Below are 72,089 nucleotides of genomic sequence, written 5' to 3'. Positions count from 1 at the left end.
CAGCACAGGGCTTTGTAGTGTTTAAGAGTGCTGTGTACAAATTATATGTCACTTTGATATTTAAATCAATGAATTCAAACTACTGCATAATGATTGCTTTCAATTTGCCTTCACTTGACAAAAAGAAGATATAATTAAAAGTGTTCATTTGATCGGGCCTTGAAAAATGAACCCACATATTTGCATTACCTTTCTACGAGGTAAATTAATTCTCTTGAAATTTTTATTTATTTGTTGGAGCAATACTTTCCAACATAAGGGCTTACATATCCTAGGCAAGTGATCTACCACTGTCCTACAACCTGAGCATTTTGAGACCTTTAGAACCATTGAAAGAAGCTACCAATTCTGGGACTAAGAAAAGAATTTTTTTCTCCTATTCCTACATCGTCCTTTCTTTAAACTTTCTTCCATTTTTATATTTCTTTTGCTATCCTCATCCTTACCTCTACTCCCCACACCAGTGTCAAGAACACTGCTAAATGTTGGAATAAAACATTATCTCAGGAGCTGATCTAGACTTACATTTCCAGACAGAGCCAATTTAGCTTATCATCTCCTACAGTGAAGGAGAGCTTGGGGCTATTGACAAGAAGGCAAGGATGTTTTATGAAAGGCCAGTTTGCTCTCAGTATTTCACCACTCATCCCAAAAAGAACAGCTGCATAAGAATTATTGATAATTAATATAGACTATTTCATCCATGCTAATCCATCATTAAGGTTTCAATTTAGATCCTTATATATCACTTTAATACAGCTATACTTTACCTAGCTTCCATGAATAATTGGCATGCATTTATGAGATATACTTATATTGCATCTAAATTTTCATTTCTATAACACTGTGATTTGTTTCTTTTAACTAGTTTTTCAGCATTTACATTTTTTGTTTTCATTTAAGGTGTGATAATTTTTATGGCACGCCAGATATTAGCTCTTTTTTATAGCTAGAATTTTATAATTTTTTAACCTTTACTGGTAAGCTTTCCGCTGGAATGTGATGTGTTTAACCTACTTGAAAATAGTTAGAACTTTTGAGTAATTGAGTTTAGGCTTTTGTAGATGGAAGTAGAGACTGAAGATGAGAGTTGACCACCCAAGGCTATTAACCTGAAGGAAACTTCTATATTAAGTATACAACGCACATCTCCTAAGAAGTTGAAGAGTCCAAATGAAAGAAAAGATTCTATGAAAGGGGTCAAAAATACTTGATGACTCAAGGGTGTTCCAGAATTCTCATCTCAGGATCTAGGAAGACAAAGGTTACCAGGGCGTTTGTTGTGATGCGACTTGGAGAGAGCAGGCAGATGTGCCCTTCCAGGACAGTGACAGGACCAGTGTGAGCAAGGAAGGAGGCTTACCTTTTTCTTTCAGTTTCTAGAGCTCATCCCAAGAAACATATCTATCAGAACAAGATGCGGCCATGGACGTCAGATCAGAAATTCCCAATTGCTCATGTAACCCAGCCTCTCCCACTGTATACACTCAGCTATCCAGTATCATTTTTCATCCTATCTGTACCAAACTGCTTGCGAGTCTGATGTGGAGACAATGAGGAATACAACTGTGAGACAAACAACATGCCTTAGGTAATTTTGCCTCTTCATAATTCATTTCAGTTTTATTAGGTCATAGTAGCTGAAAAGTGTACTTTTCTTTTGTCTTTGCTATATGTTGTTCTCAAGATTAATCCATCCTGTCATTACATTGCAACTTGGCACTCACCAACTTCCTTCTGTCAGGCACACATCTTTTCTCTTCTGTAGAAATAAGATTTCTGAGCTACCAGTAACTGCAGCTTCAGTTGGTGCTAATGATTTGAGCTTCAAGCAATGGCTGTTTCACAGGTTCTCATGAACACATATCACAGGCTGAGTAATCACAATATATTTGTGGGACAACATAGACCTGACTACAGGTTCCCCTATGAACTCCTGTGTCATTGAAAAGTAAGAAGAAATGAGAATTATTGCATTGGTCAGAAATAGAGATGACTTCACCACAGGGCTGATTTGTTGGGGGAATATAATTGGAGTTTTGGGAAATTAGTCCAGTCTGAGGGGTCATTTCTACTAATGGGAAAATCAGTTAATGTCTTTGGGCCACAGAATTATGTTAATAATGGAAATGAAAACCTGTTTTATGTATCTTGTAGACTACTGAGGAGCTAGTATTTGCTGTTAAGTAATCTGCCCCATCATAACTAGGTACAGCAGTGTGTGTGTGGGATTAATTTTGTGAACATTTTGCTATTTAAGAGAAGCAAGAAAAAACCCACAATACAGATGGGACATTGGCTTCATGTGGCAATGTAAAGATATTTTCTATGAAAGGAGATTTAGTTAAATGCAGTGTTTGTGTGTGTGGGTGTGTGTGATGTTATTTTATCTTGAATTTGTTGATGTGATGCAGCCAATGATGAATTGCTCCACTTAAATTTTGTACTCATGAATATTGCCGCTCTTCATACAATAACCCAGCGACAGAGAGAGAGGGGAGCGAAGAGCAAATTGGCAAAGAATGGGCTGACAAAACCAATAACTGGAGTTACTTTTTAGCATTGATTTTTTTTGTCGAATACACAATCAAAGGTGCTCAAAATACATGCCATTCCTCTGGTAATCTATCCTAATAGCTGACTCTAACTTTCTTCTGCATACTTTTTAGAGGTTAAAAACAAGGTCTGTGTTGGTACTGGTACAGTTGTGTTCTTACTGACAGTACCTAATCCATGAGGGGAAAAATAGTATAGCAAGACAAATGATTTATGGCTTCTAGGCCCTTGGCTATCATAAAGTGCTATGAAAAAATGCAGTGAACTCATAGGATAAATTGGTTTTTATTTTTATTTTTTTGTGATAAGGTTTAGCTATGTGTTGAGGCTAGCCTTAAAACCATGATGCTTGTGCCTCAAACTCCTATGAATTGTCATGGTGTGCACTACCAAGACAGGTTCTAGCTGAGGTTTAAACATGTATATAAAACCCAGGCAAGGAAAGAAGAAAGTAGATAATACCCAGGTTTCCCTTTTCTTTTCCAAGGAAGAGGAGAGTATACATAACCTCAAATGTTCCCAAAAACATATACCCAGTGCATTCGCAATGTTGGATGGGTGAAAGAAATTTATTTTTATGAGAACATAGTAATAGTCTTGACCTCTGTAAAAGTTGTCCTAAAGACAAATGATTAATAAAGAAATGTGAATCCTGTCCAAGGAAATCATCCGTTGCCAGCTTCTGTTAAGTAGCTATGGATGCTGACTGAATTTCATTTCACTATGGCAGGAAAATTAGATGACCTTCTAAAGAAAGGAAAACCTACAGTGGAGTTGGAAGACAGTAAAAAAGAGAAAAAATAAAATTTACCTCAGGTATCCCTGAAGAGCACAAACACAATGAGAAAAGAAGAATAAAGGCAGGGCCCAAAGGAAGTAAAACTAATTGGCTCATTGGGGATTAGTCATTGAATAAGAGATTCAGAAATGGGAGGGATACAACAAAGTGGTGATAGTAATCAAAGAGACAAGGGACAGCCTGTGAGGAAACTTTAAGGACTTGCTAAATACTCAGGTGCAGTATTTTCCAGTGTGAGTTGGATGTAACCTGGCAAAGTAAATCTCTCAGGGGTTGAGAATGCTGCTGTTAGCAATGCAAAGAAGAATGCAAAAGATATGCATGATATTTTAGAAAAATAAGTTTATCAGATAGTAATTCTTCAGACATAGCAATTGTTCTGGAAACTTCTCTTAGCTATATTTAAATGAAATGTGTGTATAATTTAGGTTAAAACAAATAATTAAGAGAATGAAAAGAAGAACTTATAACAAATTGCTATATTTCAACTTGTGAATGCTAAACAATGAAAGTTGATGGGTAATGGGGTCAAGAGGCATGAAAAGACAACCAGCATGCATCATTCACAACTACAAAATAGGGTATGTATATGTGTGTGGGGGGAGTTGTAAAAGTGATCCAGAATATAACCAATGCTGACCATTTATAAATACCATTAAATTCTTGGTCAAATAATTATGAGGAAAGAGCTCCGTTTTGCTAATCTTGTTATAATAACAGTAGGAATTCTTTTCTTTAAGAAAAATCCCAAGGAAGAAGTAAGAGAATTATGTACAATATGATCTACTTTCAAATATAAATTTGACTCATTTCGTCAGACCTATTAAATATCTCAATGATGTAACTCGCTTCTGTGACAATTTAAGTAGCATCCAATATGAGGATATTAACTATGATTTTTAAAGCAAAACTGAAATCTAGATGGAAATGGATGCTTTATTTTCACAATGGCGCCTATTCATAGCATTAGGATGTTGGGGTGGCAGTGATAATGGTAAGCCAGGCACTTCATTCTGTATTGTAGAACCTGTGTTTTAATGAGGTTTCTTGGCACATCTGGGCTCTAAGAATTACTCTTCAGATTACCGGACTTAGAAGTTTACAGTCTTCAATTCTCAACCTTTGACCTGGCTGTGCATTTGCTTTCATTACATGATTCAGATATGTTGCGGAGACTGCTTGATCTATGGTAGAGATACAAACTCTCTGTGAGAAGATTAGACCCTTTTGGTTTGTCATGACCCAGGAGCGTGAAAGCAATACCAGAGTAAATGCATGGTGATCAGAATACTAGAAAATACTTTTGACACTCAAAGGGAAAATATCTTTGATATTTGAGACATGTAGGAGACACTGTGTAGAGACAACACTGGGCAAAATGGACATGAGATTTTGCTCATGACCCAACTTTTAAAGAGACTTGAAGCCATGTCTGGCAGGCCACTAAAAATTTTGTAATGGAATAAGAATTACAGCGACTTCAATTAATTTTTATTATTAGACACTGAGGCAACCTCCATGAAAACATTGGTTAATTTGAACAGTGCATTTAGCTGTTTCCTTTATTCATGTGAAACACACATTGACACTTCCTAAATTATGACTAATGATAAGTATGATATGTAATAATAGACATTAATAATAATATTGCTTAAACCATGCAAATATTCTGAGCAGTGAAAAGAGAAAAACATTAACGGTGGAAAAAATAAGTGAATATCTAGATACTTATAGTTAGGCAACAGTTAATAAATGTCTGTGTTCTGTCATAGGAAGATATCTTTTTAAGCTTCCACAAAGAATATATACATATATATGTGTGTGTGTGTGTATGTATGTATGTAGGTGTATAGTAGCTTATTAGTATGTATAAAAGCAGCTTCATATTTGAAGAATTACTTATTTGGTAGTCCTAATTAATTAGTTACATTAAAAAAATGTTAAATTTTAATATTAAAACTACAACTCTTTAAGGGTAACTCCAGTGAAGGGAAAGCATTCACAAGAATTTGGGTGGAGGGTGTAATAACAGTGACGAAAGTGAACTAAACAAAATGAAATGCTTATCAAATTTAACGAAAGTTCCTTCAGATCTGTCAATAAAAGGGTTGGAGAAATGCAGTACTGGCTATGAGTATGTACTGCTCCTGCAGAAGAGCTGGGTTCAGTTCCCAACACCTTTATTGCTTGGCTCACAACCACCTGCAATCCAGTTTGAAAGCAATTCTTTTCCAGAGGAATCAGATGCCTTTGCACGCAGAGATCTGCACACATACACACACACACACACACACACACACACACACAAACACACAGCTAATTGAAAATATTAATATAATAATAATAATCTATAAATTATTTACTTTTGAAATTGTATACCAACGCACTGGTGGTTTGTGTGTTGTTACTTTCACTTAGAGATTGGAATGGAAGACATGTTCACTTTTGTACTTTGTTTTGTGAGAAAAAGAAGAAGAAATCTGCGTGGAGGAAAACTGGCAACAAAGATTCCAATGGAAGATACAATATTTGCTGAAGAAGAAGATTCTGCAATGGAATTCAATTTTATTCTAACTGATAGATGAATGCTGTTTCAAAAAATAGGTTTGTGATCTGAAAAATTATCAGAAGAAAATTCTGAGTGCGCAAACAATGGCAAAAATAATTTGCATACTAAGAAACTATATGAAATGTTGCCAGTTAAAATATCTCATGAAAAATTGAATTACGATCAGCAGCAAGAATCCACACTCAAATTTAAAATGTAGCGTGACATAGAAACCAGCTTGATGGATGTCTTGTATGTATTGATATTCAATGGGAAAGAAGAAAGCCTGCAAAATTAACAATTCTCATCTCAACCCTCAAGAGATGCAGGTTGGATAATCATGGAAAGAAACATAAATAATCACACTTACATTTATCCAATAACATGAGTGACATTTTAAAATCCTATAACAAGTATCTATTACAAATAAGGTCTTGTTTCATATATGATAATTTCATACATACTTACTCTTATTTTCTTTTACCACATAACTGACTGACAGAACATAAGGGAGAAATTACTTACTTTTATTCATGGTGAGACAAGTCGGTCTCTGGTCATCTCTCCTATATGCTTAGGAAGAACATCTTGTTACATGGAGTCTATGAGAGAGTGTTTGAGACAAGTGAAAACATACACGCCAAACCAGTCCTGGGTGTTTGACATTTTCCACTAAGATTCCATCTCTAGGGTTTCAAAAGCATAACCAAAATGTTGTCACCATCTGTAAGCAAAGTAATCAGAACATTAACCAAGGGAATGTTTTATAACCAATTATGATATTTCCCCTCTTAGCAAAGAAAGACTCCTGGATATCTCACAGTACAATACTTATTTAATACATGTACAAGAATCTTCAATATCCTCACATTCCCAACACTTTTAAAAGCTCAAATTAAAAGCATTTTAAATATTTAATTAAGTTATTATCATTATTTATTATAATATGACAAAATATTGATATATATGGCCTTGAAAAATTAAAAGGAAAGACTTAAAAGGAGAGACAAAATAAGCACTTCTGAGATAAGAGAACATTAGGGAAGGATCAGGGTAAATTAATACCAAAACAGTAAAAACATGAAATACTGCACTGCATTTCTAAGACTGGGTTCATGGGATATGATCTCCAAAAGTTTGAATAGCTCTTACCAATGAACTTGGTCTTGTCATGACCATACTACCTCCTATTGTGGTCTAGATCCACTTAAGTGCATCAGCCAGTGTTGCATGTCACTGACATCTCCAAAGCTCTTGGATGGCCACTAAGTTTATCTATCACTATCACAGCTGTATGCAATAGTGTCTCAAGGGTCTCCAGGGGTATTGAGCTGACTGACACACATTGTCTGGTCTTTGCGTCTCTGGAATATTGGTAGCCACCTCCGTGATTGTGCTCCTCTTGCATTCTACTTTCAAAAGTGATATCACATGAAAAATGTCAAGACTGTCACCAGGTTGAGTAGTCATCAGACACTGCTGGATCATGGGTGTAGCAAACTCCAAGTTCCTTAGCTGCTGATCTTACACATATGACAGGTGGCAGTATTTAATCCACATGACTGGAGCTCTCATTTATTACAAAGAAGACACTTCAATTAGTTGTTGGTTGTTTATCATCAATTTTGAAATAGGTGAAGTCTGATGAGTTCCCAAGATGCCTTTATGCAATTATTTCTAGTGTCCCAGAGCAAAATGCTTGGCTTAATTGAATGGCACTAGTGGCCTAACACAAGTGTCATCTTTTCTGGCCAGACTGTGTTTTTAAATCCTTTTACACTTTGTTTTCTTTTCTCCTGAGTCACACTGAAATCTGGCCCAACTAATCATGCCACAGCCTAAATACTATACTGCACACAAATTTCCTCCATTAGAGTATAACCCAAATGGCTTCAAGTCAATTCACAAAGGATCTTTGTTCCTGTTTGAAATCTCACGACTGACATATTTACTGTGCTGTTTTGGGTTAGCAGTTTGGCTCTCTGAGCTCACATCAGAATTTCCCATTAATCTTCATTTTAGAGCATTCTAGGACTTTTCTAATCTGCTTTCCTGAATTTTTCCGCATTCCTCCTGAAAGCAGTTCCAGTGAACAAAGAACCACATGGTCAGGTTTCATGTGGTGGCTAGTTTTATGTCAGTTTGTCACAAGCGCAGTTCGTTTTGGAAGATGACAGTTGAGAAAATGCTTCCAACAGATTGACTTTGCCGGCAAGCCTGTGATTGCTTGACGTTTTTTACAAGAGTCTTCAGCTTTTTATGGGCAGCCCCACTTTCAGGCTGATGCCATAAGAATGAGCTTGTGGAGGGGTCAGCAAGCAGCAGCCCTCCAAGGTCTCTGCAGCAGTCCTGGCTCGGGTTCCTGCCTTGAGTTCCTACCCTTACTTTCTCGGATGACGAACTGAAATTGTGAATAGGGGTAAATTCTTCCTCCCTAAACTGAATTGGCCATGCTGTTTTATCAAAGGAATCAGAACCCAACTCAAAACCATTACTCATAGAAATAATCCAATGCCTCTTTTACCTATTGCTGAATTGCTTTTGTATTGCTTTAATCAAACACATGATAGAAAGAATAATAATTAACAAGGGGTTACTTTGTTTCATGTTTTCAGAGTGCTAAGCCTATGTAGTCAAGCAACTATGAGCAAGGAACAGGTGGGAAAGGGTATTCTCTACTTTTTGATTACTTGAGGCAATTTCCCTCTCTTCTGTCTCATAGCTTCCCTTACCAATATGATGGATTTCATTATTGACCACTTCACCAATACTGAGTGATCTCTATATGGGTGGAATGAAGCCCACTTGAATGATTATTTTGATGTATAGTTGAATTTTCTTCACACGCATTTTGTTAATTTTTGCATGCATGTATATTTTATTTTCTTAATATTTTTTGGAATGGAATTCTTTTCCACAATTTAATCTTATTATGGGCCACTTCCCACACCAATTCCACCTATATCCTTCTCACCTCTCTTTGTCAGCTGTTTTTTTTTATCCTAAAGGTCTTCATAAATCATGGTTTCTGATTTTGTGTCTTTATGGATTTTCTCTTTGTGTGAATGTGTGCATTTCTGCATGCATATTGCCAATAATTTTGTTTTTAAAATGTGTTTTGTGTAGTTTTGTAATCATTTCAATGCTGGCTTTATAAAATTCAATTAGCAGTATTTTTCATCTTCCTATTCTATGGAACAGCTTAAGAAGTTTTGATGTTAGTTCTTCTAATCTGTGTTGTGGAATTCAATTGAGAGTCCTTCCTTGCCTAGACTATTTGAGTTGGAAAAGATTTTATTGCTGCCTCAATTACATTGCTTGTTACAGCTCTGTCTAAATGGATCATTTATCTAGAAACCTATTAGTTTATTCCAGATTTTACAACTTACTAATATGCATTTTCAATGTGTACCCTAATAATCTTTGGTATTTTGTTTGGTATCTGTTGTGTTCTCTCACCTTTCATCTCAAATTTTATTAATGTGAGTATTTTTTACAGGCATTTTATTTTAGTAAGTGATTAGTTATCTCTGATTTGACCACAATATCCATCCTATCTTCCATGTGCTGTGGTTCTAATGTTCCAATGTTGGTTAAATGTACAAAGTCTCTACTATAATGTTCACATTTTTCAGTCCATGTTCAATCTAGGACTGAATTCTACTGCCCAGGAGTCCACTTCTCAGAGACTTTTGCTCTCCATTATAATCAAATAAACACATATATAGCTAGTAGCATAGAACCTGTAGTTCATATGAAACTTTGGACTGACGATATGTATGCGTGTTTTGTTAGATGTTTGAAGTAGTAGGGCAAGAGGATGGAGTAGGGTGATGAGGAGAGGGGAGGGAGAATATCAACAGAATCAGAGCATCTTCTTGGAAGGAGAGCTCCATGAGACAATCAAAATTGCTCACTGATATATGAGTCTTTCATGACTTCCAGGCATGCTTGATGTGCTGCCATAATGGAATTTGGGGGAATTTTCAGCTATCTCTGAGCATTGTGAGATCCCTTGAGATCTCTGAGCTCCTCCAGAGTCCATAACACTGCTTCAGAGAGATCTCTCTTTGTGTATACGATTGCAAGCTTATGGATTTTAAGCTAGCTTCAGTCCTTGTTAGCAAGACCCACATGTATATAAAGGGTATTTGTAAACTCACAGTTGGTTTGGTAGTTATTTGCCCTTTTTCCCTGATTTAGTTTCATAGCTTGTGTTTGAGTCATCACCGGTTTGTCCTTATCTTTGTCATGGTATTATGTTTGAATTCAGTGAGTAGGGGTGATTTACTTACTTACCCTCATCCACTCAGAACTGGAGACTTCATACTCTGAAATATTTAAGTATTTTCTCCATTAAATAAATGTGTTGAATGGGAAAATGTCAGTTTGGGTAATTTACCCATAAGTCTAAATATCTAGAAAATTTTTTCAAAGTTCATTATCACAAGCTGTGTATGTATGAAGATGTTTAAAGACTTATAGGCTACTTTTTTCATCCTTTACATTAGGCATTTTATGTTATTAAGAAAATAAGTGCAGTTTCCCAAAGGTTTTCATGCATTTTAATCTAAGTGTTAAGAATAACATAATTAAGACACATCTATGATAATCTCCACCTATAGTCACTAATTTAAGAAGTTTACCTTTCAATAAATATGTTACATCATTATTGAAACAAGAAAAAAATGATGGGCAAAACTACCATAGTATTTCCATGCAGAACATTGTACTTAATTTCTTAGCATTAACCAAACAACTGCAGTCCTGCTGTAGGGGTAAAAATGTTCATATGAAGTATTTCCATTAAGAATGATCACAGTCATATTTCAGTCATGTTTAAGGAATTTGGGTTTATTTTAGAAATCTTATTTCCAATTTGCAAGCTAATATTTCTTTGTCAGCATAGAGTGTCTTAAGCAATATAAATTACAAATTTCCATTCTAGGTAATTTTACAAGGATATGGCAGATCTACATTTTTAGGAAAATAACTTCTAAGACATTGTTATTTGTGGTTTTATAGATGTTATCAAAGTGAAATATACTGGGTTTATTTTTATCCAACATACAGTACATGGTATTAATCCCTTTGCTTCAATACTTATCCATAAACACATATAAGATATTATGCCTGGGGATTTTTTTAGAGAAAGAAGAAATTTACACTTCAACAATGTCATCATAAAGAAAGTAATACATCTCTGAGACTTTGAATTTCTATTCTATATGTCTGCAACAGCCCCAAGTTGTTTATCTACATATAAAATATGTAGTTGATAGAATGGTTTATTTTGCTGGGTAAACTGTAATTAGAAGTATTCCTGATTCTTTTTTCCCATTTTTAAAATTTTTTATTTAATTTTATATTCCAATCACACTTCTCCCTCCCACATCTCCTCACCTCCTCCCATCCCTTTTATGTCCCCCTTAGCCTACCCATAGTCCATTCCTTCTCTTGGTTAAGGGTTCCCTGGAGGAGTCAACACAGTACGGCAAAATAGGTTGGGACAGGGCTCAGCCCTTCTTCCATGCATTAAGTTTGAGCATGACATCGCACCATAGGGAATGAGCTTCAATAAGCTATTCCTGATTCTTATTTAAGGTAGCTGACATTGGTATTTTGTTGTTGTTTGTTTAGTTTTAAGCATTCAATTAGGCCTACTTTTCCCAAGAGCTATTTGTGGGTAATTAATGAAAGATGGTATTTTTTGTATCAATTTATTAATGTGTATTGGGAGGAGTGTTGGCACACGCTTGCTAGCTCCCGTGTGGAGAGGTCAGTGGACATTTTGTGTGAATCAGTTCTCCCTTTCCACTATATAAATTTCTGTAAGAAAACACTGGTCATCATCAGTCTTGGAATCCAGTGTCTTCACATACAAGCCATCCTGCTGCCTTAGTGACATTACTTTTGATTCCGAGAAAACACTTTTATTTTGTATTTTTGATATTGTTAGTCATGCAATACCTATCTTACCATTATATAGATTGCTTTTTAAGTTTTCATAATAAGTATCATATATATTTTAACAATTAAATATGATTAGTAACCCTCTGTTGTTTCTCCAACTATCCCTATATCCCTTCAAACGTGTTACCCTCCCAACTGTTCATTATCCCTTTATTTTCTTTCCCTTTCTTCTTTGTTTTGATAACTTGCTAAGTCTGGTTAGGATTGCCCATAAGTACTTGGATGTAGGACCATCTTCTAGAACATGAGTAATCTACCAGTGTGGAGTCCTTATAAGAAAAAATATTTCCCTCTTAGTTTTTGGAACAGGGTTTCTCTGTGTAGCCCTGGCTTTCCTGAAACTCACTTTGTAGACAGTGCTGGTCTCAAGCATGGGGATCTGCCTGCCTCTGTCTCCCAAGTGCTGGGATTAAAGGTGTGAACCAACACCTCCTGGCAATTTTTCCTCTCCTAATGACAACCAATGTCCAACATCACCTCAATAAGCAATGGGTTTTGGAGATCTTTCTCCCTGGCTCTACTAGGATTTTGGATGGCTTGATCCTCTGTAAGTTATGCAGACAACTATACCTGCTGTGAAAACATGATTGTGTCAATTAAGCATGTCATTTATTTTACATACCTACCATGGTTTCTCCTCCTGTTCTCTCCTCCTGTTCCCTCCCCCTGACTGCCCTCTACTCCCCTTTCACATTCACTCCCCCTCCATCGCTATTAGGGAAGGGGCAGGCTTCCCATGGGGTTGAACAAAGCATGGCACTTCAAGTTGATACAGGACAGAGGTCCTGCCCCTCCATCAAGCCTGGGCTAAGTAATCCAGCTTGAGGTACACGCTCTGAAAAGCCAGCTAAGTGCCAGTGATGGGTCCTGATCTCACTGCTAGGAGAATTACATACAGAACAAGGTATACAGCTGTCACACACATGCAGAAGGTCTAGTTCAGTCAGTAACTTCCAGGCTCTTTAACTGTTGGTTCAGAGTCCATATACTTCCATGAGGTGAGGTAAACTGTCTCTGAGGGTTCCTCCATGATGATCTTGAACCTTCTGGCTTGTACAGTTCCTCCTGCCTTCCTTCAGAAGTACTCCCTGAGCTCTCTCCAATTCTTGGCTGTGGGTCTCTGTATCTGTTTCCATCAGTGACTGGATAAAGGCTCTCTGATGAAGATTAGGGCACTAACCAATGTAATTACAGTAGATGGCTAGTTCGGGCACCCTCTGCACTATTCCTAGGAATCTTAACTGGGGTCATCCTTGTGGATTCCTGAGAGTTTGCCAGGCATCATGTTTCTTCCTAACCCCAAAATTCTCCCCCCCCCATCAAAAAGTCCCTTTTATTACTCTCTGCCTCCATCTTAGTCTCTAAGCTGTCACCTGTGCCCAGACCTTACCACCACTCCCTCAAGTTCCCATGCCCCCATCTTCCCCACTCCTGCCCTCAGGTTACCCAGAAGACCTCTTCTACTTTTCCTTCCAGTGAAAGCCATGCTTCCCTCTTTGGACCCTGTTTGTTATCTAACCTCTCTGGGGCTATGGATTGTAGCTTGCTCTTCTGTACTTTACTCCCAACATAAGTGAATATATACCAGTTTTGTCTTTCTGGGTCTGGGTTAATCCACTCAGAATAATTTATTTCTAGTTTGATCCTTTGCCTCCAAATTTCATGAAGTTGTTTTTTGTTTTTTTTTCTTGTTTGTGTGTTTGTTTTTTTACAGCTGAGTAATACTCTGTTATGTAAATGCACCACATTTTCCTTATCCTTTCTTTGGTTGAGGGGCTTTTAGGTAGTTTCCAGGTTTGGGCTATTATGAATAAGATCCCTGAGCCTCTCGTTCCCAGGACTTTTATTAATTACAAATCTTTCTAATGATACAGCATATATTTATAATTTTGATTTTGCTCATAACTCTTGATGTTATTTTATGTGATTAGCTGCTTTCCCTATTTTCATATAAACAATTGTTTTTCTCATATTCTATTTGATGAAGTATCTTTTCATATATGTTTCCTTACTTCATGAGCTATTGTCCTTATTACTGACTTTTTAGAGTCTCCATGAAATTTATACACAAGCCCTTTCTAGTTGTGTGATGCACAAATGCTATCTTCTTGTCTGTATTTTGTCACTTTTCTCATGATTTTAATGCCATAAATAAAACAAAACAATAACATTTGACAGTTTTATTTATGTTTTCTGTCATCAAACAGACTTTAAGTGCCATTGTGAAGAGCTCCACTTTTAATTACAGAGCATGATTTTTACCCTAAAAAGTTAATTATAGATCCCACACACATTGTTATGTAGCTCTGTGGTGTTCTAGGAAATGGCTTCTATATGTTCATGCTTGTTTAAAAATGATAATCTTTTCTCCATTTAATTGATTTGCTGCCTTCTAACTATCAAAGCAAAAGGTGAGTTATAGTCTCTTTCTGCAGTTCCTACTCTCTCTCTCTCCAATCTACACCTCTTTTTAGCAGTTCTAATAAATTAGTTCCCATAGTCTCATAGTCAGTCTTTTAATCAGGTAAGGTGACTTTTCCAAATTGTCCTTCCTTTTAAATGGTTACAGGCATCCTAGTTCTTTTGTCATAAAACACTTACGTTAGCCGAGACAAGCACTACAGAGTAAAACTTAACTTATATCTTTATCTTAATCAACAGGCTACAGAGTAGAAAAATAACTTTTACTTTTCCTACTTAATAAAATACACTGTACATACTATTTTAATAATGTTCTTTTAGCCGGGCGGTTGTGGCACACACCTTTAATCCCAGCACTCGGGGGGCAAAGGCAGGTGTATCTCTGGGAAGTCGAGGCCAGGCTGGACCAACAGACTCCAAAACAATACAGAGAAACCCTGTCTCATAAAACCAAACAAAAAATAAATAATAATGTTCTTTTAATGTACAGAAATCCATTTGCTGATTATCAGAAAAAATGGTTCACTTAAAGTGTTTGTGTGTATGCGTGTGTGTGACTTTTCTATCAGTTTTTATTATCACTTTATTTGAAACAGGATGATTTTTCACAGACTAGCAATTGGAGTCATATGAAAATATGTGTACCATAGTAAGCGTGAAATTCATAGCTGAAATTTAGATGTCATATAATTTGATGAAATTTTAACTACATTTTGTAGATACCCTTATCAATAACAAAAGATAGGTTTTGACATTAGCCTAACTCCAGGTGAATAGTGACACAGTTTGGAATGAATATTACGTATGCCAATACTCTCTGTGTTCAACAAACTCATTAACTTTTTACCTTACAGCGTTTGAAATTACATCTACTGATGTAAAACTCAAACTTCCAAATTCCCTTTTTCCCTGTATTTTTATAATGTTGGATAATTGTTTCAGATAAATTATAGTATCATATAATTGAATAATGTATAGAAAACAGATTTCTGCAAAAGACATACCAGTGACTGTTTTCATCTGACTGATGTGGTCATGTCTCATGGATTTTTGTTCCTTCTTCCTTCCCTCCCCCACCCTTAATGTCTGCCTTCATGTCTACTGATGTGTCCATATCCCATTTACCTTACCAAGGAACCATCCTTTAAAATGAGAGAGTAGTAACAGAAACGTTTTGAGTGGGTAAATGTAACTGTAGGAATTTTGCCATTGATTATATTTCTCTGTTGTAGAAATGGTTCCGGAAATGCCATCTATCACCAGAAGCACTATTTCAAATAATACATTTCTTTATCTGCTAAGTCACTTTCGGTTGAACATCCTATTATTTTCAGTAAAAAAAAAAAAACCTCCTAATAGATAAATCTCTATAAATGGTCACCCAAGAGAAACATAATTTCATTATTTTCTCTTCACTTCTCTTCTGGAGAAATCCTCAGTTTGTAACAGATTGAGGCATCCACTTTTGGTCTTTTTGAAAAGCCCATAGCCTGAAACCACTCTGGTCTGCTCTGTCAGAAAATGTTCCAACTTAACTCATGTGGAGTTTCAGCTGTGAGTAGTAAATTAATGTGACATACCATGATGTAAACAGGCTACATTTGAAGACTGTGTCTCAGACCTACTGTGCTCTTCTGGGGATGGACTTCATTGATTACGCTGAGTCATTAACCACTCCGGACTATAATTTTCCTAGATTACAAAGTGACCCCTGCTATGGAAATACTCCGAATTCTGAGATGTTAACCACAGCATAGTCATACATACCTCATAATACCTCAATAGTTAATCACACTGAGTCTCAAAGTTTCAGGATCTCTGACAAGCTCAATGTGTCTTAGATGAGAAATGCCCATATCCACAGGACACTGTGTATGATGCTTCTTAATATTCAAGTTTGTAGGTCACAGACACTTCATATGCTTTTCATTGTCCCTTCTCCTGTGTCATTGGTGGAATGTCACAAGCCTGGCCATGTCCCCTGTTTTCAATTAGTGCTGTCTGTTCATACAAAGAGGTGTATACAATTCTTTGGAATTTTGTGGAATGATGATGTCTTCTTTGAAGTTCGTGCTCAAGAACCATGCTATCAAGTTCAAAGAAGAGAAAAATCTTAAAAAGTCATGAAGCTTAAGGATTATAAAAGTTTCTGATTTTGTGTTGGTCACCAGTGGTAGCTACACTGGAGTGTATGTAGACCACAGGCTACCAGTAGGACATGTCTGGAAGGGAATATCTATCATTAGGCTTGCATAGAACAGAGCAGTGCCAGAAACAGCAAGAGTGACACTTGGATGGATAAATCCACATACCTCTGCAACCCGGCATTCAACGCCAAAGTCCCAGGTAACCACCATGCCAAAGAGAAAGGCTGAAGGAGATAAAGCCAAGGCCATGCTGAAGATCTGCAATGTTGTCTACTAAACCTGCTCCTCCAAAGCCAGAGCCCAAACCTAAAAAGGCCCCTGCAAAGAAGTGAGAGAAGGTACACAGGCAAGACTGAAAAATAGCCCTGTAAGTGACTGGTCCTTGCTGAGGGAAAAAACAACCACACTTCAACCTGAAAGGATGTGGTTGCATTCATTCTCGGTGGACCTACCTCCATATTTTCAGCAAGAGGAAGCTCTTGATGAGTTGAGTACTTTTTCTAAGTAAGAAATGCACAGAGATCTAACAAAGCTGATGAGAATATATGCATATATATTCACATATATTCATATATATATATGAAAATGTTACTCATAATAAGATGAATATAAATGGACAGAGATGAGGATACTTCCTGGAAGAGATTTTTTGGAAGTAGGAAAACTGAGTGCCCATGTCAAGTCATGTGAATATATAAAAGGGTCTCACTGAATGCCTTAAATTTTAAACAAAATGTCTCGTGGTACCTCATAAATATAGGCAATTATTATTTGACAGTTTACATTACATTAATTAAAATCACCTTCAACAGCATCAAAGATACTGGGTCTACATCATCACTAAGACATGAGTCTTTTAAGAATTCGCCCTGACTTTATTGAGCAAGCATGAATTTTTATTTTCTCTGAGGCACTTTCGTAATGCTAATGTTATACGAGTATAAAATTTGTCTTTTCAGTTGGCTTGAAATATGGAGAAAACAACTAACATCAAATACATTGCAATGATCTTTGAAATATGACAGTCAGGTACTTTATGTAAAGCATAGTGTATAATGGGAAATTAAGGAATGGATGCTTGTATTATTACATAAATGAGTCAATGGAAATATAAGACTGGCAAATTCTATGCTTAGACCAATGTTTCGGCAATATTTATTACAGGAGGAAAGTCTAGAAAGGATCCTTGAGTACCAGAGGTGAATAAGATCCCAGACTCAGGAGGAGGTGGCCTAAGACTAAAAGGATTGTCTCTGGGACTGTACTGACATTTGCCTGAGAGCATGTATCTGGAAGTTACTACTCTGCAAATGTTTAAGGGAGTGCTCTGGTAACCCCCTAACTTTCAAAACGTAAAGTGTTTGTAGCATTTTTCCAGTAGAAATATTCTTAAATACTGACAGTCATACAGGGAATTTATACAATTAACTTTAAGAAAGATATTTGTTCACCCATGAAGTCATGCATTTGTGCATTCAAATGAATTTTAGTGAATATTTATGCAAAAATATGCATAGCTGACTCTGTGAGACGTTTTTATTTCAAAATGCTGCCGTGAGATAAGAAGCATATATGTCACCTAGGCACTTGTTAGTGCATATTAACAGGGCCTCTTTCAAACCACCTTCATCTTAACCTGTATCTAACAGGGTTCCTAGATACTTCATACTTCATATATGTAATGACCAATAAAAATGACAACAAAGCTTACACAGAGCTTTCTAGGTCTTCATAGTCCAAAATGGGAAACAAAATATATGTGCAAATATGTCAGTGCATGGTGTTGAAATGAGAATGTAGTTTTAAAAGTCCTAGTTAGTATATTCCGTATGAAATTGGATATGCTATCTTTCTTTTATCTGTATTAGTTTTGTCACCTTAAAAGGGAATTGGTGATGACTACATTTCAAGCTGACTAAGAATTAAGAATATCTAATGTTCATGTTTTGTAACACTGTTATAGGTTAATGTTTATGGAATGACGTTTCTTTTTATTTTATAGATAGAATTTCAAATTGAGTTTAAGAATACATGTGGAAGGGGACACTCAACACTCTGATCATGACTTTCAACTATCATTTTATATATTTCACATAAATACAAATGATTTGGTATTTAAGGAGTTTATGTGCTGCAACAGAACTGGTCATCAATCATGCAATTAGACTTGATTGTCAGATTAGCATGATTACCAATTCAGACAGATCTCTATGTGAACTCAGTAAGAGTAGCAAAAAGAAACACTGTAGATTTTGATTACTGATTTTATTGTTAATGATAACTTTAAAGCCAAAGTCTTTTCAAAATAAGCAAGTTGTCTTTTATTGGGTGCTTATGTTGCAATTAAGTTGAAATAGGTTGGCCTTTCTATTGTTTGAAATCATGGTGAGACTCTGCAAAGAACATGAAATTCAGTCATATATTCACAGTGAAGGGGAAAATCTTTCACCTTAGAATTCATTCCATTGATGAACAAAAGAATTTTCTCAGTGAAGCCCAGCCTTCTGTACATTATGCATTGTTGAGCGAAGGAGCTGTATCTAAGTACAATCATTTTGCTAGACTTATGGTCAGCATTAGCGGTAATATGCTGTGCTTATTCATTATCCACTCTCAAGAGAAATCTCCTCCCTCAGAAAGAATGGAGCAAAATAGAGTCTGACCTGCACTGATCAGGGTGAGTCCTCCTAACCAGTACTTATTTCGCTGTGATATGGGGTAAATTCCTTGTCAAAAGTGCCATGCTCAGTGCCTACTGCAGAACCGTGAGAAGAGAAATAATAGATCTCACCCAGAAAGACACACAAAGTGTTATTTACTAGTCTATACCCTTTTCTCCTCTCCCAAGGCCCCATTAAACTAAAATGAAAGACTCCAGAGAGCAGTAGATGGTTGCAAGGAGAAGAGACAGAGGTATACAAAAAGGTCTTACTGCTTCCTCACCACATCTTAAATCCTGCACTGATTCATGACCCACACGTTATCAACTGGATCGGGCTGTGTATTTTATCACTTATCCTGGTTTCCTCTGCCTTTTGCTTTTCTGCCTCTAGGGAATTACTTATAAGAAGAAATGTTCCTGGTTGCTAAACAGAATACAGTGTTTGCTGCAGGCAGGTATGATGATCTGTGTGAAGATTTTGGATTCCAGAGTTTGACAAATGCCATAAAGCAGGGAATTCCAAAACTCATTCAGATGATTATCAGTGGATTTTAGGATTATTGGTGATCTATCTACTATTCGCTTATCTAATGGTTTATAAGGAGTTCCATAGACTGGGTGAAAAAATAGTCATATAATTATAACTCCAACGAATCACAAGACTTTCTACATATAAATTCACCTTTTCACTAAAGTGGCAAGGAAATATTAAAGTTACACCTTTTCTTCTTATTTAATCATAAACTACTTTGGACAGTTAAAAGAAGTTTTAAACAAAAATTATAAGCATGTGTGTTTTGCCTCCACGTACCTCTGTACAAACCATGCATGAAGTGTCCACAGAGAACAGAAGAGAGTGCCAGACCTTCTGGAACTAGAGCGACACAAGGATGCCAGGCATGGTGTGGGTGCTGAGAATCAATCCTTGGTCCTCTGGAAGAGCAGTTAGTTGCACAACCTCCCTAGATCATCTTTGAATGATATTTTAGTCACATAATGTTCAGCTTTCTCTTTGTCTCCTGGAAATATATCTCAGCTTTAAATACTCTTGCTTATATTTTCTAAAGTGTTGCTTCCATTGTTTTATTACTTTTTGCTCTAAAATTTGAGATAGGATCTCTCTCGGGACTCAAAGGCACTGCTTGACTAGCTGGTCAGTGAGCTCTGGGGGCCCACCTGTCTCTGCCACCCAATCACTGGTGACAAACATGTGCATCCATGTGAAACTTCTATAGAGGTCTAGGGTTGTAACTCAGGTCCTCACACTGGCACCAAAAGTAGATTACCAACTGAGCCAGCTCCCAAGCCCCTGTTTTAACTTTCGTAAATAAGTTAATAGAAAATGACCAAAGTATTAATTAATTGAAATGATGGATGGAATAAAATGTCTTACCAATACTAACAGGGCTAGTACAGAACCACATGTATGATTCTTAGCATGTTCAAAGGCAATATTCATAAATATAGCTGGTTTGGGGGGAAGTTTTAATTTATTCTAAATAGACATGCTATTTCAATGTGACAGATTACCTACTTGGACTTAGTAGGCAGTCCAAAATTGAATGTGCGTGAGGTAAATTGACAAGAATTATGTTCTTTTGCAGAGCATGTTCTTTTGTGCATGAGAAATATGATAGAAGCCTGCCTACAGCTAAAAGTAATAAATAATCAGATTTAACTATCCACCATTATCTCCTAAGCTAATCTGTTTTAATGTCCCAGATATATAATAACATAAGCATGCCAATTCAGGTTTTGATGAAGTCAATGAAAAATGCATATGATAAAATTTTCATGAATTTACATTGATTTATATATATATTAATATATGGATTAAGCATAGCCTTCAAATAGTTATTTTCACTTCAGATCACCTGTAATAACTGCAATTTAGGGTCATATAATTTTATAAGAACAGTATTAAAAGAAACTAAAAGAACCATGGTATAAAGCTAAAAATTGTATCTTCTGTGTTTAAAAGAGATCTAATTATGATTGTTTAATTATTTCTGAACATGAACATTCATTTGAAAGATTGACAATTTTGCCTTGTATGTATATTTAAAACTTTGTGAGTTCTCATTTTTTCTTTGAAATCACTATTTGTCTGTCTGTCTATTATCTGTCTTCTATCATCTATCAGTTTTCGATAATCTATTATCTTTCTATCTATCTATCATCTTTGTTTGTCTATCTATCTCTGTCTTGGTTTCATTTACTATGGCTGTGAGAAAAAAGTCTTTGACAAAGGTAACTTAGTGGGGAATGTTTATATTAGATCACAATGCCAGGTTACTATCCATTGTTGTTGAGAAGTAGAGACCATAAAAACTTGAAACAGTCCAGAGAAGAAATCATTGAATTAATCATGCATTCTTGAGCTCTTCTCACTTTATACTTTTTCTATAGTCTGGGATCGAAATTCAGAGAATAATACCCACCCCATTTTGTGGTTTACATGATCTAGCATCCTCTCACAGATATGCCCCCACGACAACCAAATCTAGACAATTCTTGAGTGAGACTTCCTAAAACTATCATATTATCTATCAGTTTTATTAAGGGTAGGGTTGAATTTATGACTTAATTTCTGCTAGGCAAGCACTCCTCCAGTAGGTTACATCCAGAGGCCTTTTATAGGAAATACATTAAGTTTAAATCAGTTTTCCGTTATTTTAAATTTTAAGATAGGATCTCCTTCAACACATACTGTAGTGCAGAAAGGCCTTGAAATTGGCATTCTTTTGTCACAGCCTCCCAGAGATCTGGGATTACAGTTTTGCACCATTGTTCTCAGCCTTGAATTTGATTTTAATTTTACTTAATTGTTATTAAAACACATCTAATAATTTTCAACTGCTTAGAAAGGTTTAGGCTTTGTTTGTGGGTCTAGAATATGGTCTTCTTTGAAATTACTTAGAATATTCTTGAGAAAACAGTGTCTACTTTAGTGTATATTCCTTTAGATTGAATTATTGTATTCCCTCAAGCTGTGCTAGAGTTGCTGTTTTAAGATATATCTTTTACTGTCATTTTATAGTCCCACAAACTAGCCCTTTCAATCTATTTGATATTGACAATGTATCTTGTATACTTGTCTGATCTTGCAGTTTCTCCAATTCATTAGAGTAATTAATTAATTAATACTTTGATAGCTCTAATGGTCTTACAAGTTTTATTTTGATGTTTATTTTATATTATCCTTTTACTATACGACTTTTACTACTTATTTTTGCAATTTATTTACTGATGTTCATTAAATTTCCTTAATTACTTCTTTCATCATTAGTCTTTAATGTACTTTTTACTGATTAATATACCTATTTTTTATTCTTTTTCTGTTTAGAACTTCAAGACAGTGTTGATTCGATATGCATTTTCTTGGTCTGCTGAAAAGGTTTCGGGATAATCTTTAGTTATGACATTGGCTATGCGTTTGATGCATATGATCATTATCACATTTAGAATGTTATCTTCTAGTCTCAACTTGCCAAGAACTTTTATTGTTGTTGCCATTTGCTTATGACACAATGCTTATATTATTCAGTGCTCTTTCTGCATTGGTTGAGATGACCATGTGGTCATTTTCCTTTACTTGGTTAACTCAGCTCATTACACTTGTTCATTGACATACATTGTGCCCAACAATCTTTCTATCCCACTTATGATCCTCAATAGTCTTGGCATCTAGTCTCTTAGTTTTCTAGTGCTTTGGTACATGTACTTTGTCTATGTACAAATAGATACAACTCTGTCTTTTTGTGAGTCCTTTGCCTAGACTTATTACTAAGTTAATGACACCTTCAAGTAAGATTTAAAAATTCATGTCACTTGCCTGCTAAGCAGAGGTGGAGCCTTATTTCTGTTTGCTTTTCATACTTTGAGCTGTCTAATTATTAAATGTGTCAAGAAATGTATTGAGTTCAGATCTTCTTCAATGTACTGTTTGTTCACTGGTACAAATCCCCCTCTATTCACTGCTTTTACTACCTGCTTAAGCTCGTTGCATGTTTTGCTTTATTTCCACTCAATTTGTTTCATGGTTATCAAAGAAAACACTTTGTGTGATTTAACTCTTGAAACGTCTTTGGAACTTGTTTTTCAGGTTAGCAGACTGTTGGTTATGAAGATATTCCCATGACAGAAGTATATTATTCATGTGTTTTGTGTAGAATCATTTTCAGGTGCCCTTGTTTCTTATTGATCCTCTGTCTGCTTCTGCCACAAATCAGTCATAGTAGTACTCAGTTGCAATTGTAGAAAACATTTTACCTCGTTTTATTTAATTTCCCTTTGCATATTTTATAGTCATTCTTTAGGTTACTCTATTTACTAAAAGATCCTTGGTGACCTGGGCCTTATGTTAGCAATATCCTACTTGCTGTTTTATAATAGTTTCAGAATTATGGTCTTTTTCTGATAAAAGTCCAGTTATATTTTAGTTACTACTTGTACCCTTCTGTCACTTTTACATACTTATTACTCCATTCTACGTTAATCTCTTGTAGACAGCACATTTTCAAATTTATTATTCCTGTCCTTGCCTTTTAAGTAGAGAACTCAAAACACTACTTTAGAAGTAACCATTTGAAAATAGCTTTTGCTGTTTCCTTTTACTTTGCTTCTTTGTTTACTTCATGTTTTCTTTGGTCTCTTCCTTTTCTGTCATATTTTGTACTAAATTGGCATTTTAGTCATACATTGCTTTGCTTGCCTTCTCATTTCATTTTGTATATATTTTATATTTATACTTTCAAGGATTCCTGCAGGATCCTGCATAGGTCAAACAGGCCAACACCTTGGACACAGTCTGCTCTGTTTTCTCTTCATACTCATGCCTGCAAAGGTTCAGGGATTGCACAATGGTTTCAAACACCACAAAGCTGTCCTACTATGCTTCGTGGGTTCTTTCTCTTAACTAAGCATCTGCTTGACTACTGTAAATCTAATATTTTCCTCCAGCACTCCTAATTCTTACATATTTGCCATTTTATCCTAGGTTTTGAAGGAGACATTTACCCCTGAGCTCCTGTCTTAGCCGTTTTTTAAGATACCACCTCTCTGCTGCTTGTTCATCTTGCTGCTGGAAATGACCTATGTGTCCAGGCTACTTCAAATTTTTCTAATAAAGAGTGAAATAAGAGTTTTGAAAGCCTCTGTTCATGAGCACTAAAATTTCTATTCATAATTCAGATGTTTCCTAATAGATTTGCCATATAGTACAGCTCTTATCTGTTTTTTTTTACATCAAGTCAATTGTATGACTGCCACTAATATAACAGGTCAGAAGCAATTATTAGTGTGTTATAATTGTAACTGGCAACTGCTGTTTGCATGTAATAGATTGTGTCAATATTGTTTATCTAATTCCTCTTTTATCTTCAACTTCACTAGAACAAGAGAGCCATTACTTTCCTAATAATCAGTGACTTGTCTAGTTCATTGTTTTCATTTGTGTTAAACTGACTTACATGCATTGATTTCAGCTGGCCATTGACCAATTCAGGATGACTTCGTTAACCTACAAAATTTGACTCCATTCTTTACAGCTATGAATATGTTCTCATGATAACAACTGAAGAGAAATAGTGAGGCAAAACTTTCAAACATATTAAAACATATTAAATTTAGGCTTGCATAGCCATGCTGATCTGTTCACCTCCTCCTGGCCAAGTAAATCACAAGGTCAGGTATAGATTCAGGGACTAAGCATGCAGACTTGAAAAACTGTAAACTTTCATTCCAAAGAAACGGTGGAGAAAAGGACTCAGGCTCGGGTAATGCAGTGTAGCTAAATGGCAGAGCATTTCCTATCATGTAAGAGGCTCTGAGTTCAACCCTGAGGATAGCACAAAACAAGGTGAGACAACCTGGGTCTGTAAATGCTAGCGCTGTACTTAGAATGGTCAAGATGAGTATATGTTAATGATAACATCATCTACTAAAATCAGTGTTTATATGACTTTTCTCTGCTTTACTTTGTTTTTTTTTGTTTGTTTGTTTTGAGCTAGAGTCCCTGATGTGTCAAATAAGGCTTTCAACTCTTTATACAGTCTTAGATAATCTTGAACTCCTGGTCCTTTCTTCATCATATAACTTCTTGGATAACTATATTTACCAGCATGCTGAGCTATGAAACCAGTTTTTGTCCCAAATAAACACAAGAGCCTACGAATGACAGTAACACCATCCTAGGAGGGTGTCTAAAACATTTAATAGCGCTGACAATGCAGGATAAAAAAAAGGAAGTAAAGTTCTCACAGTAGTTATCTGTAAGAGATTATTTACAAATATTTCAAATCAATTGCATGCTGGTCAATCAGAAAGCCTTTATTTTTTCTGATTATTTTAGTGTATCTTTTAGATATACAAAGATAAACTACTAGAGCTCCAATGATACGCAATGAATACAGACTGCAGCTCCTGCTCTCTGTGGGGTCAAGGAACACTTTATGATCATAGATGAGAGATCACTTGAATTGCAAAATGTAGTTACTCACTTGCTCTGAAATGTCTAAGGCTATTTCTTACTTGTTTAAGGACATCCTTCACAATGCACTTCTTGCTAAGGTCTTCAGGAATGCTCAAACCTTCATAAACCTTGCTCTGCTGATTTCTTGCTTATTTCATTATATATACTATAATACATATTATATCAAAATTTATATATGCATATCTTCTCAATATCCTTTTTTTGATTTTGTATCTACATGTTCATCTTTCATTATAAAGCAAATGACAAGTGAACTACCAGAGTAAACTTTAGTACTTTTGGCTCTGTCTGTCCATTGTTTACCTTGAACAAAGCTATTTACATTGTTTATGCATTTTAGAATACACAATAATTACTTGTGTGTTCTGGTAGAGTTGAATAGTTGCTATAGAAATTATTGCAGAACTTGAGTCATTAAGATGGGTCAGCTCCCAAATCTGAAATTTGATCCTCTAGATTCATATGGTAAAAGCAGAAAACCAATTTCCACAAATTGTCCTTTGGCTTCCTCACATGCACTGATGTGTGGAATGTCCTCTAGGGCCCATACATGCTCACCTGCACACAAATGCACATGCACACAAAATAAATAAATAACACTATAATTAAAAAGAAAAGAAACCATGAAATATAGAAGTCTGTGAGAGAAACACTTACATCTTCATCCCTTACTAACTTCTGCACTAGAGTGTAAGTTGTCCAAGGCAATAGATTTTGTGAGTTTGAAACACTGGATAGATGAATTTTCTTAGGGGCAAAACTATCTGATGTATTTATAGTGAATTTATTCTATCATATGTAATTATTCTGAGAGTACCATAACCAGAGAAGCCACTCAAATTCACAGTATCACCAGTCAAATTATCGTTAATTGAAAAATTATAAGCAGTTACACTTACATTAGAGATGTTATCAGATTTCATGGTGATTTGGTAAAGTAAGCCTGGTAAATTTTTATGGGAACAGAGAATGCATTTTGACAATTTCCAATTAGCGTACCTAAACCAATTCTCCAAAATAAGTCTGCAGATCTTCCAAAGACTCATGTTCTTCCCCAGGCAATGCTGAGTGACTATAAATCATAACGACAGAGTGCACTCACCCATAAGACCTAATGAAAGGATAGTTTCTTAAAGTTGGTTCCAATTCAGCCTTATCATATACAGCACCTTGGGGCACACTGAAAATTCAAAGACCATTCCAATCTTTTATCAGTTATAAGTGAATGATTTTTCAAAGTGCAAAATTCTGTGCTCAGAGTAAAGTAAAACCTTCACATTTGGGGGATATTTTAAGATTAATAGTCGGTTTCATGGATAATGCAGATGGAGCTCAGGATCATTACATTACAGTCATGTCCAGAACCTCCAATCTGCAAAACGAAAGTCAGACTCATAATACATTCCTGCAGCACACACTCATCTTAGTTGGTAACAAACAGGATGCAGACACTTTTCCATTTGTTCTTTAGGGAAACCTGCTTAATTCAATTACATGACTAATGCAGTTTTTCTTAGAGTTACCATGCAAAAATATATTTCTGGTGCTTAAAGGAGCAGAGAAATCATTATTTCTATAAGTTTAAAAAAAACAAAAACAGAAATTGTGTGTGTGTGTGTGTGTGTCAGTGTGTTAGAAATAGGCAACAGCTCACAGAATATCTAGTGAAACACTCACATTTAATAGGAGAAAGAGGAAGATGAAGTGAGTTGTCCAAAGTTGGATTGCTAGCCAGTTGGTAGATTTCTACTGGGTTGAAAATGAGATGACTTCACTTGACTGACTTCACATGGTATTATAATCCAAAGAAAAATTCAACTGTTTTCTACTTATTTGATGAGAATTGGATATTTCATTCTGTTCAGAATAGAAAGGCACCATTACTCACACATGACAGCCAGCATAAATGGAAATTAGAAGTGCGAAGTGATCTTCCCATATCATGCTGCAGGTGAGGGCTTGAGTGCTGTCTCCAGTGAGCTCTTCACTGACTCCCAGTGAGCTTGCTAGTTTCCTCATTAAAGCTTATATCAACAGTTTTCATTCCACAGACAATCAGATGGTGTGTGTTGTAACTAAATGGCCACAGGGTACAATTAATTGCAGTATGCACTAATTTAGATTTTGTGGAAATTAAGAGATAATTATGTGTCACCAAAATTATCTGAACACATCATCTATTACTTTCAACTCCACAGTTGGTGGTAACACTGCCCCACAGAGAAACACAATGTGAAAAAAAGTATTTTTTTGTTTCAAAACAAACTGCTCATTCTCTATGCATCAAGATGGAATACCTTAGTTGGATTGTAGTCATCCTTACTTGTGCATTTATATTCTTATTTGGGGTATGGAAATGCCTGAACATCATCTAATGTGATCATCTGACTTGTTCATTCACCACAGCTTTTATGCCTAGGTGATTTCTTCAGTTTCCAGAAACTAACTTTGCACAATACTTTGTCTAGGAGCAGCAACTGTCAAACTGTTCTAAACCAGTATCAGGCCATGTTTCAATAAATGCAACACAAATCCTTTCACCTCAACAGAATAGAATCTTTTCCAATAGTTAATTACCAAGAACTTTGCCAAGCAGTGTCTCACCTGCCATTTCTCTGACCTGCATTCTCTTCACACCTTTTCTGATGTATCACTGTAGATTGGAAATAACCCATTACAAGTATGGTAAAATGGAAGGATGTGGGGACACCAGACTTTGAGCAGAAACCCACTTCCCCTTCGGCCTGGGAGCAGGCAGCTGTGAGATAATGTTTACTGAAAACAATTCAGTGCTATAAAGCTCTTGATAGGGCTCAGATAAGGGCTTGCTCACTGAAACACCAGGACTTTGACACCCCCTACGGCTAGATGCTTCTTCCTGTTTCCCCCTGCGGTGTCTCCCTGATTCTGGGGCCGGAGATTAAACCACCAGCCAGGAGGGTGAGAAGTCTGGGAGACTTGTTGGAGAATTGTATGTAGATGGAGAGCAGAAGTCCTTAAAAAGGGAAGCGTTTTTTCTTGGGGAGACTTCTCCTAAGCGACTTGGCGACTCCTCCTAAACTGACTGGGGAAGCATAAAGTTTTCTTAAAGCAACCGACCCGTCTCTGTGTCATCTATCCCGACCACCTTGCTACATTCTCGGATGCAGGCTGCACAGCAGGTGCGACAGAAGGAAGATTTTTGAAGATCATAATGCTAAAACTTAACTAAAGTCTTAAACTAAACCGGCTAACGTGGATCTCAAGATCTCTAGACTACCCCTATTCTTTTTTTTCAAAGGGTTCAATTTCTATGTAGCACAAAAGAACTTTCCTAAAGGACCTATTCTAGACATGAAAGAATTGTATCCTAAACTTGAATCAGTGTTAATATTTGCAGGGTAGGGTTTGGGTGGGAAGGCTGAATGAAGTGTGTGTGTGTGTGTGTGTGTGTGTGTGTGTGTGTGTGTGTGTGTGCACGCGCACGCACGCACATTCACATGAATTTGTTTTATGGAGGGATAGATGTTAATCAAACTAAATTGCCTGAAGGGACCAAGTTACTTATATTTGCAATTTTATGCAATTTTGAAAATTAACACCAGATCAGATGGACAGATTATCTTTGGTTGCTGTGACTGATGTTTACTCTGGGATTTTTTTTTAGCAAGGGAAGTGTATACTTACTTGTGCGTCACGACAGGGGTTTATGGCATTGTAGGTGCCAGGCATGCTACCTCCTCTTGAGAAAACCAGTTTAGGAAGGTATGTCTGTATAGATTTCTCTTGCTTTCCTTGTGTTCTTCTGTCCTCTTGTCACAAAAGATTAGATATACAGACAGAGGCGTTCATGGACTATCTGTTAACAAGTGATCAGTTCTGAAGAGGAGCTCTGTTATAACACTGTCTGGTATGTGTTGTATACTGGATAAGAAAAAGAAACACAAAAAAGGGGGAGAGAGTAAACACAAAGAAATTTTAAGACAAGTCTGTATAGAAGAGACTATAGGAGAAATTTAAGCTGTTTTCTGGAAATATCAAAGAAAAACAGTGTCATCCAGATCTTAATACACAAATATACAATTGGGAACATAATTGCCTCTTATTCTGGAATGTCTAATATATTCCAACCTCTCAATTTCTTGGAACAAAAATAACTATGAGGTTGCTAAATCAATATTCAAACATTTTCATGATCTTGTCAGATTGCACTGGTTTCAGGAATTGCTAAAGAATGTGATACCCCGGTCAGTTTTCCCCTTCTCCAATTACACGGGGCCTAAAACCAAGTCTCACGGAGTGCATGCATGGACAAAACAGGTTAACAGGAATGATTCAATTCACTGAGAGAGAAACTGTTTTTGCCTTTTGGGTAATTTTGTCATTTCTTGAACATCACATTGCTGAATATTTGTCATTTACTAACTCCAAAATAGGTTTCATGGACAAAAAAGCAAAAGACATCTGAAAGTCCATATAGCCTCAAAGGAATACTTCTCCAGCAGACAGCATTATAAAATTCCGCATCTAGAATTAGTTTTGCTGATGAGACAATAAAGTTCTTAATATTGCTCTGTGCTCTATTAGTTCCACAGCAGTAGTTTTAAAAATGTCTCCCTGAAAATTGTCAAGGTAAAAAAATTAATGGTTTACTTCCGCAGGAGGAGTATTAATGGTCCAAGACTGAATTGAACAGTAATTGTTCTGCTTTCTTTGAGTTCTTCTGCGGGATTCTGGTTCTTTTGATATTGCTACTTTGTTTGTTGTTTTGTTTTTATGTTCTAATCATGTTAGAGCCACTGGATGTGGAGGGCTGGAATGAATCTTAGATATTATTTAACTGATATTGCAGAGAGTTAGTAAATGAATAGCAATGTTCAGTGAACACTTCCCATTACACAGATACTGCCTTCTCTCCCTTCTCTACTTCAGCAAGCTGACTTATGTCCCTTGATTGCAAGATGCTTGGCATCTCCATCCCTCCACATCAGGCTTGCATTACCAGGCAATCTACAGTGAATGAAAACAGCCCTCTGCCTAACTAAAATGTGTTCCTTCAGAACATAACATAGCTACTTACAAATCACAGTTTGACAAAGAATATGATTAATAGATTCCAGTTTATTACAAATGTTCTTATCTAATACTGCCCCGTTTTCATCTGTGTAACAACACACTCACTGAAGTATTTAAATCCATGTTGAACTAAGGAGTATCAGCGAGGCTTTAAAATAGTCATTAATTTTCCACCAATCACCAAATATAATCTTTCTATTTTTATAATTCACTGTTTTAAAAAATCACATCAAACCGAAAGATCAAAATTATAACTAAGGAATTTCTAGCATTTTTCCATTTTAGGAAGGCTAATATATACTTAAAGACATTTGATCAGTTGTACAAATATGACTTATTAAAACAAAGTTATTCTACCTAGATTTGCAGGAAAACACACTGTTTTCTTGAACTCGAACTTTCAAAAATACAGTAAAATATATTTCAAAGTAGTTATTTAATGTAAATCTTGCATGCTATTACACATTTTGAATGTTTTACTGTATTATTTAAGTTCATTTTGAATGCATTTTAATGAAAATGTAATTATATTTCCCCCATCTGTTTCCTCCCTCCAGCCCCTCTCAAGTACCTTCACTCCAAGCCCCCCAACCCTGTCCCATTCTCAAACTAATAACCTCTTTTTCTTTGATAATTATTGTTATATACATATTTATGTACATACATACATGCATGCAATATAAGATAAATACTGACATCTTGCCTGTTTTTGTTTGCTTGTTTTGTTTTTGTCACAGAAAAGGAACAGAAGGATTATAAAAGTCAGAATACCTGAAGTTCTGTGGTGAAACTGTCTCTCCTAGAAACTGCTGCATTATTTAAAGAGTATCAAAGAAATGAATTTTAAAAATACGTTTTGTACTTTCAGGTTTCTTCTTTTATGCTTTTCATTTGGTGTGTTTTGATCATATTCTTTAACTTTCCTCAATTCCTCCCAGATTCCTGTGAACCCACCTTCATGTTATTTTACTTTCTGAAATGACAGACTCTGGAAATCCACCATGGAGGGCCTCAACCTTCCTGGGGATCTGAGTGGAGTTTAGGTGGGGGACTGGGGGGACTGGTGGAGAGGGTGGAAGGGGAGGGGAGGGAGAAGGAGCTGGGATTGACATGTGAGACAAACTTGTTTCTAACTTAAATTTTAAAAAGTAAGAGGAAAGAATAAAAAAGAAAAAACAGATAAACATGCACAAAAATAAACAACAAAAAATGTGAGAGTGTGCTTTGTGTTGAGCAACTATCCCTGAGTCTAGAGCTTTGTCCTGGCATGTAGCTGATACAACCAGTATCACTCCATTAAAGAAAGTGGGGTTTCTTCCTTCCTGGCAGCTATCAATTGTAGATGGCTCCTTGGTTAGGGATGGGGCATGCTGCCCACTTTGGCTTCTTCCTGCTGTGATTTTGTGTGTTGCTGACCAGTTACATAAATGTGAATACTTCAAGAAAAGTTGCATTTCTGTGTAAACAGGAATACTGATTTTTTGAGTTAATCTTGTATACTGCCACTTTGCTGAAGGTGCCTATCAGCTGTAGAATTTTTCGGGTCACTTATGTAAACTATCATATCATCTGCAAATAGTGAAAGTTTGACTTCTTCCTTTCCAATTTGTATCCTCTTGATCTCCTTTTGTTGTCTTATTGCTCTAGCTAGAACTTCAAGTACAATATTGAAGAGATATGGAGAGAGTGGACAGCCTTGTCTTCTTCCTGATATTAGGGGAATTACGTTGAGTTTCTCTCCACTTAGTTAAATGTTGGCTGTTGGTTTACTGTGTATTGCTTTTTATTATGTTCAGGTATGTTCCTGTTATCCCTGATCTCTCCAGGATCTTTATCATGAAGGGGTATTGGATTTTTGTCAAATGTTTTTTCAGCATCTAGTGAGATGATCATGTGGTTTTTCCATTACAGTTTGCTTATATGGTGAATTACATTGATAGATTTTCTTATGTTGAACCATCTTTGCATCTCTGGGATGAAGCCTACTTGATCATGGTGGATGATTTTTCTGATGTGTTCTTGGATTTGATTTGCTAGTATTTCATTGAATATTTTTGCATCAATTTTCATGAGGGAGATTGGTCTGTAGTACTCTTTCTTAGTTGTGTCTTTGTGTGGCTTGGGTAACAAGGTAATTGTAACCTTGTACAAAGAGTTTGGCAATGTCCTTTCTGCTTCTATTGTGTGGAACACTTTGAGGAGTACTGGTATTATTAGCTCTTCTTTCAATTTCTGCTAGAATTCTGCACTGAGGCTATCTGGCCCTGGGCTTTTTTTTTTTTTTTTTTTTTTTGGTTAAGAGACTTTTGATGACTGCTTCTATTTCATTAGGGGCTATAGGTCTGTTTAAATTGCTTATCTGTTCTTGATTTAATTTTGGTAAATGATATCTATCCAAAAAATTGTTTATTTCCTTGAAATTTTCAAATTTTGTGGAGTACAGATTTTCAAAGTATGACCTGAAGATTCTCTGGATTCCCTCTGCGTCCATTGTTATGTCCACCATTTCATTCCTGATTTTGCTAATTTGCATGTTCTCTCTCTGCCTTTTGGTAAGTTTGAGTAAAATTTTGTGTATCTTGTTGATTTTCTCTAAGAACCAACTCTTAGTTATATTGATCCTTTGTATTGTTTTCATTGTTTCAACTTCATTGATTTCAGCCCTCAATTTGGTTATCTTCTGGTGTCTACTCTTCCATGGTGAGATTGATTCTTTTTGTTCTAGAGCTTTCATTTGAACTGTTAAATTTCTTGTGTGACTATTCTCCAGTTTCTTCATATGAGTACTTAGTGTTATCAACTTTCCTCTTACTACTGCAAGTGTCCCATAGGTTTGGAACATCCCTCAACACGGGGGACACATGGGGGAGGTCTTAGACCCTGCTCTGGGTGATATAACAGACTTTGGAGATCCCTCATATAGGGTCTCACCCTTCCTGGAGAGTAGTCAGGATTGGATGGGGGATTGGGTAGTAAGGGAGGGAGAGGGAGCTGGTATTGACATGTGAAGCAAGCTTGTTTCTAGTTTAAATAAATAAAAAAGGAAAAATAAATTAATAAAAAATAAATGGAGAAAAGAAAGAAAAGTTTGATTTCCATTTTATGTGAAATGAACACAATCCCTACCGTCTAGTTGGCCACTTTTTCTTCTAGTTGACTGAGATTCTTACTGTGAGCTCACCATGCACACCACTGGTGAACACTGTAGTTGTAGATCAATATTTGAATTGAGAGGAGGCATGTTTTCCAGGAGCAAATAAACACACAGCTGTCAATAACCTTGCAAACTTTCCACCTATTCTCAGCTTCTGAACTCCTGCTTGAGTAGAGGGCCAGAGGCATGCCTCGCTTCTTGCCTCACCGAAGCAGAGTGCATCAGCCACCAAAGCAGAGGCTTCCCATGGTTTTAATCATGCTCTGCCTAGGAACATCGACCTAGAATTTGTGGTGTCTTATCAACTGAGTGAAAGAAAATGAGAGGGTAAGTTTTTCATGTGGTTTATTCCATGGTTTCATTTCTATTCAACTTTCCAGCAAAAGGAATTTGTAAATGTGGACTTTCCATACTCAAAACCAGATGCTTCCATGACGTGGGCAATGATTCACTTCCGTTATCCATTTTCCTCATTTCTGTTCAAACCAGATCTGCACTCTATTTGAGTCTAATTTTACACTGTTTAATTTCAGTAGGCCCCAGAAGTTGGAATTCGGCATTTTTGCCCACCAAATTGATTGCTCATGACTTTCCAGTTTCCAGATAACTTTACTGGTACTTTCAGAGTCACATTTGATCTTCTCCTTCATTGCTGTTGTGGCATTTTCTGTTCAGCAATTCATTGCAACCTACTTGGATACGACTTGAGGATATGCATTCTCTCTCTCTCTCTCTCTCTCTCTCTCTCTCTCTCTCTCTCTCTCTTTGCGTGTGTGTGTTCAAAAGTATAAAGGTGAATTTATTGGGACACTCAAGTGTGTGTACCTAGGGCCAGATCTTCGTGCCAGGTGACTTTTGGCATCACAATTCATCTTCTGTAGTGTGGCCAGATTTCCTACTTGAACCTCCCACAGGTGGTCTAGCAAACTAGCTTATCCTGGGCCTCCCCTCTCACCTTCTGCATCCTGTTAATGTGGGCAGGGCACCATACCCAGCCAGCACTTTTGTGGATCCTATAGATTGGTACCCTAGTCCTCACACTTGCATCATAAGCAATCTGCCTGCTGAGCCATCTCCTCGAGCTTTTATGTAATAATTCCATTTTCAGCCCTCATTGAATTCATCGCCCAGATGTCATATTTATTCTGCTCCATTACACTCAATTTTATCTAACACCATTCCCACAAATCAGTTGCCCTTTATCTCATAAAATATAGGATGGATAACATGACCTCCTTTTCGAGATTCTCCCATGTCAGTTCATTGCCTACAGAATAAAGTTTTAAGTATTTTGAAGGTCTTTAATACCCTGAAATATCTATAATGGCCTGTAATAAAGCCTCTGGAATTTAGACATCTACAAAACAAGCAAACAAAAAAGAAATTTTTCTTGCCGTCTTTAAAATAGTCCTGTATGTATTTTATTTTTAATCTGACTTTAGTTGAAATAGAATTACATCACTTTTCCTTTTCCTTTTTCTTCCTTGAGGCCCTTTCAGTTATCTTCTTTCTAATCTCACCTGTGCCCCTACCAAGTAAATAACCTTTCTTTCACTGGTTATTATTATTGCATAAATATATAGGTGTGCATGCATACGTATGCTGAGTCCTTTTTTGTCATTGGGGTGCATGTGGTTTCAGGGACGCCCGAGGGTTCTGCAGTCAAATTATTTGCCTTTATTTCTTTATCTAGGATTTGGAACTCAAAAATTTTCCCTTTAATGTTAACATTCTCATTGATATTGCCATTGTTCTCCTTCATTTGTGCAACCATGAGGAGGAACGATAGTTCCACAGTGACTTCCTGGTATTCTGGCTCTTACATTCTTTCCATGCAGTCTGCCAGGATGTTCCCTGCGCCAAAACACAGGTATTATGATGTAGATGTATTCATGATGGCTGACACCAGATGATCGCTTGATTTCTGCAGTGAGTCCTGTTGTGCTTTCTCTGAGGTTCTGATGGGTGGTAGCTGTGCTTATATCTGAGATAGACACCTACTGTGATTCAGAAAATGTGGCATTTGTGCTTCTGAGTGTGCATTACCTTACTTAATATAGTCTTTTCTAGGCCCACCTATTTACCTACACTTTACCTGCATATTTCATAATTTTATTTTTCTCTGTAACTTAATAGTATTTCCTTGTGTGTCCACACTGTATTTTCATTACCCATTCATCTGGTGAAGGACATTAGCCTTGTTTTAGGATGAACAGACATAATCCTGGTTCAAAGGAAACACCACCTGCTCACTTACATCTGTAGCAGCCCTCTTTGCATCTTCTTTATCATCTCTTACAAAGCAAAGTTTCTCCCTAACAGAATTGGCTATGTATAAAAGTATAACATGATTTACTCTTAAAGTAATACAAATATATCTACTCATGTACTTATTTATGAATTGCTCCTTGAATTTACTTTGCTGTGCTATTTCTTCTGCGTTGACAAGTAGGCTGCATCTTCTATGTACTATATTCTACCTGGAACACTTTACATCATTTGTATCTCCAGTTTTCCTTCCACAACTGAATATTGCTCAGAGATGAGGATGGGTGTGCTGAAATGTGTACTAGATTTTGTCAAGAAAAATGACCTAATAGTAGTTGAGGTCACTAAAATTTCTCCCCCCAAAATATCATATTTGATAAATTCATACATATTGTTTAGAATAGTATCCTGAGAAAGAGCCACAGTCTTAGAACATAGAACCACAGCTTTTTTAAAAATCTGTTTATTTATTTATTTATATATGCGTTTGCACTATATTTTCAAGGATCCATGAAAGCCAAAAGAGGGCATAATATTTCCTGGAATTGGATCTATATGTTATTATAAATGGCCATGTGAGTGAGGGCAAACAAACCTGGGTCCTCTGTAAGAGCTATAAGCACTCTTAATTGTTGAGTCATCTATCCAGTCCCGGAATTACAGCTCTTAAACACATCCCAAGAATCCTATTTCTGTTTCTGATGTGACTTGTAAGTAGAAATATCTGTGAGATACAATAATAAAATTCCTCAGGTGGGCCACCTTGTGGCAATCAGAATCTGGACACTTTTAAAATTGCTTAATGAAGGACTAAAACTATTGAAATTGTGAAAAACGCAGAAGAGATATGTTAGCCTGAGGCCTGGAACACACAAAAGCATAGTCTTATTTAAGAGTCAGCTGTGGAGCTTTCAAATAACTGTATTAGCTGTAAAGCAAATCATTATTTAAAAAATCAGGAAAACAAAGTAACTCTAAATTAGGTCCCATACTGGGAAGGGTTTCAATGTAGCACCGCAGGAAATGGAAGCACTGAAGAAGGAACCAAGCCAAAAAGTAGACATAATTCAATTCTCTTTCAGAACCTTCAAAAATAAAATGGTAGTAAATAGTTAGAGGTTCTTTGCTCGCAGTACAGACCCAATAGCGTGAGTTAAATAACCTCCTCTCACCTACAGCAATTCAACAATCCCACAGAAGAAACTGCTTGACAAGGATAGGGTCAAAAACCTTAACATGATGTCTGATGATTAAAAGGTCAAGTGAAAACATTTTTGTGTAAGGATTCTAAACCTAGGCAAACGCTCTGATATCAGATTTGTTGTTGATGGTTTGCCTCTACCTATGTGTTCCTTCTCCTGTGTGACTCCTGCACTACACTGCACCTAATGCTATTCAGCCAGTGCTTGGCAGAAGATATCTGTATGGATAGAAGTAATATATTAGTTTTGGGTAACAGGGTCAATTTATACTACAATCTATGTTGTTATTTGGCCTTTGTTATCAACTGCATGCACTCCTTATAAATAATCATTTGCAAAAAGGTAGCACTGATAAACATTTAAAATGCAAATACAGAACCCTATCAAAGTTATCTTACTAAAATTGTTCAATTTGTATAACCTAAAATTGGAATGAGCATTTTTACATCAAGTGAATAAAACTTCACTTTCCACCATTACATGTGTCAAACCTACATTTTCACTAAAATCTTGTTTTATGGAAGGAAAAATATGAATTTCATATATACCAGATACTTAGAAGTCATTGGTAGGTATACAACAGGCCTGTGAAGAAGAAGGAGTAACTACTTTGATTGCAATTATCATTTCTAGTATCTCCACATGAATCTCACAGATCTGTGTTTCCTCTGCTTTATGGATTTTAATCCAGTCCTAGCATTTGACGCTAGTGTGTGAGGACCAATGCCTCTGTTCAGACTATGGAAGCACTCCAGACTTGGGAACTCTTGGACCTCAAAATGGAAAGGCATCCTAAATTTCAATGTGAGCAGTGAAGTATGGACAAGTGAATAAGACTCCAACATCAATTCCAAATAATAGTCTCCTTCTGAATTCCATTAGAAACAGATAATTGTGTGCTCATGCAGGGAATTCAGGTGTTTAAGGAGACATTGGGATGCCATATTTGTGTAAACAAAGATTTTGGAGAGCCGTAACTAGTTACCAAAGATGACACAAGAAGGATTGTGTAGAAGAAGCTGGTTCGGGAAGCCTTCATAGAGACAGTTTGATTTAAATGGTATCCAGAAAAAATGTATAATTTTGATAAACTATGGGAAAGTTAGATATGTAAAAGAAAACAAGAACTCCAGGAGGTGAATTATCTCATTTTTACCTATGAAAATATGAATGATTGAAAACTATGCATATAGTCCGATTTAACAACAGGAAGTAGCAGTGAGAGGGCTATCTCTTTTTTATGAATGTGGTCATATGTTGATTTTGGTAAAGCCAGTAAGATTTTTATGGATGCAGTTGTCCCAGTGAAAATTAAGCATTATAATAAAAGGATGATGCTTGGTTACTGCTTTCATGCTTCATCTAAGTAAGACAGTGTGGACAAATACCAAGAAGAAATGCAGTAAACAACATAACAGTATCAGACGACACAGTTTTCCTATTCATTTTCTATGTCCATTTCTCATAATAAGTCACAACAGAATCAAAATTGATAGAGTTTTCTACTTCTGTCTACTTTCATCTATTAGGTTTAGATAGGATTGCAGTTAATTATATATTTGATCAAAGCATGCAATCAGTACCTGCTTTTGAAGTGTCACCATAAATGTTACATTAGAAAATAAATTGACCTTCCAAGCACTGCTATTTACTTTGCAGAGCTTTGCTGGAAGCCTTCTTTAAATCCAAAGTTTCTATAGAGGCCAGGTTGCTTGTGAAAATGCTATCTACTTTAATATGGTATTTAGCCTTTCTTCTCTAATGAAAATATTTCTCATTTAGTATGTAGCTCTATATGCTTTTAAATTATCATAATTGTGCAATGCTAAGGTACATTATGATGAAAAGTCATTTTTGAGGCAATATTTTTTTCCTGAGTGCTGATCTCTGTACGTTTTACAAATATAATGGTTTACAAAAGCCACCACAAGAGAATTGAAGCTACGCAAGATTGAGAGGAAGCAATCTGATTTAATGCTATGCAATTATGGTTGATGAAGAAATGTGCTGATCAAAAAAAATAATAAAACCTAGATAACTGCCTGTTGGAAGAAAAATGAAATCCAAGAAGGTAAGATTGAAATTCTTGCTGCAATTTGTTCTTTCCTGTATTGCCACAGCACCAACTATGTGTTAAGGAGAACATCAGGAAAGTAGAATTCCATTCTAAAAGTGCCTCCAGATTATAGAAATAATGTCTTTATGAAAAGAACCAAACCAGGAGTAAAACTGCTGAGGGTGTTATGAACACTAACTATCACAGAACTGCTCGTAAAAACGGAAATGAAATGGATCCTTGAATCAAATGTATCAACTGAAAGTGAAGAGAAAGTCCTATCTTGGTAATTATCAGGAATGTGCTGTCTTGGATTATGAAGTGCCATAATAGGATTGTTGTCAGGCTGTGAAATGAGAAGGTACTGGAAATATAAAGCATCATTGCATTGCATAATTCCATTCTCACCACGATCTATGACCCGATTTCACAGTGTTGATGAGAAAGTGATACAAAATGCATATTTTCCTGAATTTGTATTTGGGTTAAATGTAGTGAGTTAAGGAATTCTTGACCTTGCATTGTGTTGGCACACTGTCTTTGGGTGATAAATGAAAGCCATTCATGAAGGAGTAAGGTGTCTGGAAAATGTATTAGCTCACATTCTTGAAAAGGTAAGAAATGTTTTTCTCGATAAATAAAGTCCTCTACGAAATGGGAGAGAAATGATTTGGAGTTAATTAGGATTGTAAGAAGCCACTGAACTGGATCAATGCAGAACATTTTGTAGCCTGCCAAACTGACAATGGACTCTTGATAAAGAGAATAATGAAGAATTTAACGTACCTAAGAAGTTAAGCTGCAGAAAGTCTTTGTGCTTTGCAGGTTGGATATAAAAGCTGATTTTGAGGTAAATAGTGAGGCATAGAATTCTTCAGTTCGCTAGCTTAGGTAAAATTAAAATAACAGTCAAGGTGACATTCAATAGTTTTGTTGTTGTCCCCGGATTTCTCTTGATCTATTATTATTCGAGCACAAAAACAGCAAACACTATTCGCATATGGTTGTTCCTGGGTTTAAGTAGAAAATATTGCTATCATATGAGAATATGATTAGTCTGCTGAAAAGGCAAGAAACATGCTCAGTGGTCTCAGAATACCTACTGAGAATTTCTCTTTAACTTTGTTACCCCTTTCAATTGGAAAACTAGGTCACTATCCATTTAATAACCCTTACACTCCTGTGTCTACTAACATTCCTTGTCCACTTTTTCCTCATCAGTTTGTCTTGGTTCTATTTCTAACTCCATGTTCACTTGTCCCATGTTGTTCTCTAGAGTTGCATAATAAGGACATATTGAGTAAAATGTTTAAACACTGAAAAATGTTGAGTATGCTACAATGTAGAACATTGTTTCAATTATTTTTGTCTATCAACTCCGTATTGCACTATATTGCTATGAGTGAAAATTTTTGTTCAAATTTGGCTTTTACAACTAATTTAAGCCTAACTTTCCCACACTGTATCAAGTAAAATAAAAAAAATGTAGCTTAATCATTACGTATGGCTTATTTTTCTTGCACATTGCTGAAACAATCACTGGGTTGAGTTAAACAGATTCTCTTATCTCTAGCTCATGCAGCTTCCCAATCAGTGTCCATGCAGCCAATGAATACACTCCTGTCTGCCACTGACAAACATTAACGTGTGTCAAATGGGACATTGAAATTAGTGGTTATATGAAAATCTAGTAAAATGAGTTAAAAAAGAGCGTCCGTGCTTTTGATTAGTCTTCATGAACAATTACCTTAAGAACCATGGAAAGAACAATGTTTTTATGGATTTCTTGCTTTGTTCTCTCTTTCATCGTGTAATATTTCCAAGATATCCAGATTGAGATGTCATAATAAAACCCACAACAAATCATACCTGTCAATTCCTTACTACATAACTCAAGGATGATTTTATATAATAAATTACAAGTATAATTTTATTTCTATCTTCTTATAGTAATTCTCAGCCTGCTACTTTCTGAATGACCAAGGCAAGAATATAGGAAACAACAAAATAAGTCCAGTACTTTTTTCCTCTAATTTTACACTTTTTCTCGAATTTTATCTACTCTCTCTACTTTGCAGTTATCTTGGTTGCCCAGTGAATGAATTTAAAATAAACTCGTTGTGCGGGTCCATGGGAAATAAGAAATATTAGTCTTCTTGAGATGTGTCTGTGCCTTTTAGAACAAAAGATGGCTACAACTCCACAACTTACCACCACCTGGAGATCTGGGTAGCATTTGACCCTTGTGTTCTGCTTTCTGTATACAGGGTATCAAATGCATTCATTTAACACAACATTCTTTCATTTGTTTTACTCAATTCTACTTACACAGACACAAATAGACAAAACTTAGAAAAACAACATTTTAAAACACTGGAGTAAAAAGACACAGGCAGATTTTGAAGAACAACTCAATTATCAACTCTCCCTTTTTTTACCTTTTCACCGAACTGCTGAACTGAAATTCACTGTCTCCCACCAAGCCTTTGAAATCTCATGTCCATCCCTGGGCCAGCTGGGAAATGAGTCTAGAGTCACCATTTATTCCGGCTAACTGGTTCACATCGTGGCCACTGATGCAACTCCTTGCTTTTCATCTCTGAATAAAACCAGGCATTTCTTTGTTAGTTAAGCTCTCCTGGTTGACTGCATACCACAGTAATATTTCCCAAAGATGTTCAGAGAGGAACTGAAAGGGCTCCGAGTAGGAAAAAGCAAATAAAACCAGTGAGCAGTGACAGACGAGTAATCCCGGGTCAGATTGCTTGCCCATATTTAAATGATGAAATGGAAAATTCTCAGTTTCCTCACAATGCAGGCTCCTTCCTGGGGCCCACAAATTCAAAAGCAGCTGATGAAGCCAATCTATGAGTCATGCTGGGGCTGCAAATCAAAGGGCCAAGAGAGTTGCAGTTCTTTGAGAATTGCATATTTCATCCTTTTTATAAGTTGAGTTTCATTTTTGAAGCATCTAAACTCTAAGTTACTTATTATCTATACCCCTCAATGCAAGATAAAACAATGAGCAGTAAATGGTGAAGTAAGATTATTTTTTAAACTTTTTAGATCATTGACAGGTATGGCAGAACACGCATATCCTCGTATTGAGAAGCCAAGGAAAGAAAGTAAAGAGTGTGAAGCTACTCTGTGTTACTAAACAAGACTGTCTCAAAATCCAAACCCACAGCAAGTATCCAACAAGGCCCAGTCTGTCAAGTTTTGATGATAAATTGTCAGAAACAGTTGTGGTCTCAAAATTATGGCAACTACCTTGTCCACCAATTCTACTTTGTGTTAGATTTGACTTGAAGTCATAACTTGACAGTTATTAATTACTTCTATTTCTTTAAGATTAGACAGATCATGTATAAACCACATGTGCATGTGCTCAATTTTGATTGATTTCAGGAAAAAAGTTAATCAGCATAATAACACCATTGTATTAATTCCTCTCAATCTGCCAAGATAAACAGACTATCATATTGGCCTTAAATTAACCTACTGCAAAATAAACAATAAAATAAGTGATAGTCTTTTACTTTTCTCTGCAAACCCCTTTCCAAATTTTCCTTCCAGAAGAAAACATGCATATAAAGTTGATGAATATGGTTTAGTCCACTGCTTTGCTTTTTGGTGTGAATTCTCTACCACTGGAGATACAGGTTCACAATGACTTTTTTCATGTTTCAATATTTATCAATGTTGGATCTAAAAAGATTTAGCTCATTTATTCCTTTGAATTGAACCACTGAGTGGTTGTTTCGTTGTATCCATTTTGCAGTCTCTGGGCAATTGCATGATTTTCATGATGTTTTTAATAATGGCAGTTTGTGTATTGCATAGTCAGTCTATACTTCTAATTCTATAGATTTATATGTCAAATTTCTTGGCTTATAATATACTCGGTTTTAACCAAATTTGTGAAAATCCCTCTAAAATTCTTGCAGTAAAGAGTATTTCTCCTAACAGTATATGAAAGTACTGATCATCTCTTATTTTCTCCCACAATTAGCAATGTATAAACTTTTCCATTATGTGGATGTGAAATAACATGTCTCTCTAATGTTTTATACTTAAGCTGAAAATGAACGCCACTCATACATTTATTTTCTATCTGAATTTCTGCTTGTGTGAAATGTTTTTACATATGCCTTGCTTTCCTTGATCTCTGCGATCTTTTTGTATTAATTTAAGGAAAGCGAGCCTCTAAATTTGGATATTAACCACTTCTCAGTGAAAGGCGGTACACTTTGCCATCTGCTGTAATACTTGCTTGGGATTTGACTGTAGAGATTTTTAGAAGAAAACTGATTTTAATTTTTGTAGTTGAATCTATTTTTTAATCTCTATGTTTTTGTCTCATTGTATGTTTGTATTTCAAGAAATTATTTTCTTCTAAAATGCTAAATATGGCTCATATATTTTGTTTATTATTGCTATAAATTTTATTCTGCATACCTAACATAAAGTTTTGAAAATAATGGTAGTTTTTCACTTATTCTGTACAAAACAAAACTCTGCTATGCAAATATCCATACAGTAACTATTTATGATTAAAGCAGCCTTAAGAGATGAGAAGCTATGGCACTACAAACATAAACACACACACACACAGACACACAGACACTCACACACACGCGCGCGCATATGCACGTGCACACATGCATACATACGCACACATTGAGCAAGGTTGAAAAGCAGAAACTTCTCTTCTGCCCTTCCAATAACAGACACTTATGACACCAAATCCTTCTATTTAAAATCCAGGTAAAAGACATTGAGTGAAATAAATAGTCTTAAACCTGCTTGAGATTTATTTTGAAGCCTGTTTCATAAGAGCAGGCCATACTAAACTTTCAAGATACCTGTTTTGATGTGTGACACATTATCCTCAACCCCATCCTTGTCCACTTCCTTCAAGGAGAAGAAAGAGGAGGAAACTTATCAGTCCCCCAAAGTTGGCAGTATGAGAGAATAAAGGAGTGTCTAAGAAGCCTGCTGTTTGCATCAGCCCCAGTGGACTCTGTTTTGCCAAACTCAACAACAAACCTTGGCATCTTCAGACCTAATTGGCATCTCACCCCTCAGGGACTTTTATTAAATTTTCTACTTTGCTGACATATTTGAACAGTGTTGGCACCAGGGTTTGAAAGGAAGCTTTAATCTCATGAAGGTGATGAAACACTGTCATGTTTAGACAAAGTGTCTGTCACAGTATTCAGAACAATACAACAAAAGAGTCAGGTGCCAGCGTGGCGCTGCCTCTAGGGCTTCCATTTGCAATCCTCACACGATCTCATCTGCATGCCCACAGATTTATCTGCCACTTATTTATACTTTGTTATTTGAACTAAAATTTTCCTTATGAATATTGTTTATTGAAATATTTAAACCTTCCTACATATTTCCCAATAGTCATGAGGAACTCTGACATATTTCAACAGTAATTTCATTACAATAGTTTCATTAATGTCAGATCTGGACGTTCTTTGTCTGAATTTCAAAAGCCTACTGAAATTTTTATTTCATTTTTTACATTATCTTCATTTATTTTACATACCAACCAGTTTCCCATCCCTCCTTTCCTCCTGTCCCCTCCCCTTCCCCATCTACCCCACTCCACATCCCCTCCTCCTCTATCTCCATTCAGAAGGGGACAGGCCTCCCATGGGCTTGAACAAAGCTTGACCATCAAGTTGAGAGAGGACCCAGCTGTTCTCCTTATATCAAGGCAGGCCTGGTAACTGAGCATGGAGAACAGGTTATCAAAAGCCACCTAAGAGCCAGGGCAAGTTCCTGCTCTCCCTGTTATAAGCCTTACTAAGAGACTAAGCTACATGATTGTTACACACATGCAGAGAGCCAGGTCTGTAATGTGAGGTTTTCTTGGCTCAGGTAGGTCCTACTGCCTTTCTTTGCCCCAAAGAAGCACGTGGACACTATATTATTTATGGATCTGTTGGCCAGGAAATGGGGTTTCTTCTTGGCTAGCTCTGACTTAATTATTAATTTCTATCAAAGTATTTCCACATGGCTTACTGTGAATGCTGGACATGCAACTCCTTTGCCTGCTACATCTCTGCAGAGAGGAGAGGAATTTCCTGTTTGTCCCTGCTTATATTCTGATTCTGCCCAGCTATGTCACTTCCTGCTGTCTTACAGACTACCAGACCGCTATGGTTATCTAGTGGCAGTTTCTGCCCAGCTATGTCACTTCCTGGGATCACATGATGACTCCTCTCTGCCTACTTCCCAGAATCTTCCTCATAGCCTAGTCCCACGTATCTTGCTGCTCTATTGGCCACAGTGCTTTATTCATCAACCAATAAGACAAACATATACACAGAGGAACATTCCACATCATAGGTCTGTCCCATTCAGGCTACCTCACTATTTTTCCAGTATCCATGAGCTTCTGCAAGCTCACATCAGTTGTCTCTGGGTTTCTCCATCATGAACCCCCTGACTGGTACAATCCCTCCTTCCTTTCTTCCACAAGACTCTTGGTACTTAGCACAGTACTTGTCTGTGGATCTCTGCCTCTGCTTCCATGAGTTACTGGATAGAACATCTCTTAAAGCAATTAGGGAAGTCACCAATATGCTTACAGTAGATGGTTGTGGGAGGAACACCTGTAGGATTTGCTGAAGGAGGTAGAGATGGCAGGATTACAAGTCTGAGGCCATGAAATAGAATAGTCATGTCTGTCAAATACCTGATGTATCATGGATAATGGAGAGGCTGTCTTTGATGCCCTTCCCCTATAACGAGATGTATGACTACCTTGGTTACCATTCCTAGAGCTTTGACCCAGTAGGTGATTGAAGCAGAAACAGGCATCCACAGCTGAGCACTGAGTCATACTCCTGGAATCCAGTTGTGGAGAGGAGGAGAGATGATCAAATGAACCAAGACAACTGGAGATACCTGCAGAAACAGTTGACCTGACCTAATGAGAGCACGCAGACCCTAGCTGTAAAGCAGGGGAACCAGTGTTGAACCAAACCAAGCCCGCTGAATGTGCGTATCAGCTAGGAGGCCAAGACAGTCTCTAACAGTGGAGCCAGGGTTAATTTCTAGGCCATAAATGGACTTGGGGAGCCCATTTCCAGTGGAAGGATACTATTGTAGTCCAGATATGGAAAGGAGGGTCTGGTCCCTCCCCAAATATTGGGATGGACTTTGATAATCCACCTTGGAGGGTTTCACTATCTCTGGGGAGTGGGTGGTGGGTGGATTGGGGAGTTTGGTGGGAAGCATGGGAGCTGGGAGGGCCAGGGAATGGGGGAGACGGATATGTAAAGAAGAATGTTTCTAAAAAAAAGACATAAAAATAAACAGAGACAGATATTGGGGTTAATGCTGAAGATCAGAGAAGCAAAACAGTCAGCCACTAGCTCTTAACCTCTACCTCAGCCTAAAATGGTGATCCTGTTTTCATGAATCCTCAGATTACTTCTGCCAGACTGCACTGGGCTCCTGCCTTATATTTCCTCTCTACTGCTGGGATTAAAGGCCTATCTTCCCAAGTGCTAGGATCAAAGGTGAGAGCTATGTTTCTCTTTTAGACTGATTCAATTTTATGTAGCCCTCAACTCACAGACATCCATCTGCCTCTGTCTGTAGAATGCGGGGATTAAAGGTGTGGCCACCACTGCCTGTCTCCTATGGCTAACTAGTAGCTTATGTGTGTGTGGTTTATCTCTACACTCTGATCTTCAGGCAAGCTTTATTTGCTATATTATTTAAAAAAATCACTAGAACCTGGTTTCACATAAAAATCCATGGCTTAATGTCTCATGCTTGACGTTTGGCTGCCACTGCCCATGTGTGTTTAATTGATGGCTACCAACTTTACTGAAGTCACCAATACATCAAGTTGCTTTTCTAAACCCAAGATAAGGATACATGTCTGTGGATATGTGGGTCATGCTGTAGCTACCAACCAAAAATGTCACTTTCTTTTTACTCTACTCCTAAAGGTTTGTGTCACTTTATTTTCACTTTGTAATACATTTACAATAATAGAGAACCTTAAAATTTCTACAAAAAATTAACTAAATCTAGCTGCAGGAATCCACCACAGCATTCTGTCAGTCGGTCAGCTCTTCAACATATACTTAGTGTGAATCCATTAATCCAGGTGTGTTACCGTGTAGCATAAAACACACAAAGATGTGTGTTATATGTATTTCTCTGGCATGATCACATCTGCAATGTACAGAAGCATAAGACAGTTTTAGGGACAGTTGAGCTATTCAATACCATAACTGAAATTGGGCTTATCTACAAAAAAGGAAAAATGGAGGCTTAACACATAAATGTGTGGGGACAGATTTCGAATACTAGATTAAAGAATTCAAATTTTATTGAAAGATTTATAGGTACTCTGTAAGGATTTAGAGTACAGAAGACCTTATTTTTTTAAAGATCAACTTGGCTACTTTGTGAGAACTTGGTTGTGAGAAGGGTAATAAAGAGAGAAAGGAGTCCATAGGATTCAATTAAAACAGCTTTGATAAAGAAGTGTCCTATGAAGATCATTTAAGCAGAAGTTAAACTGCGTTCATACGTAGAAGGTGTCACACAGGTTGAGAAAAAAATAATGCATCAATAAAATTACAACTTTTAAGTTTTCCACCACCGACAGCTAGGTACCAGATTACTTACATTTAAATTTTCCTCCATCTCTATGTTGTCTGTGAACCATGAAGTTATCTCCGTATACTACAGTTAGTATATTTTATCTCTATATTTGTAAATATGCAAAATAAGGGTAATAATAAGGATAGTAAGAGTTAGCTATATTAAAGATCATTGCATAGATAACAGAATAAGTTGGTACCTGAAAAGAGTTTTCCTGCTCTGGGGTAGATTCAATCTTATGGATATTTCTGTTTCTTGGTTAAGGGTGATTGCTGCTCTTAGTCATGAGGACTGGAGTTCAGAATGGACAATGATGCAATGAGCAGGGATCCCATAAATATATGTAACTGTACCCATAGGAATCTGATGGCTTCTTCTCTGTCTGTAAAGGAGTACACAGACTTCCAAGCCCCAGACACACATAGGTAAACAGGTAAAAGGAAAAGTCTTTCAAAACAAAACAGTACCTTGAGTTGTCTGTGGCAACATATTTAATACAGTAGAAAATGGGCTAAGTCACTCATGGGACTTTGAAGTGCATCTCCTGAGATGTTTACGTTGAATACAAACGCCACTCTAAGCCCGACATCTCACAGAGTAGTTTTTAGACACTGAACCTTTGATTTTGGAGTTCCCAGTTTGTTAAACAGTTAGGATAAAGTCTGCTCCCGTCTGATCCAGAATCACATGGGAATACTATGAGATCACCGACTCGAGTTTGGGCATCTTGACACGGTCTTACTTGTAGAGGCTGTTTTACTCAGATAAGTAAAGCATGACATATACACAAGTGACATTCTGACTTGATCTGTGTCTCACATCTTCAAAACCACGCAATCGCAGCAAAGGTATTGGCCCCTACCCCTTGGTGCTTTGCCCTCCACAACCTCAATGCAGCCTTGAATGCACCCTCTCGGATATGTGAACATTCTTAGTGAGTTTGTTTTTCCAGATTAACTCAAGGAGAGGGGTTACAGCCAAAGACTTCTAGATTGGACACTTATCTTACCAACCAATAATCAAAAACAGTGCATTTTATTTTGGGGGAAACTGACGGATCTTGTTCTTTCTGAGAGCTTGTAGTCATGGAAGAGGCCAAACATCTTTTCTGGGACCCTACTGCTATTCAGTACTGTAAATGGCCTGTGGTAAATTGGAAGGAGGAAGCCACTCAACCCTGCAGATTCCTGGGGCCTGTACAGACACAGTCTCTGGACCTGGCAGCCTTTCCTCCAATCTTTTAGCATCAAGCCAAGCCTGTGTTCAAGGGATAATTAGCACCATCAGAAATGTTCTCAGCTGAAGGCAACACATTCATCTGTTACTCTAATTTAACTTCCTTTGGGTCCTAGCTGACTGAATGACAAAGTTCTATTTTTATTATTTTTGACAGATCAGTCTTAAGGTTTGTTTCTCTGGGGGAATTTATATACCTATTTTAAGTTTAATTGCTTAGCTTTGTATTAAAGCTGCCAGACACTGTGGAAACAGCACTACTGAAAATGTTCTATTGTTTGGGCTTAAGGAGTGATGCTTTTAGTAAGTATTCCTATTTATCCTTCCTCCCTGCTCTCTCATTCCATTGCTCCCTCCCTTCCCTCTAGCTTCATCCATTTCTTCCTTTTTTATTACAAATTCCTAAATGTATTGCCCTTGCGATTCATGTTCATAATTAAGATATACTATTAGTGTGCTATAAAATGGGATTTCAGTGCATGTATACAATCGGTAGTAAGCAAGTCAGGGTTAAAACAACAATTCCAACTTGTTGAACATTAATCATTTTTATGTATTGGGAATTTAACACTTATATCCTTATTTTGAGATGTATTAAATCCTTTACCGAGGCCTACGATTCCAGTTGTTTGCACCCATGCCTGTTTCATACAAAGTGAACTCAGGCACTTTGCATTTTCTTAGTGATTTCTTGAGCTTCCACTTTTTCAGAAGTATTTACATTTTAAATATTCTTAAATGAGTTTACCATTTTCTTCCTCCATGAAGTTATGCTGATCACAGTGTTCAGTTGTATACGTTTCTAGAGTTTCAGAATTTATTCAAATTTGTCATGTACATTTTATCTATTTCTAAGTTTTAATCTGATTTAGCTATTGGCCAAAGTATTCCACAAATTCTGAGGCTGAAGCAGAGTCCTTGTAATAGGTTACGAGGCGGAAAGCCATGCCGAACAAACAGAAGACAAAACAAATAGGCACATCACTCTTTAGATCAGAGACTTAAAGAAAAGTCTTAGGTAGAGGGAGGTCAGACTACATACAGATGGGACCCGAAAGTGAAACATGTTCTTCTCTAGGTATGGGCAAACACAGTAGCATCAAAAGTGGACTAGAAATCCAAATGCCAGGAACATGTGTTCAAAGTCTCAGATTCCATGGGAAGCTGGGTGTGATTACACACACCTCATATACTCACACAAGGAAAAATAATTAAAAAAGCTTTAAAATGTTTCTTTGGTCATCAGAGTTGGTTTATATTTATTGTTTCACCAATCCAAAGAAATCTATTCCCTTATGAATATGTTTCTTCCTAATGAGAGTTTTTAACCACATGGGTTATGTTACATGTACCATTTGCTCATAGCTTATTCATTTTAATTGATTCTTAATTTCTTTAACGGATTTTCAGCCTAACTTGTTATCCTCATCACGATTATCAATATTGTTCTCGCTATGAGGAAATGCTAGTATCTGGAAACAAGTCTTAATTATTTCACTCCCACCGGAAAGTCCATAGCTGCTTTGGGACCTGTGTCTGTGATGATATATGGATGAACAAGCATATCTGTACCATAGAGGAGATGCTGAATGAAGTGCTCTTTCATCTAGGTGATGGACAGGCATTTTAGTACCCTTCTCTGAACTCACCACACCCCATTCTGTATAAGGAACAAATACAAAGCCAAATTTATATTTCAGCTTGTAGTATATAATACAGTGAATATTTTTGTTTGATTTAACTGTTAAAATCTTAGCTATTCTTTATTTTCCAAATAAAATGTTTTCTGTAACATGAAGTCACATATGCCTTTCTATGTTGTTTTCAAAAGATATAACACAAGCATCCAGCATGACTTTTTAATATATAAAATCCCTAATTCCATAATAAATGGGCAATATGATATTTGTATGTAAAGACAACTTTATACAAACATATTAAAGGGAGCTAATTTTTGGCTTTAGTAATTAAATAGAAACTTTTTAAGTATCTTTTTATTTTAGAAACCAACTTATTATGGACATCATTGAAAGTATTTTTCTTCTTATTCTTTTATTTTAAAAAGATGCATAGAAGCCACTTGGTGGAACCATGTTTTGATGTATCAAGTCTTATTTTGTAGTAATTGTTCCCATACTGCCTTGGCTATTATTTCTTGCCTCATCTCTTTCTATAGTCTTCTACAACATTGCACTAAATGTTAATCTTGTTTTCTTTTCTCACACATTGCTGGAACCATCACCACTCGAGAGCTAAGCATCTCCATGCCATAGCCAATCCAGAATACAAGAAACCTGATGTATTTTGTAAGCTTTCTTTCTTATGCACAGAAGGAATACATAAGATCCCAAGCACTGTATCAAAACAAAAACCAAAACACAGACTGCACTATATCAACTGTATTTGGCATTATTCTTGTTGTTATTTCTTCCACTACACATATATATCAGAGTATTTTGTACAGAACTGTGAAACACCCTTCAAAGTAGTTCTCTCCATCTAGATATCTGCTCATCCACACAGCAGACAGTTTGTCATCACAATATAACAACAAGGCACAGGCATCTTTTTCATGGGAACTTCTATTCTATTGGAAGAAATGAAGGGGATAGTATATTAATGAGAAACATTCTTCTGGAGCACTACATACCATACAAGGCAGAAGAGAGAACAGAGAATAGAATGTGGATACTTAACTATAGAAATCAGGAACAGGAACATCATTTGGGGCTAAGTAAGATCCAGACAATGAGAAAGTGAAATTGAATATTTCTCCTCATGATATAAATTAAGCCTGGTAAAGCAGGACTTGTGGAAGGTATAGAATTCAGTTTCCATTCCAATCAATAATACCCTTACTCTTCAGCTGTGTTCTGTCAGTTTTCATTTTTCTGATGAATACAATCTGAGGTGGACTAATTTATTGAGGAATAAAATATTTAATCACCTGTCACAAGTTACTGTCCACAAGTATCCTGCCTGAAGAAATAATCATTTCTAATTTCTAACCACAAATAGCTAACAGGCATCTGTATTTCCTTCAAGGGTTTAGACACCCCTACAATTCACTCAAGTGAACATTTTCTTTTTTTTTTTTTTTTTTGGTTGGTTGTTTTTGGTTTTTTGAGACAGGGTTTCTCTGTATTGTTTGGGAGGCTGTCCCGGAACTCTCTCTGTAGACCAGGCTGGTCTCGAACTCACAGAGATCAGCCTGCCTCTGCCTCCTGAGTGCTGGGATTAAAGGTGTGCACCACCACCACCACCACCACCACAACCACCACCGGGCACAAGTGAACATTTTCTCAATATGGAGGGGGTAGAAATGCATTGAGAAAACAAAGGTCCCATTCAAATATTTGACTTCCCTTTAAGGACATCTTTACTAGGAAATAACAGGCAGTGTTATGCTAAACTATACTGACCAAAATTTTTATTTAGTGCTATAATCTGATCCATAACACTCAGTTCTATACTGAAAATAACCACAGTCTACCTCAACGACTGCTTTGTACTGCATATATGAAGTATTCCTTTTAGTTTGAAAGAAACATTTAACTTGTTCAAAAAACAATATCCATATGGAAGCTATCTTTATGGTTTCAGCCATCCTAGTATGTTGTAGTTTTTGTACTTGTGTGTGAATACTTTATTTTAATGGTTTAATAAGGGTATTCCCTTTAAACCTCTTATTCTAGACAGTAAAATGATGTTGATTTGAAACAAAACCAAAAATGTAAAATGGAGCTTAGATGTCCACTGCAAATCTTCTAGGACTCATTTGCATTTAAAATAGAATGAGAATTCATGTGGTAAATTTAATATCTACAGCTGTGCTTATTAAATTAATAAGTTGCATTTATATTTATCAAGGTTACATTCTTACCAAAGAGTAATTAGCACCATTGAATGTCCCTTACTAAATTATTAGTAATTCATGAAAAGTTTAAGATTCAAATTAGAAATGATAAAAAGAATCAGGGCTTATAGCTAAGCAAAGGGGAGGGAAGAGGACTATAGATGCAAACAACTTGAAGGACATCATTGCCTGCAGTGACAGGGCAGGTCTGCACTTGATGTTGTTGACAGCTTTGTGAATATACACATTTAAATATCTCATAGAATCATGTCCAATGACATACAACAAATGAATACTTTTAAAATCTGACTAAATCTGAATAAAATATAACTTGAATTTCAGAAAGAGAAAGTGTAGAGTGTAGTTTTCCATGCCAGTCGCCCTGCCACGCTGTCTGAACCCCCAAATAACGCACAGGACACTATATTAATTATAAAGCTGTTGACTGTTTGCTTGGTTTCTTACTGACTAGCTCTGACTTAAGTATTTAATCCATAATTGTTAATCTAAGTATTTCTCTTACGAGAGTAAAGGGTCTGGACCTCTTACTGCTCTGGCTGCCTATGTGGTGTCTGACTCTGCCTCTCTTTCCCAGAATCCTCCTTGACTCCTAGTCCCACCTATCCTGCTTCCCTATTAGTCAACAGTGCTTTGTTTAACAACCAATAAGAGAGACAGATTTACAGAATGACATCTCCCATCATCTCCCCTTTTCTGTCTAAATAAAAAGAAAGGTTTTAACTTTAACATAGTTAAATTATATATAACAGAACAGTTATCAAGTAAGAATTAAAGCTACAGTATTTAGTCCATTAACATTTAGTAAGATTTTTAAAAAATATAATCTATCCTATCTTTGTGAGTCTAAAGTCTGATATGTAGCTTATCTTTTATCATAACAAAGGAAAACTATTACTACAGCTATCTGTCTTCAACTCCATCAAAGACCACAGAAGGATAATACATAAATGCTAGAATTGACAGAGACATCTCAATGCCTGGACAGTCACCGAAGTTCCTCTGTAATGTTGGGGCATCCATCTTCACCCCATAGGCCACAGTGAGTCTGGAAGACTTCTCAGCAAAGTAAGAAATTTCAAACTGTCCATCTGCATTGGCAGTCTGTCAGTCATTTTTCTGTGTCCTGTAGAAGGTCTTGTAGACTCTTCCATGGAGCAGGAACCCTGTAGGACTTTTTGAGTTCAGCAGTCACTTTCCTGTGGGGCCTGCATGTCCAGTTTATATAGCAATAGTCAAACAGTATAGGCAAGAGCAGTTTCTTGCCCAAATGGCTGATCTTGCCATGTTGAAAGCAAACTCTATGACAAATCTCTTCGATGCCCATCTTCTTTTCAGACGTAATTGGTGCTGTCAGGAGCAGATATTTCTCATTGTCAAGAAAACTCTAATCTATTTTAAATGCCATTTTCTGAAGGTCTTTGAAAGGTTTGAAGACTAGCTATCTTAAATATATCTCTATATCTAGAAAACCTAACTAACCTAACTCTAAATTCTGACTATTATAATTAACTATCTCTAATCTGTATTTAATTGTGCATTGCATTTTAAAAGATAAGTATAAACACAATGCTTAATCAAGAGGAGAAATATATATAATTGAAATATCACAAAATTGACCATGAATTTGTATCAATAAATGAAAAACCATACCAATAAAGGTATTCTTTTCCATACCATAATTTCCTTTTACCTTTAGAAAGAGATTGGTTGTGATCATTAACCAATTATAAGCAACCCCATTCAAATGAAAACAAAGATTTATAAACAATATTTGGGAATTTGTACGTTGCTTATTCCAAACTGCCTCCTGCTGATAGGCGGTGCTGTCCATACCACAAGGATAATGACGAAACTCAAACGGAGCTCAGAAACCTGGCTAAGTCCTTGTTTCTGTAGTCTGCAAGGCTGCATCATCTCAGCTGTTTCAGATGCTGGATCACCTGGGCCACTGCTTCCGGGGCTCTTGGTTCATCAAACTACAGAAACCTGGAAGGAATCACAGCTTTCAATTTTCTATGGAAACATCAACAAAAACTCTTTTCCCAAATAACCAGTCCTTATATTTAAAGTTAGAAGTCAAAGCATTTTTGTAATATATAAGTTGGATTAATTCAGCAGTATTTATAATCAAGTATATTTCAGCAGTTGTTCCTTCCTTATCCACTGAACAACTGAAAAACACAATAGCATACAGTATCCAGACTTTATGTCTATTTTCCATCTTTATGTGGCTTATATTACTCTATTTCTTTTACTTTTATTTGTTTTTCTCTGAGACTCAGTATTTCTGTGGAAATCAACCTGCCTCTGCCTCTGGAGTGCTGGGATTAAAGGCGTGTGCCACTACACCCAGCTACCCTCTTTGTTTATGTTTTCCTCCCCAGTGCTGGAATTAAAGGCAGCTAATTTATTTATTTTTATTTTTCTATATTATTCTTCATCTGAAAACTTTGTTTTTCTGGCCATGTGTCTTTTATAAGCTAAAGAACATTGCTGAAATTAAAGCAAAAACAGCCACTGGCTTTCCAACATGGCTGGCAAAAGCTTGACTCCAGCTCATAGCCTCAGTCTATGCTGACATCCAGCAGCATGGTGCAGGCTTGGAGATGGGATCACTGCCACTGCCAGACGCTCTGCACACCACTCAATTGTTGTTAGCAGAGCAAAAACCTTGCTTTTTTGTTTTCTTATGCTGAGTCAGGAAGACTCACTTAAGCAAGCCACGTGAGTCTCTGCTTGTCTCTAGCAAAACAGAGCCCACCTGAGAAAAATGCTGCTACCAAGAAGCCGTGCTTCTCTCTGTTCTTTTGTTTCTAAAATCCCTTTTAAACTTTTGTCATTCTACATGGAAATTTATATACCACATGCTGACACCATATGTAGAATGTAGCTTTCCCCTTCAGTCACCTGGGCGCAGCCATGCTTTCTGATCCCCCAAATAACACACAGGATACTATATTAATTATAAAGCTGTTGACTGTTTGCTTGGTTTCTTACTTACTAGCTCTGACTTAAGTATTTAACCCATAATTTTTATTCAAAGTATTTCTCTTACCAGAGAAAAGGGTCTGGACCTCTTACTGCTCTGGCGGCCTACATGGTGCCTGACTCTGCCTCTCTTTCCCAGAATCCTCCTTGACTCCTAGTCCCACCTATCTTTCTTCCCTATTAGCCAACATTACATCCTGTGAATAGACAGTTAAGTGGCTGTGTTCCTTCAGGAAGAGAAATGATGTGCTTGTATTTTTATTTTTACAACAAAAAAGGGACTTGATGTACTTACATAAAAATGGATTGAATGTATGTAGTCCTTTTAGAAAAGTTCATGAGAGAATAACTTCATCTCAGTATCATGTTTTCACTGGTGCTATCAATAATTATAGTAGAGAAGCTTTGGTAAACTCAAAAGTAAATGCCTAGGAATAGAAAATATGTACTTTAGTAAAAATATGCAGCATGAAATTATAAACCACGTATTAAAGTAAAATGTTTAGTAAGTATAAAGGCATTTTCCATACATCATAGAAATACTGAAATATTAAAAACACCTGAACTCAGAATTTAATCTTTGTAGAAAAATAAGATAAATTCAAGTGTATTTATACTATGGAATATGTAGCATTTCTGTGTATCCTTTAAACATGACTTTGCTTGTGATTTCTCTGCATGCTTTAAATTGAATGCAACAAACACTACAATTTTGTGCTTTTAAAATAATACAAGCTCATTTTCTATATTCAGAATGAATACTTCATATCATTACTAGTACAATGGACACAAGAATAATAATCATTTAAAGGCTTGGTTTGAAATGTAAAATGAAATATCCAGTGTAAATAAAACTACCCACAGAGAAACCTCATTTTAGCTAGATTGGATAAGCAGACACATATATAATCTAACATTCCAAAGCAATATCATCCAAACTTCTTAATACAAACACTAATTTTGGTTTTATGAACAGTATCAATATTCACCTTCAGAATGACTTCAAACTCCAAGTATCATGTAGATAAAAAAATATGATATGCCAAGATGAAAAGCTGATGGAATCTCAGAAACCATTCAACATTCTCTGAGAATGGGGAATTGGGAGTTATCAGAATAGTAACTCAAGAGACCCATGCTAATTTAACAAAAATACAGAGATACAAAAACAAATGTAAACTAAATTTCTAGGGGCCACTGAGTGTCTAGCTATACATAGAGAAAAATTCCATAATTCGAGAACAGAAAAAAGATAGCAATAAAATATATTTGTTACCTAAGAAGAATCTGAAACAAAATAAATCAGATTGCAGGTAAAAACTAAAATAATGTATGCGGCGAGTCTTCTTCATAAATTAGAAGGAAAATATTAGACAGATTTCTTACACTAATCAAAACACCTATAAAGTTTTATTCAGAGTGCTGAGAAAACAAAGAACCATAACCCTATTTAATTAAATAAAATGACAAACCCATCACAGAAAAAACAGAATCATAGTATCTTTCATCTTGTCAGAATATTGTGAAGAAGACAATCTACTATTAACAGGAAGAAACAAAATTCAATCAGTCAATGTTAAATAGTTGTACAGAGGGCTGAGGGTGCTGGGACAGATAACATCTTCAGTTGTTTCAGTCAAAGAAAGACTATTCATTGATCTTTAGAGTTTCTTCACACATTTCTCACATGTCTAAGACAAGTTGAGATAGCACAGCTGTGTTACAGGAAAGTTAAAAGATCTTGTGTGAGGGAAAACTCACTTTCTCCCAGCAAGAAACAAAGGCCTTTGTAACGTGGAAATTAACACTGAACATGGAGAAGTCAAGTTAGTGCTGACCTATAGCCTGTCTTCCCACCGACCTGCATTCTTGGTACCAAAAGGTGCTCTGCATGATACCAGAGGAAAAAAGTAAGCAGCAATCAAGCTATATAGCACTGTGTCCCATCTGCAAAATATGCTCATGCCAGGGTGGCAGAAAGCCTGTGGGCATGGCCCACCATATCTGGTTGGATTTAAGTCCACTCCACAAGATGGAACCCACATCCTACACTGTTTGCGGTATCAAGAACCTGAGACTGCATAGTCCCGGAACCCAGGGGAAACCCAGTTACTGCTGTTATACAAAAGTAATGTCGCAATTAAATGACTCCTAATGACATTCTGCTATACCCATAGATCAGAGCCTTGCCCAGCTGTCTTCAGAGAGGCTTCTTCCTGTAGCAGATAGGAATAATTACAGAGACCCACAGCCAGTCATTATGGAGACTGTTAGAGACCTCAGAGCACTCAGACCTACAATGGATGTTTCCATCAAACTCACTAGCTGTAGACCTCAGGGAACCTGGAATAAGAGAAGGCTGAGGGAGTATAAGAGCCAGAGGGAATGGAGGACACCAAGAAAGCAAGGTCCTCTGCACACAGCAGAGCCAACACAGCATAGAGACAGAAACAGCATGCACAGGCCTGCATGGGCTACACCAGATGGATGGGCTCCTTGAGCTGAAAGGAGAAATGGGCACATGCCCCAGCCACATTCAGAAGCTACCTCCAACGGATAGCCACCTGCACAAGAAAAAAGTTAGCTTTCTTCAAGGGACTCTCACTGGGGAAATAAACTGCTCTTAAGAGTAGGCTTCATCCCAGAAGTAGATGGCCAACTGAAAATAAATTTTCGGTGTCATCTGTGCAATGTATTTGTCTCATAATGTCTTTTCAGAACATTGAAAGTTAATTTTGTTTTATTTCATTTTCATTTAAATTTTAATAAATATTTATTTAAGCGTTTTACCGTGTGTGTGGTGTGTGTGTGTGTGTGAGTGCCATGGATGTATATAGATAATGTGGTTTACAGTTGTGTGTTTTTTTCTATATTCTTTAAAGTGGAAAAAGTGGACCTCTGCATCAATATCTGTTTCTTGTGTCTTTTCTTGGGCTCTTTTCCCTCTGCTTTTCTGCTTGTTTTGTCCTTTTCTGATTTGTTTTGTTGTTATTGTTTTAACTTATTGTATTTTACTGTTATCTTAGATGCCTATTTGATTTCTTATTTATTTTTATTTTAGAAACTTACGTTACATATGAATCCTCCCTTTCCCTCATGCTCCTATCCTCCCATGCTTCCCACCAACCCTACAACCCACCTCTCACCCACTCCCCAAGATAGTGAGGCTCTCCATGGGAGGGAGGGAGAGGAGGTCATCAAAATCCCTCACATCATTTGAGGGAGGGCCTAGGCCCCTTTTCCTGTATCTGGGCTGTAATAGTATCCCTTCATAGGGAATGGGCTCCCAAAATTCATTTGTGCACTAGAGATAAACACTGGCTCCACTGTTAGAGGTCCGATACACTGCCCAGGCCTCCTTGCTGGCACCCACATTCAGAGAGCTTGATTCATTCCAATGCAGGTTCATCAGCTTTATAGCTAGGGTCTCCATGCTCTCACTAGGTCAGGTCAACTATCTCTCCAGGTTTCTCTAGCATGGTCTAGATTCCTTTGATCATCCCTCCTCCCTTTCCACAACAGGATTCCAGGAGTATGGCTCAGTGTTTAGCTGTGGATGCCTGCTTCTGTTTGACCAGCTACTGGATGAAGGCTCTAGGAATGGCAACCAAGGTAGTCATCAGTCTCATTATAACGGAAGGGCATCAAAGGCAGCCTCTCTACTATGTCTAACTTCTTAGTTGGGGTGATCCCTGTGGATCCCCGAACATTTCTCCAGTGCCAGACCTCTCTCCAAAGCTATACTGGCTCCCTCTATCAAGGCATCTCCTTTCATGCCCTGCTCTATTCCTCCCATGTCTCAGTCCTCCTGATGCCTCCTTCTCTCCAGTCCCATCCCCTTCTACTCCTCTCCCATTCCCACCTCCCTACCCCCATGCCCTGTGCTCCAAATTTGCTCAGGGGTTCTTGTCCTCCTCCCCTTCTTCAGGGAGAACATGTCTTCTGCTCTTGAATTCCTCCTTGTTCCCTAGTTTCTCTGGTGGTGTGTATTGTAGGATGGCAGTCCTTTGCTCTATGTCTAAAATCCATATATGAGTAAGTAAATACCCTGGATGTCTTTCTGTGATTGTGTTACCTCACTTAGGATGTTTTCTTCCAGTTCCATCCATTTGCCTGCAAACTTTAAGATTTCTTTGTTTTTTCACTGAATAATACTCCATTGTGTAAATGTACCACATTTTTTCCATCTTGTCTTTAAAGAAAGAAATTAAAGAAGATACCAGAAAACTGAAAGATCTCCCATGCTCTTGAATAGACAGGGTCAACATAGCAAAAATGTAATCCTACCAAAAGCAAAAAGATTTGATGCAATCCCCAACAAAATCCCAACACAATTCTTCACAGACCTTGAAAGAACAATACTCAACTTTATATGGAAAAACAAAAGACCCAGGATAGCTAAAACAACCCTGTACAATAAAGGAACTTCTGGAGGCATCACCATCCCTGTCTTCAAGTTCTATTACAGAGGCATAGTCCTGAAAAGAGTTTGGTATTGGCACAAAAGTAGACAGGTGCATCTTGATGGGAGGGGAGATGGAGAGGAACTGGGAGGAGTTTAGGGATAACCTATCAGAACATGTTATACATTAATAAAAGCAATTTTCAATGAAAGAAAAACTCAAGAAAATTATGAGAAACTCTGATCCTGGCTGTTCAACTCAAGCAGTCTTTTGAAGTTAGCATAAGACAGTGCAGTAGAAAGAATCTGTAGATACAGAGTCAGGGGTTAAGTCAGACACCAGAAGGAGCTGTGAAAGGCCTCAGAAAGCTAGCACTCTGGAGAAATGGGGAGAAACATTCCACATTTAGAGTAGAGTACTGGGTTCTGATGGGGAGAACACTCTGTTCTCTAGGGCTTATGTCTCAGGGTCTAGAAACCTCCATTCCACTTTCAAAGTATTTAAATTCAGTAGTGAATGAATTGAAGCTAAATATGTGAACTGCAGTGTAGATCTACCCAGTACTCCAAAATGACAGTGTTACCTTAATAAAAAAAATAATGGAATTAAATGCATTTTCTTTAGTTTCTAGGTTCCCTTTTCTTCTAACATCTAGAATGCAGTACAACTGAAACAGAATACTTTAAAGAAATGAGAAAGCATGAACAATGGTCAAGAAAGAAGAGCTAATGGAGGAATATTTAGATATGAAACTGTTGTCATGATTATATGACAAGAGTTTTAAAACAACTCAGGATGAATTTGCAATGTCAAAATGTTTAATGAAATTATGGAAATACCTAGGAGAAAAAAACATTTTAGAAAAGCATATGATTAAAGTAGATATGTGCGCTATTTTAATGACCATGTTGGCGTTCACCTCTAGGTCCAGCATGCAGAAGCTGAGGTGTGGGATGGCACATTTGAGTCCCTTCTAGGTTACATAGGGATATCCAGGCCATCTTACACTACATAAAACAACTGGATTATTTTTATGATTGGTGGTCACCACAGTGTGAGGATAAAGCATCCGTATATACAATATGGGAAAAAGAATTAATCATCAGTAAATGGTGCTGGTCTAACTAGATGTCTGCATATAGTAAAATGAGAACAGATCCATGTTTATAACTCTGCACAAAACTCAGTACAAGTAGACTAAAGACTTCAAAATGCACAGAAACTGATAGGAGAGAAAGTTGGGAATAGCATTGAATGCGCTGACACAGGAAACAACTATCTTAACAGAACATTGATGGTACAAGCACTAAGATCAATAATTAACAAATGGGACCTCATGAAACTGAAAAACTTTCATAAGGCAAAGGACACTGTCAATTAGACAAAACAACAGTCTACATATGGGAAAAAGATTTTATTTTTTTTCCATTCCAAATGCAATAGAGGACTAGTATCCAAAATATATAAAGAACTCAAGAAACCAGATATCAAAAAAAATAACTCAATTAAACAGACCTAAACAGAGAATTCACAATAGAGGAAATTCAAATGGCTGAGCACACTGAAAACAATTTTCAGCCTCCTTTGGCTATCATAGTGAAAATCATGGGAAGTTGATGGGAGTGAAGCTCAGCTCATTATCCCATATGTTTGCAACTCCCAATGTCCTTCCTGCTTTCATGGGTAGCCACATGGCTTCCTGAAGCCAGAATACAAGTTAGTCTTTTGATGTTGTTAAATTTCTGTTCATCCTTCTTTGTGTTTCTTGTTTCTAATGATTGTATTTCTTTCCTGTTGTCATGTCTATGTTAGATCTGACATGTGTAGAATTTCACCCAAAAAATTACACTGCAAATTAAGCTTTTTTTTTACTGTGACAAAATACATGATCAAACAAAACCCTTAAAGGAATGCTGCTTCATATCCTCTCAAAGGTATGGGTTTACATTGAATATATTGGATGCCTTCAGTGGCTTTTAGACTGTAGTAACGCATTACACTGCGATGGGGAAGCAGTAAAGAAACACAGCACATATTCTAATGTAAACTGTTGTGTTTTTTTCATTCACATGTATGCTATGTATTTGTCTGTCTGCATATTCACATGTGTACAAGCACACATATGCAGGGGCATACATATTTGCTGACACATGGGCGTACTTGTACTTGCATGATTTGAGCATGTATTTAAAAGCCAAGTACAGGTCAGCTGTTTCTCATCTGCCATAAATTTCAAGGTAGGGTCTCTTGCTAAACACAAAGCTTCCCATTTGAGCTAGTCTGGCTAGCAAGCTTGGTCTGTGGATTCATTGTTGCCTCTTCATGACACTGGTGGAAATATGAACAGGAAAGCCATGGACACTGTTTTGTATATAGAATTTTGGTTCTCATTCTTCTGGGGCAAGTCCTTAACCTGATGGCTCATCTCCTCCCACCACCCCCAGCAATCCAATAAGTGGGTCTTGTGCTTCTAAAGGTTTCTTTTTGTGTTTGGCAGTAGTGGGGATTGAACTTTGAAAGACATGCACTCTCACACTAAGCTGCACTCCCAGTCATTCTGTCCTTTTAAACATATGTTGGATGACTTTCCATGGAGATACATAAGTTAGCAAAGCTTTCAAAGAGAATTAGCACTGTAAGTGATGAACACTTGGATATGCAGCAGTGGTTAAATGTCATTGTGAGGAGTCTGCCTCATCTCACACAGCAGAGTGAGTCACTTGTACCTTTGTAATGTGTGTTGGTTGCAGGAGAAAGAGAACTCTTAAAATTAACATCAGATGACATTTCAATGAGTGTTTACCAACTAGTGAGGATATCTTAATTAAGTACAACAATGGGAACAGGAAAAGAACTGGAAGCTGAACTCCAGGGGTCTGAAGAAGTAAGGAAATGAGAATAACAACACTATTTCCCAAATTGTTCATGATTTAGCAATCAAATAATATTTACCTCAATGCATTTATATTATGAATATTGTATTGTTTATTTAAATCTATCTTACTATTAGTAGCATTCACTTAGATATAATTCATGCAAGCATATTCATGCTTGTATGAGTTACCGTTGAGTATATGTTGCTTCATGGTTTGAACTCAGTCTTCCTAGTAGTATTTAGGGAGTGTGTGTGTGTGTGTGTTTATCTGTATGTTGTGTTTAAGTGTGTACATGTGCATGTATGTGCATACACATAAGTGTATAGTAGTGCACATATGTGTGTATTCATTATTAATGAATATTAATTTGTACTATTACAAGTATTCTTTGTTTAGGGCAATATAATCTTCTGTTTCACTTTGTTAACTCAATGATATACTTTATATTGATTAAACACTGATGTGCTTTCAGATGATACACAATTTAACATAATTTATTACATTAATATATCTTTATGTAATTCATTTAGTTTTTGGCTCAGAACTTCCTTTTAGTATCCAAACATAGCTTCAAGGGTACTAAATCATAATAGACGAGACTGATTTTAAATGGAAAGTCACAACTCAAAACATGAAAAATGGTGTAAGAGAAAAATGATCTTGTGTTAATCACCACATTTGGATTGCACTCACTCCTCTATGGGCAGAAGCAGTGGGTCCGAAGAGGTGGCATTAGATCTCCCGTGTGAAAAATATGTAATATTTCAGCTTGATGAAAACTAGGGGAGGAGCAACTGAGTTTTTGGAAACCATGTGAATGTTCAGGGGTTTCTCTTCCAAACGGATAGAAATGACAACTATCACCAATTTTTGATAGCCACAGCCTAAACTGATAGACAGAGCAGCACCATGTTACCCTAACAGGCTAAGGATTGCTTATCCTAACCACTCAAGCAAAATGTATGGAAAATTGAATCATCTATACTTTTAATGTTTGCTCTGCATTCTTGAATTAGTGTGTATGTCCACAGACAAAGACTCTAATCTCTCTTACAGATCAAAGATGCATTTGAAACTGTGGCACAATTTGTGGTCTCTCTTATCTCTTGGTTCCAAATTGCCTACATATAACTTCACTTCTGATGACATAATTGTTCAGTGTTATTGCCATTATTAAAAATGATTCCTTGCAGATTGGTCAGCTCTGATGTTCATACTTCCAAATATCAGTACTAAAGAATATTTCATATTGTTTAGATAAAATTCAAAACTAGTACATAATAATGCTGAGAGCTTACCTTTAGTGGTTAGTACCCCTTATGCATTTGAATTCATATCGACAGAAACAGGTATTGCTAACAGTTTATTCTATTGTGTTTTATTATAACAAACTCTTCTCTAATAACATATGCTCCTAGTATATAACTTTAAAAATATGTATGCTGCTTAATAGATGAAAAGGGTAACATTTTCAGCTATTAAACAGCATTGTTCCTAGCACTATTAGTACTTAGCTTTGTGTCTATTCAGCCAACTACTCTATCAGATATAAAACAATCAACGACAGAATCCTGTGTTCATTCCTCTTACTGGGGGCCTATATGATTGAAAAATAAGTGCAAATTCTTGCTCTTAACATCAATTGTTGTTTTGTGCTTCATTGAGGAAGTGAGGGTGGGCTAAACAAGCTGGTATCCCTGTTGGCAAGTTGCCTTTTATGGTAAAGATCCAACTGTTTTTTAACTTCCAACATTGCAAATTATGATACATTGTCAGGAGAAGTAAACAAGTAAGATTTGACATCCAGTATGTAGGGCAAGCAGCAGTCTTCTATGGCCTTGCTTCAGTTTCTGCCTTCATATTTCTGCCCGGCTTGAATTCCTGTGATGAGCATGTAGAGTATGACCTACAAGTATTACATGAAATAAACCCTTTCCTCCCTCGTTGTTTCTCAATGTTTTAACATATCAGTAGAAACCCTAACTAATATGGACAATAGTAACTCTCTAAATATTTAAAAACTAAGCACAAAAATTAAAAACCAAAAATAAAACCAACAACTAATCAGAAACTAATTTGGCGGAATTCATTGATAATTAATAATACATTTTAATTCACTAGTTAATTAAACGATAGTTAGAGGCAATAACATTTTAGATGTTTTGCATGGTCTTGCTCTCAGGAAGGATAATTTTGGCTTGAGGAGCTAAGAGCATCTGCTTCTCTATTACTACATGAAATAGAATGTGTAGAAATGTTGTTATTCTTCTTCCAGTGTTTGGTGAAATCCAACTTTTAATATCAGAGAAATACACATTTCTTTGAGGAGCTTTTAAAAAATGTTTATTTTAAAAAAATAAAAAAATCATCCCGAATAGATAGTATTAAATTTTTAATTTTAGTTAAAGAACATTTCTTTCATTTATTTTAATACCTACTCCAGTTTCCCCTCCCTCTTCTCCTCCAGGTGGCAAACCCCAGTCACCATCACCACCATCTTCCCCACCTCCCATCTTCCCATCTTCTCCCTGCTTCCCATCTTCTCCCCCTCTCCTTTCAATCCTTCTCTATTACCATTCAAAAGGGGCAGGCCTCCCACAGGCTTGAACAAATTGAAGGAGGACCAAGATCCCTCCCCTTGACTCAAGACTGAGCAAGATAAACCTCCATTTGGACCAGGTTCCCAAAAGCCAGCTAAGAGCCTAGACATGTCCTGATCTCTCTGTTTAAGAGGCTTACAAAGAGACCAGTCTACACAACTATCACACACATGAAGAAGGCCTAGGTAGGTACCATGGAGGCTCGCTAACTATTCGTCCAGAGTCCAGGACCTCCATGAGTTCAGGTCAGCTGTCTCAGTGGATTTCCCTGTCATGACTCATCTGGCTTGTATAATCCTTCCCTCTTTTCTTCAACTATGAACAGTAATTGGCTATGGATCTCTGCATCTGCTTGTATCATTTACTGGATAGAGTATCTCTGATGACGGTTAGGAGAGTCACCAATCTTATTACTGTAGATAGCTAGTTAGACACTGCTTAGAATCAGTCACTTGGTAATAAATGTGCCAGAATAAAAGGAATCATGAACTCACTTGTCAACTTGTAGTCTTGGCACTTATTTCAAATTGGACAATACCTTGGTTGAGGTTCTAGAAATCCTTCATGGTATAATTATGCACAAATGTGTACGGTATTATTCTAGTAATGGCATTTTACCTTCTTTCAATGTAGCAATAAAACAGGCAGATGGTAATATAATTAATTTCTCATGGTATTAGCTAGAAATATTAAACTAGGGGTTTGAATTCAGACACTGAGAATTACATGATCCTCACATTGCCTAGTTGTTGTTTAGTTGGCAAGTTACTGAAAGAGACAGTTGTTTCCTTGAGATCTTTCACACAGGTGGGGCCTGGTGACCTTACAAAGTAGGTAACTGACCTATGGAGTGATATCAGGCATGCTTTTGAAGTTATAAAGCAGCTTGGTCATATGTACTGAGGAAAACCTGTATCTACATTGTATAAGAGAATTTTATTTCTTTCAAGTTTGCTTCCTACAATTATTGATAGTAATTCATCTCTACAACATTGAAATGCCCCACCAACACCAAACAGCAAAGCCAAAGAAAAGACCCTCTCATTGATGTGTGATGTTTAATGCTTAAAAACAAGAGTAACCCCTGGCCACTTGATTAGCCAAGTGTTTCTGCTGTGTATCACATCCTAGTTGTGGGGGAGGGCATGATGCCGAGACACTTGCTCTACCACTGAGAACACTCCTAGCTTAATACTGACAGTTGAGAACAAGGCCTTTTGAAAGGGAAGGAGTTCAATGTACAAAGATAATTATTTTGAGTGTTTCTAAGAGTCTGTCTTCACAAGCAATCCATTTGTATTCAGCTTCTCATTTGAGGAATTCAGTTAGATCAGCTCCACCACTGAAGAGTCTATTGTATAGACTAAAGCACAGCATTTCCACAGTGGAGGGAGGAGAGTTTATTATCATTGCTTACATATGACTCCGGCATCTAACCCCTATCATCCAAGGATGCAAGAGGACCAATGTAGGCTTTATCCCTGAAGTCTCTGAATAGTTGACAGGCTTCTATATTACTGAAGTGTTCCTTACCACAGCCATTATTTACTGTTATTGTTGCTTAGAGTGGGGTTTCAATCTCCTAAGACCTTTGTATTTCTTGTGTGTTTCATGAGTCTAGTAATCCATTCAGCTTATTACACCAGAAAATGTTTCAATCTAGGACACAACATATCCTGATTTTGGGTGGGAGTAAATAGACCATGGTAGAAGTCAGTTTGTTCATTGCTATAAATCCAAGAATACAAAAGTAGCTGAGGGTACGTTGAGAACCAAATTTACAATATTTTAAAGTTTTCTTCACAATATGAAAAGTTATTGTTAGTATGTATAAGAAAAAACACACACAACTGTAACACCATCCCAAAACACATTTAATGAGAAAAGGTATTACTGTAAAAATTGGAAATAAAATCCAGGCACTCTTTCAACCTGTGCTGTTCTACTCTTAGAGTGGGCAAGAGAAAAATGCATGAAAACCAAGTGTATAAGAAATATTAAATCTCAATCTTTTTGATCCCTCATGTCCAAGCCACTCCCAACACCCCACCACCATGCTCCCAATTTGCATAAGAGATCTTGTCCCTTTCCCCTTCTCTAGAGAACCCTGTATGCCTCTATTAGGGTCCTCCTTGTTTCCTAGTTTCTCTGGAGGTGTGGATTGTAGGCTGGTAATTCTTTGCTATATGTCTAATATCCACATATGAGTGAGTACATACCATGTTTGTCTTTTTGTGACTGGGTTACCTACTCAAGATGGTTTCTTCCAGTTCCATCCATTTGCCTGCAAATCTCAAGATGCCATTGGTTTTTTCCCTCTGAGTAATACTCCATTGTGTAAATGTACCACATCTTCTTTATCAGTTCTTCAGTTGAGGGGCATCTAGGTTGTTTCCAGGTTCCAGCTATTACAAATAATGCTGCTATGAACATAGTGGAACATATGTCCTTGTTGTATAAATGTGCATCCTTTGGGTATATGCCTAAGAGTGGAATTGCTGGATCTTGAGGTAATCTGATTCCCATTTTCCTGAGGAACTACCACACTGATTTCCAAAGTGGCTGTACGAGTACGCACTCCCATCCAGCAGTTGGAGGAGTGTTCCCCTTTCTCCACATCCTCTCCAGCATAAACTATCATTGATGTTTTTGATTTTAGCCATTCTGACAGTAGTGAGATGGTATCTCAGAGTTGCTTTGATTTGTATTTTCTTGATGGCTAAGGATGTTGAGCACTCTGGAGAGCAAGAAAAGAGATATCTTAATATAGGAAGCCATTATAGGTTTAAAGATAAATATGGCATAGGAAAATGTTCAGAGCTCTACAAGGATGACCCCAACTAACAATCTAAGCAACAGTAGAGAGGCTACCTTAAATGCTCTTCTCCGATAATGAGATTGATAACTACCTTATATACCACCCTAGAGCCTTCATCCGGTAGCTGATAGAACCTGAAGCGGAGTCTTGCAGCTAAGCACTAAGTCAAATTCCTGTAATACAGCTGTAGAGAGGAAGGAGGGATGAGCAAAGGGGTCAAGACCACACTGGGGAAACCCACAGAAACAGCTGACCTGAACAAAGGGGAGCTCATGGACCCCAGACTGATAGCTCGGGATCCAGCATAGGACTGGCACATACCCCCTGAACGTGGGTAGGAGGCCTGGACAGTCTATGGGGCTTCTGGTAGTGGAACAGTATTTATTCCTATTGTATGAATGGACTTTGTCAGCCGATTTCCCAAAGAGGGATACTCTCCTAGCCTAGACATACAGGAGAGGGCCCAAATGATGTGACAGACATTGATGATCCCCAGGGAAGGTCTCACCCTCCGTGGGGAGCAAAAGGCAGATGGGGTGAGATGAGGGTTCCTTTGTGGTACATGGAAGGATGGGAGGGAGAGGGAAGGAACTGGGTTTCATATTTAAAATAAGATTGTTTCTAATTTAAATAAAATATTTAAAAAAGAAATATTAAGTCTCAGATTAACCTTGACTACTGGCTAACTCTCAAAAACTAACATATCCAGACAAAAATATGTACCTTTAAAGATAGCTCTTATGTATGAAATCTTAGTTTTTATGGAAGTGAATTGATTATCTAAGCTGTAGTAGCTAACTATAAATTTCTGAATATAATTATGTCATTCAGCTTACTCTACTGGATTCCTTGGCCTTGCCTTTTAAATAGCAAAGGGTAACATAGCATTGGCCTCAGTAGCAGGAACAGCAGCAGGAAAGTCAACACACCCCATATTGAACAGCTGGTATGAGACAGACACAGTAGTTACTGCTCGCACGCATGAACTCACTAAGTCCTTCAGCAGTGTTAAGATATAAGATCTAATTATTCCCATTTTGTAGGGGGAAAGCAAGCTTTAACTTTGCTAATGAACATTTTTAAGTTCACATAGCTAGGAAGTGACAATACTGGCAGTTGAGTATATGTTACTAAATTGTAGTGCTCACACTTTTAACTATCAAAACAGTGTTTGAACATATACATTATCAAGTCTTTAGTATTTGATTGCACAGCATTAATTTATTGATTATGAAAGGATATGTGTAACTAATCAGGAAGAATTTATTGGTGTATGTAGAGAGGAAATGCTGTCTGATGATGAGTGACAATACTCTGGCTTCAGGTATAAGATGATTTAAAATGACAATTGTTTTCCTACTACACAATGGTTACTACTTACAAATTATAGACTAGTGAAACACCTAATTTAATATTTCTATGTACACTATGCCACAATACTGCTGATATTCTGTGGTGTTACTAGTCTGCACTTAGGTTTTCTTTTATGCAACAAAAGGCTGTCATTAGTTATCATAATCACATTTTTTCTTTTTGTCTTAAGCCTCTTGTTCTATTTATGTCATCTTCCTTTACAAGTGAAAATAATAAGCATGAAGCTGCCAGCCTCGAGATTTTGAGGGATTTGAGCTAAGAATTTCTACAATAATTCAGCATGGCAAAATGCCTTTGAAAGCCAACAAAATTTATATCTAACACATCAACATTGAAAGCAGACAGGGAACTATATTGCTGTACACTGAAACTCATTTTTTCGATCCAATTATCTACATTTCCTCTGACTATTATACCTGTCAACCATGTTCATATAAAATTGCTGAAGGTCAATGACTCTGATATTAGTTCTGTCACACAGAGTCCAAGTTAAGTGACTTCAGAAGAAGTTGACAGATTGTGGACAAGAATAGGTTTCTATTCTGCCAATAAGGGTTGATATTGACTACTAAAGTAATGTCACTAGTCACTGCTGAGTTAAGGTCATGTTATAATGATACTCCCCATGTCAATCAACAAAACCTTCTTGTGCAAGATATAATGCATATTAATCTAACACAAAGGGATTGAAAACAATGGCATTTCTAGTGCAGATCACCATCAAGTAATGATGGGAATATTTTGGTTTGAAAGTATCATATTCTTCAGAAAGATAATAATCCCATATATGCTTCTCTTTGTAAAGAAAGCTATTGTATTCTATTAAGTGTGGGTTTCCAGCAAAATTATTGCCATTAGTCTTCAAAATGGCATTTGCACAGGCTGGCTTTCCTAACTATTTTGACATTTTGAAAGACCCTAATCATTTTCCCTCATCCTATTAAACCCCGTGGCCCAGAGAGCAAGCTGATTTCTCCCCTGGCTGAGCATATGATGCAGCCATTGGTTTTTAATAGGTTTTAAATACATTGGGTTCCTTTTGTGTTATAGGTACAAGATGGACCACACTTTAACCTCTACTGTGTTCTATTTGAATGGAAGGTTCTATAACATGAAGTGCAGATTTATCTATATGCTGTGCTGTCTTCATGGAGAGTCTTAAAGGAGGTAAGACATAATATTTCTCTTTCAGTCATGGGAAGAATTGAGTGAGAGGAACTGAATTCATCCTTTCAAAGAACATCTTCAAGATTGTAAGAACTGCTCCTGGATGTGAGGTCAAGGAGAGGTATGCTTTCTGACTTGGACCCAGCCAAAACACTCAGGTGAAATCAGAGAAAACAAAAAGGAGAAGTAGGTAGATCACCAATATTTGGGGCTCCTGATTTGACTGGACACTCTTTTCTGTACCGGCAACTTGGACATGAGAAATTCTGAGATCTGCTTCTTTTTATAATGCCTCTCATATTATAACATTATTTGTGTGTAAACCCTACTTTAACACATCACCAGATATCCTAAAAATCTGAGCTAGGAGCTACTAGCTCTTACGTGAATGCAAACAGTGAACTCTTCCTCCAACAACTGACTTCTCCAAGTGTTTTCATCCCAAATCAAACACAGAACTAGGAGGTGCTGTATATCTTATATTTCACAGCCAGGAATGGTTGAACTGAAATAGGTTCCCTCTCTAGATACCCTTCTCAAAGAATGCCTTTCATGATACAAAGTGAAATATTTCGTACAGTTCAACTCCTCCACAGTTTGTCTTTTCCCCTATTTACTTGCTGTTCTTAATACTAGAGTAACTATTTTTAAAATAATGTCTCATGGATATATAGCTGTTTCCATGCAGTTTAGTTTCTGTCTAAATAGTATATGGGTGGCCAATAAAATATTCCCCCAGTTGCAAATGATTTTCATCTATGGCTTAGTTA

This window comes from Mesocricetus auratus, unplaced genomic scaffold (assembly GCF_017639785.1).
Source record: "Mesocricetus auratus isolate SY011 unplaced genomic scaffold, BCM_Maur_2.0 Super-Scaffold_100024, whole genome shotgun sequence".
NCBI lineage: Eukaryota > Metazoa > Chordata > Mammalia > Rodentia > Cricetidae > Mesocricetus > Mesocricetus auratus.
This window is presented reverse-complemented; position numbering follows the sequence as displayed.